The sequence below is a fragment of the Capra hircus genome, chromosome 2, assembly GCF_001704415.2.
Source record: "Capra hircus breed San Clemente chromosome 2, ASM170441v1, whole genome shotgun sequence".
Lineage (NCBI taxonomy): Eukaryota > Metazoa > Chordata > Mammalia > Artiodactyla > Bovidae > Capra > Capra hircus.
The window spans coordinates 89,703,782-89,775,870 of record NC_030809.1 but is presented as its reverse complement, the minus strand read 5'-3'; the positions used below and the strand labels follow the sequence as shown (position 1 = coordinate 89,775,870).

The 72,089-nt window shown below is 38.1% G+C and overlaps 1 protein-coding gene and 1 long non-coding RNA gene across 4 annotated transcripts; one reads left to right on the top strand and one right to left on the bottom strand.

Annotated features, from left to right (window-relative positions):
- LOC102186638 lies at window positions 48,478–54,256 on the bottom strand. 2 transcript variants are annotated; one of them, XR_001919537.1, is made up of 4 exons: window positions 54,094–54,256; window positions 53,734–53,806; window positions 49,046–49,267; window positions 48,478–48,585 (listed from the first exon to the last, which is right to left on the bottom strand). It is a non-coding gene; the product is annotated as an uncharacterized LOC102186638 (long non-coding RNA). The 2 variants fall into 2 exon arrangements; XR_309785.3 differs by lacking the exon at window positions 53,734–53,806.
- MMADHC (methylmalonic aciduria and homocystinuria, cblD type) lies at window positions 54,331–71,598 on the top strand. 2 transcript variants are annotated; one of them, XM_013967881.2, is made up of 8 exons: window positions 54,331–54,471; window positions 54,986–55,045; window positions 58,051–58,195; window positions 62,498–62,715; window positions 65,033–65,138; window positions 65,686–65,816; window positions 70,075–70,161; window positions 71,073–71,598. In XM_013967881.2, the coding sequence occupies exons 2-8, from the start codon at window positions 55,037–55,039 to the stop codon at window positions 71,265–71,267; spliced, it is 891 nt and encodes a 296-aa protein (XP_013823335.1). In that variant the 5' UTR covers window positions 54,331–54,471; window positions 54,986–55,036; the 3' UTR covers window positions 71,268–71,598. The 2 variants fall into 2 exon arrangements, with proteins under 2 accessions (XP_013823335.1, NP_001272543.1); NM_001285614.1 differs by lacking the exon at window positions 54,331–54,471 and having other exon boundaries at window positions 55,037–55,045; window positions 71,073–71,267.

Genomic DNA, 72,089 nt, shown 5'->3' with positions numbered 1-72,089 from the left:
AGTGAAAGTGTTAGTCACTGAGTTGTGTCTGACTCTTTCAATCCCTTTGGGATGATAAATATTCCAGAACGTCCTCATTTATAAAATGGAGATTAATATTTGCTCCTCAGGACTGTTAGGAGGATTAAAATAAACATATATAAAACCTATGCTTTCTAATCCCCAAAGGGAAAAACTGTTTTTGGTGGGTTTTTTTTTTTTTCATCTCTGTATCCTTTACCCTTAGCGTAATTGTTCTATACATGTTCCATATTCAATAACATTGTGTTAAATAAATGAATTAATGGGTCAGTCAAGAGGCTTTCAGACACTATCAAGTACACTTTGAAATGAATAACTATGGGACCATGGGTGAGATCATGTAGACTAAGTTAAGCTGAAACAGGGAAGCACTTTTCAGATTAAAATGTGCATACTCATTTAGTCACAAGATTTTTCACTGTTAAAGAATTAAGAATGGTAATACAGTGGTGAAACAAGTTAAAATGTATTTTGTCATAGGAAATTAGATTTATCACTCATAATGACCTCACTAACCTTATGTCAGTTTAATACCAAGTGTTCCGTGGTGATTCTGTTATTAGTTATAACACTAGTTTTCTCTTGACAGCTCCAATTATGTAATAAGTTAATGAGTTCATCTAAAGATTCAAGCCTATAGCTCAAAGCCTCTTTCTTCCATACCCTCAAGAAGCATACAGTCAAGTGAGGTTAGAGACATATGTAATTAGCAATTAGAATAAAGAAAAGGTCTCAATGTAAGTTGTTCCAGAATGACAGTGGCAGTAACAGAGGAAGTGCCCACTGCCCAACTGCTGGAGGGTTTCAGAGAAAAGGGACTGAGCTAAGACCTGAAGGATAAGCAGTGTGACGGGCCACTAACGGAGGCAGGGTACCACATGGAAGCGGAGAGGAAGGAGCCAGTTCAGGGTGCCACCAAGTAGCTCAGTATTTCTTAGGTATAAAAAGGGACTGTAGCAGGAATAAAACAAAAGAATACTGGGACAACATCATGATGGCTTTTCATGCCACACACAAATTTTACTTTTGAGTCATTAAAAGAATTTGAGTAGGAAATCAATATGATCATACTTTCATTTGGGATTAGCCAATTTGGCAGAAGTGAGTCTGATGGATCGGGAGAGAGTAGTCAAGAGAACATGAAATGCGACTAGAGACTGGCAGATGAGTATAGAAATTAATGCATTAGTTGATATGGTAGCTTGATCTGAGGCCATGATAGAATGGAGAAGAGAGAATGGAACAAATATTAAGAGGAATAATTAATTGCATTTGTAAACTGACTAAAACCGATGGTTTTCTAACATCAAGAAAACTGAATTCATTTTCCATTTTAGCATGCATACTTAATGTCCTGTAAACAAATTTTGTAATATAAGATAAAACTGGCAAGTGTAAACTTAGGCATAAGGTTGTACAGTGATGCCATCCACTAAGATAAGGAATATAGGGCAAGAAATGACATTGAATGTTGGGGTTTTGATGCAATGATTTTCAGAACTGGCTATCCATTGGATAAACCTTGAGAGTTTTTCAAAAACAGTGATCCTGTCTTCACATTCAAAACCCATTTGTCTAGAGTGGGAAAATACCACCCTAGTGCAATATGCCTCTTGTTGATTCTCAACCCTGGCTGCACATTAGAACTTTTGGAGCTTTTGAAAAAGGCCATGCCTAGGTCTCATTTCTCAGAGACTCTGATAAATTTATCTGAGGCCCTGACATGCGGTGTTTTTAAAAGCTCTCAGGTGATTCTAACATGAGTCCAGAGTTCAAAACTGTCAGTTCTCCAAAGAGGAGAGGTTCTATATTTTCCCCACTTTAAAAAAAAAAAAAAAAACACAAAAAACTTCCCCTAAACCCACCCACCCTTAACTGTAACCATGTCTTTTATCTAACTTAGACTATGGAATCCTGCTATCGCCTCCATCATCTTTTCTATTCTTCTTCTTCTCTTCTATCCCTTGGATTTTGATCAAGAAATGTCTATTATCTTAGTCTCCCCACCATCCTCATTTGGCTACTGAAAATAAAGATAATAAAACCAACTCCCCTTCTCTAATGGACCTTCTCTTTCATATCTCAACCATGTGAACTCTCTCTCACCTTGAAAATAAAAATGAAAAACAACCTCTCCCAAAGTTTGTTAACTCCTGAGAGAGAGTTAACATTATTTTCCTTCCCTTAAAAGCCAAACTTCTTTGATGATAAGGTCTCCTTAGGACCAGGATTGGTATTGGAATTCCTGACTATCTCCAATAACTAGAAAAGTGGGAAAATCTGAAGAGAAATATTCTGCTCAAGAAACTGCTCAGGCCCCAGAATAAGATCCTCTATTTTGTACCAAGCAGAATCAGGGGGGAAATCCACCTTTTTTTTCTTTTTTTTCATATAAAAGGAAAGATTTTCATATATTACATAAGGACAAAGAATTGGTCTGAAAAGTACATAAATTCTTGTAGTATAAAACTATAAAAGATAGGAAAGCAAGTTTCAGGCATTTTCACACTACTCTTAACTGTATTATTTGGTAAAACTTGTTGCAATAGCTCCGGCACAAAATACATATAATCCTAACAACACTGCAGGTCAACCATACTTCAATAAAACTTTAAAATATGTAGTCTGTGCTTATAAATTTGGTTCAACAATAGCTATGCATAACTGAAAGAGTAAATAAGAACTGAATTACTAGCAACTGTATAAAATGACTTTAGAATGAATTTACTAATAAAGAAAGTAATTACATAACAACTTTCAGTAGTTTCTGGGGACAATAAAAATGACACACTTATAAACAGCTGAATAGGTAAAAATGACAATTGTATTGGTTAAAGTAAATAAGAGTAACTCCAAGGACTGGAGTAAGGATCTCACAAAAATGTCCACTCATCTCTCTTGAAAGAGGTAGCAGTGTCTCTCATTTACTAGCATTGAGTGCTAAGTCAACTAACTTGAAGAAAGATACAAGACTGGGAATCTTATAGTGACATACTCTGCCCTACCTCACACTGGCACCTAGGGGGATTTCAAGATCTTACTCTCTTTTCGACCACCATTGTTACCGTCATTTTCAACACATGTATAGGCAATTTCATTTCCAGCAAGTAGAGCTCAAATGTGTGTCCAAGAGTATGGAGGAGCAAGTAAATCTCTGAGTGGAGAATGAGGAAAATAATTATTATCTCTCTGTGGGAAAGCTAATGGAAGATGTAAGAAGAATAAGAAGAGTGGCTTAGTTGGCTCTATGTTAGTCTGAGGGAAGAATTCCTCGAGGCTCCTGCATGGTCTAATCCAGGTTACCAGGATAAAGAAGCAGATAGAATTGGCTAAGCAGCAAGATTTGGGCATTTTCCTGGAGCAGATCTGAATATACTACCTTGAAATCAAGTGATTACAATGATTTATTTTCAAGGTATATATATATATATATATATATATAAGGCCTTGTACATCTAAGCTCTCAAGTTACAATTACCATGACCTCCTGAAGGCCACAACTGAACACACACAGACCTGAAGGCCAACATAATTCTTTGCTTATTAACTGCTCAATCAATAATCATTTGCTAAAATGAAGTTTTCTGGCCTTAGTTTGCTTGGTATGCCATGATTAGTAAAGCCTGTCTTAAAAATTTGTGGAAATAAATGAAAATACCCTTTGAAAAACTAAATACTGTATAAATGCAAGATATCCCCCTATTAACCGGAATATGATACTATAACAGTCCTACTGTATGTACATCCCGCCAGGCAGTATGCTTGTCAATTCACCAAGCTTCATTAAGAAACTAACAGATGGGCAATGTAAAAAAATTGACATTGGAGGATATTGGTCTTTGCCCTTTGGCATCCTGCCCTCAGGCCCACAGTATGGCCCTGATATCCATCTCTCCAAGAGACTACAGGAAATGCTTGTGTGGTCAAACTGGTTCTGCCATTGGTCTCATTCCAACCAAAGCTCATTAGTTTTACTTTTCCCTTTAGATTTGTGGGTTAGAGTTTTATTTGTTGCATAATAGAAGGCACTAGCAGCTTGCATTTTTCTTTACCCCTTGGCAATGAATCAGCAACATATCCATTACATTTTCTTTATTAAGTGGTAGTTCACTGTATGTCCTTAGACTTAGCTGTCATTCTAAACATTAATTTCTCCAATTATAATTACATACTAGCTATGATAAAATAAAAATGAACTAATGTTCTAGCTTCAACTGTAAAAATCTAGACCTGTACTATCCAATATGGTACCCTCTAGACAAATGGCTGTTGAGTACTTGAAATATGACCAGTCTGAATATATGTGCTATAAGTGTAAAACACACATCAGATTTCAAAAGTTTTAGTACAAAAGGAGAATCTTTTGAATCTCAGTAATTTTTAAAATGATTATGTGCTGAAATGCTAATATTTTTATTATACTGAGTAAAATAAAACATAATCTGAAAATCAATGCCAACTGTTACCTTTCATTTTTTAGCGTGATAACTAGAAAATTTTAAATTATATTGGTGGCTTACCTCCACTGGACAGCTTTGATCTAGATGCTCAAAGAAACTTTCTAGAGATTTCCATTCCCAATGATTCTGAATAGTCTTGTTAATTTAATTAATTTGAATTCACTCTTTCTTACAGGCTTGTTTAAAATTATTTCTTATCTTACTCTACAGTTGCAAGAATATAAAAGGTTAATTAAATAAAACTAATTAATGGTCATTAATTATGTTTAAATGGTACTGACCTTGACCTTCCAAGAGCTTGCAAAGTCCTTTAAACACCTGCATTAGCAGCTTTGTGTCACGCCAAGCGATACCAAGTGCTGAACCATGAATATTCTAATGCTGTTCTTGCCTACAGGTGACTTCCTTGACCTATAGCTCCACTGACCACAATAAACAGAAGTGACACATAACAGCCCGTGCACTGATATATGTGTTGTGCAAATGTCACAGCTCTTTTTTCTCCTCAAAACATCTTGAAATAAAAGAAATCAGAAAAGTACATTTGTTCCTAGTACTTGTGATTTATTCTCAAACTCAGCCTTCAATATGTATGTACTGTAATGTATGCATGATGTAAGATCATCTATTCAGACATCAGAGGTACCTCAAAAATGAATGACCACTGTACTTGTGGCCTATAAATTTTTCTTAAAGAAACTAAGAGATATAATAAGAAATGAAAAAGTCGAACATTAGGGAAAAAAATACCACTGTGTCACTCGTTTCACCACTGAATAGAAAAGCAAGAATCATAAAACAGCTCACCATGAGAAAATAGCAACATCCTTCTGATCTGGAATATATCCAAACAGCAAGAGCTTTATCAAATATTGTTACTGAAACACAATATGTGCCCGACGCACAGTGTGGTCAGTCAGTTCAGTTCAGTCACTCAGTTGTGTCTGACTCTGCGACCCCATGAGCCAGGCCTCCCTGTTCATCACCAACTCCCAGAGTCCACCCAAACCCATGTCCATTGAGTCTGTGATGCCATCCAACCTCATCCTCTGCCATCCCCTTCTCTTGCCCTCAATCTTTCCCAGCATCAGAGTCTTTTCAAATGAGTCAGCTCTTTGCATCAGGTGGCCAAAGTATTGGAGTTTCAACTTCAACATCAGTCCTAGCAATGAACACCCAGGACTGATATCCTTTAGAATGGACTGGTTGGATCTCCTTGCAGTCCAAGGGACTCTGAAGAGTCTTCTCCAACACCACAGTTCAAAAGCATCAATTCTTCGGCACTCAGCTTTCTTTATAGTCCAACTCTCACATCCTAATACCAAACTGTGGGAGTGTGCAACAAACAAAGGTTTATTGGGGGCCATGCAAAGAGGTGGGTGGCTCAAGCCTTTAAAAACCCCAAACTCCCTGAAAGCTTTCAGCAAAGCTCTTTTGTAGGAAAGGTGAGGCAGAGGTACAGGTAGTTGCTGCAACTTTTTAGTGTCAGATCCTTTGTTCTTGAGGTCAGGTCTCAGGCTCCTATAAACCCCACCAAATGCTATTCTCTGTTCTGACAAGAAAGGACCGGGTCCCAACGCTCACCTGTCACCCTCTGAGGTCCAATCCCAGCTAAGGGGAGGCAGATCTCAGGTGGTGGAACTCTCAGGGCCAGGTCCCCAGATTCTTCCAGCTGTCGTCCCTGAGTGAGCCAAGTGCCCAGGACCCTCCTGGCCCTCAGGCTCCCCAGGCTACCAGGGATCAGCTCTCACAGACTGTGACCCAGGCAGATGCCCGCTGCCATGAGATCACAGGGGCAGAGATATGGAAGAAGTTCACCTCCGCCTCAAGCCCTTGGCCCAGCAGCCTTGGCAAGAGTTCTGAAACCCTGCAGGACACAGCCCCCAACCTGTTCTCTGGGCCCCCAACTCACCCACTGGCCCAAGCCCAGGTGAGCTGGTGGGCCCCTGAGAGAAGGCCAGGATCCACCTCTTACCTCACTCTCCACCTGAGGACCACCACACTGATGACTTTGAATGGGCCCACTAACAGCTGCTATTGACAGTTGTTTGCTTGGGGGAGGGGCCCACTGCAGGACCACCCAATGGCTGTGTAGGACTACTAACCAGTCCCATCACTTCATGGCAAACAGATGGGGAAACAGTGGAAACAGTGACTGACTATTTTGGGGGGGGGCTCCAAAATCACTGCAGATGGTGACTACAGCCATGAAATTAAAAAATGCTTGCTCCTTGGAAGAAAAGTTATGACCAATGTAGACAGCATATTAAAAAGCAGAGACATTACCTTGCCAACAAAGGTCCATCTAGTCAAGGCTATGGTTTTTCCAGTAGTCATGTATGGGTGTGAGAGTTGGACTATAAAGAAAGCTGAGCACCAAAAATTCATGCTTTTAAACTGTGGTGTTGGAGAAGACTCTTGAGAGTCCCTTGGACTGCAAGGAGATCCAACCAGTCCATCCTAAAGGAAATCAGTCCTGAATATTCACTGGAAGGACCGATGCTGAAGCTGAAGCTCCAATACTTTGGCCACCTGATGCGAAGAACTGACTCTTTTGAAAAGACCCTGTGCTGGGATAGACTGAAGGCAGGAGGAGAAGCAGACAGAGGATGAGGTGGTTGGATGGCATCACCAACTCGACAGACATGAGTTTGAGTAAGCTCCAGGAGTTGGTGGTGGACAGGGAAGCCTGGTGTGCTGCAGTCCATGGGGTCGCAAAGAGTCTGATATGACTGAGTGATTGAACTGAACTGAACTGACAGCTGCTCACTTGGGAGAGGGGCTGCAGCACCATCAATGGCTGAGCAGGACCATTAGTGGTCTCAGTAAACATTGCCTAGTAACAGCAGTAAGGAGTAATGCTGAGCACCAACAGCTGTGTACTAAGGGCTGCCCAAGGCTCAGTTCTATTACAGTATGACTGAGTCAAAAGAAGTACAGGTCTAAGATGAGCCATTGGTGTAAGGAAATAGAAGCCTGTGGGATAACAGAGCATGAGAGAGAAAAAGAGAGAGGAAGCTGATTAAAAAAAAAATAGAATAGCTGCAGTACGAAAACTGTTCTGTGTAATTTTTCTACCCTTCACTAAGGAAGTATACTCTGCAGCTGTGATAGGATGCTCAAAAAGAAGAAACTTACTTTTCTTCACTACTTAATCTTTAAAGATATCCAGATTTTAAAAAAACAAAGAAGGAAATGAAGAGATAACTAAATATGGCTCAACATTTACATACAGAAACCAAAGCATTGAGTTTAGTCGACTTGCCAAAATTAAAAATGGCCTGTAGAAATAAATTCATTTCCCATTGGTTTTTTTAAAACTAATTTCTCAGGCAGTTCTTTCTCCCCACATCCTGACTGTAAAACTGCTGTTATCTTAGGACAATATGAATGGCTTTTAAGACATCTAACATGAAGGAAACATGACAGAGTTCACTATATAGATGGTCCCTGAACCAAGCTCAACTTTTGAGACATAGTACCAAAGAATCATGCTCAACTCTCTCCCCAAACTGTGACTATTAAATAATAATGATACATCCTTTAAAACATTTTATAAAATGTATTCAACCACATACTTTTTAAAAATCAAAAGGGATATATCATAGACATTTTCTCTTAGTACTTTTTTTTTTTAATCTACGTAGTTTGCTACTCTATCAACGTGTGATAGTTTTCTCAACCACCACATCAGTGGCTTTTATTTAGGTTATAAACAATTTTTCATACTATAAACAATACTATAGTACTATTCCTTGGCTTATCTTCTGCAACTTATATAAGGATTTCAGATGAATAAATTCCTAGAGGTGGGATTTCTGAGTTGGAAATTATTATATTTGGGGAGCTTTTTGCAGACACTAGGCCAATTAACATTCTCACCAGAAGTAAACAAGAGGGTCCATTTCCCCATACTCTCACCAATTATCTAGAAAATGGGAAGCTTAAAAGTGAACTAAGGATAATACTAAATATTTCTGTACCAAAAAGTGTTTCAATGACATCTGACAGGAAAGGAAGAAAATGTCTTGATTTTGACTTCATTTGGATTTGCTTGACAAATCAAAGTTGAGAGTCATCTTTTCTAAGTTTACCTTTTATTCTCCACCTTCTTGTTTAATTGATCTTTCCTGATGCCATTTATTTAAAAAGAGGATAGCAATAATAAAAATTCTCTGTCTTGAGGCTTATAGGGTATGTTTGAAAACATTCATCGGACTCTAGAAATTGACAAATATAATTCACCACTGAATATACTATGAATTCCTGCATTTTTCTGACATCTTTGGTTTAGCCCTTCATCAAAGCAGAAATCAGTCTTATTCTATATAATGTTCCCTAGGAGTAAAAAACATTTTAATTTGGCCTGTATTCAGCAAAAATTCAAAACTTTCGATATTATCCAATTTAAAATTTTGACTCACTATATGATTTTCTCTTCAAACAATTTCTGTCTTTCATGAACATAGTTTCAAACCCAAAGAGAGATTAGTTTTATAAATTTATACTTCAAAGGGAGACAAACAAAAAAACAACAGAAGTGCTTCAAGACTGCCATGGAAATTGACATTCCTACCATGCGTCTAAAGGACAACATGTGAGAGCTTTAGTAAAGCCTTTGAAGTTTTAAAATGCATCAAATTAAAAAACCACATCCATTTAGAAAAAAAAAAAAAGAACTCTTCTGACGTTAATTCTGTCAACATCTCTTGGGGGGAAAATGGCTTTTTTAAAGATATAAACACAGTTGGGGATAAAGATATTTTCTTTAAACAGACTATCTAGAAATCTCACTGTTGGATATTAATGTTAAGATAAAAGTAAAAGCAGATTTCTGCCAGTGGACATAACAGGAGAGTGAGCTACAAAGAAAAAACTTTCCAATTACTAGAAACTGTAGTGTTTACAGAGTATCAACTCTTGAGGATTTGAAGGCAACTTTAAAGATGGCTAGTTCAACCACTTCTCCACCTAAACACTTAAATCTTCTCCATGGGAGATCGGTCAAATGTTCATTCACTCAGTGTTTAAATACACGCAATGCTAGAGAATGTATTACCTACTGGTGCAGCCCAACTAACCTCTGGGCAGTCAGGATGATTAGTAAGTCCTTCTAAGTATGTCCTTCTGAAATCTGTTTTCTTAGACTTAATATTTAATGATTCTACTTGCCATTGTTGTTTAATTGCTCAGTCATGTCCAACTCTCTTGCGACCTTATAGACTGTAGCTCACCAGGTTCCTCTGTCCACGAAATTTCCCAGGCAATAATACTGGAGTGGGTTGTCATTTTCTTCTGCAGGGGATCTTCCCAATCCAGGGACTGAAACTGCATCTCCTGCATTGGCAGGTGAGTTCTTTACCACTGAGCTACCAGGGAAGCCCAACTCTACTTACAAAATGGCATTAAAGAGGAACTCCAGGCTGGCTAATTCTACATCTATTCCCAACTCCCTCTTCCTTTCACCTTCCACCACCAGTTCAGTTAAGTCACTCAGTTGTGTCTGACTCTTTGTAACTCCATGGGCTGCAGCACACCAGGCTTCCCTGTCTATTACCAACTCCCGGAGCTTGCTCAAACTCATGTCCACTGAGTTCACCTTCCACAATACAGGTGAAAAAACTATAAAACTCACTTTTTCTGGTCTCCATTGAAGCTAACAATTGCCAGCTGAACTCATCTATAGCTAATGAGACATAAGAAAAGTTTACATGGGGGTTCTGGAAACACTTTTTTCATCCATTCCCACTTCTTTCTGCCCTGAGCATAAACTTAATAAGCTATAAATGCTACTCGCAACCAGGAATCACAAACATTGGCCCTCATACTCCTGTACCACTGAACACTAGCAGCAACCTACCTTCCATGCTGATGGATTTTAACTCAGAGTTTTTGATGCTTACACCTAAAGACAATTCTATTTGGCACATATACCATATGGTCATACTGAAAAGTCAAATACTTGCTCCACTTGATAACACCCTGTATATTAACATAGAGAAAATATTTACTTAACTGGTTAAGCCCAGCCAGACTGGATATATTTTCACCTTCAGTTGTTAACAATCTAGAATGTATTTTAATATTATGATAATTTAAAACTACTAGTTCAAATACAGCTAAAAGTAAGAGAATTCAGTAAATGAAAATTAGAGACATTTGAATTCTGATAGACGACCACCGTAAGCATTGTTTCTGGTCAATTCCTTCTCTTTTCTATCTTCTCTTTCTATTCTTACCTTACCTTACCTCCAAGTTCACACTAAATTAAGATTTCTAAACTCTGGAAAATCCTGATAGAATGATCCAATTTGCTTTAGACAACCACTGTAAGCATTGTTTCTGGTCAATTCCTTCTCTTTTCTATCTTCTCTTTCTATTCTTACCTTACCTTACCTCCAAGTTCACACTAAATTAAGATTTCTAAACTCTGGAAAATCCTAATAGAATGATCCAATTTGCTTTCTCTCTCTTTTTTTCAACTCTATCAGGAATGTTAGTTTTCCACAAATTACTTGCAGCCATAGCTTAATCCCAAAAAGGACTGAATTTCAGCTTTCCCAAGATCATCAAATTTGAGCCTCGAGTTGCAATGTGGTTTAGAGATACTGATCTGCTATAATCTTTTTAGACTAACAGCAAAATGCCCCAGAAGAAATATGTCCCAAATATGATCCATTTTTCTAGCTTTATTTAATGCATATTACCAATGATACTATAAAATAATTAATGTAAGTAGTCTCTTGCAAGAATTAGAAAATGTCCCCCATAATTCACACCCAACTCAATCCTTTATAAGACTATAATTGTACTATAAAATTTTGATTTTATCAATTCCATTTCTGAATCAGTCACAGGATTGATCATTTATCTCCCATCAACTTCAAAGGAAAATTCTAAGGATGACAGTACAGCAGTTAAGAGAATAAACTTTGGCAAAAGTAAGACCTTACTCTTGAATTTGAATCAGTGCCTTATGAACTGATTGATGTGGGGCAAATTACTTAACCCCACTTATACTCATCATCAGTAAAAAGAGAATAATTAAACCTATCTCAGGAGATTCAGGTTCAATCCCTGGGTCAGGAAGATCTCCTGGAAGGGGAAATGGCAACCCACCCCAATATTCTTGCCTAGAAAATTCCATAGAGGAGACTGACAGGCTACAGTCCATGGAGTCACAAAGAGTTGGACACGACTCAGCATCTGAGCACACACATATCTCATAGGTTTATTATGGAGATAAATTTAAGATGTGCGTATGGGGGTGTATATCCCACATGTATACATAGTTTAGCATCATCACTAGCATATAAGTGTTCAATAAATGGTTTGCTGTTATTATTCCTTAAAAAATTATTGGTATCCTTTGCTATCCTTTAGACCTCAATCACACTACTCCTTTTTGTTACCCTCATTATTCAACATTCTTTCTTTGGATTTGGTGGAATGATTTTGAATCATGGAATATTTAGCATGAGTATATATTATTTCTGTATTTATATAACTTCATAAAAATCTCTGAACCATTGCCCATCCTTCCAGAGAAATAGAATCTATATGGTTTGACAAGAGGCTTTAAAAAGACAGCAAGAGTAAATAGGTAGAGATAGAGCCCCTTAATGTTTATAGGTATGCCAAAGATTGCGTTCTCCCAGGAAAATACCCTAAATCAAGGATTTAAGTACAAATAGCTTTTTTTGGGAAATGCTGGGAATAGTACTATGAAAGTAAGGAAGGGGGACAAAGAAGGATGCCTTATCAATCCAACTACCACTGGAGGTGACCTGAGCTATATCTCACTGAGGAAACTCTAGGAGCCATTGCAAAACACACTTTCAAATTATGACACTTTGAAGGGGCAAGGGAGCTAAGATATTTACCCCCAACTTTACGCCAGGCTTCCCTGTCTTTCACAAACTCCATGAGATGGTGAAGGGCAGGGAAGCCTGGCGTACTCCACTGGGTCACAAAGAGTTGGACACAACTGAACAACAACAACCTGAGATCATCAGCTGAGGACTGCTCCCAGGGGTTGTGAATTCCCTGGTACTTCTGTCTTGTTCATCATGGATCACGGGCATAGCAGCGTTCTATAGTGCTGGGGAAAAAGGAGCCAGACAGCAAAATGCAAAGCCTGGGAGACAGAAGGCAGGAGGAGCCCACTGAGTGATCAGAAGGACAGGAGGAAGGGGGCGTTGATGGTGTGCACTTCGGGGCACCAAGCACCAAAACCAGAGGAACAAAAGCTAACACCTAGTCACACCTTGCAACAGGATAAATCCCACGAGTAAAAATACTACATGAAAGGAATCTGAGAAGGGGAAGCAAAGGGCTGACATTTTTTTGTGTGTGTGGGAGGGTAATGCTGGCAACACAAAAGAAAGTTGGACTTTTGGTTTTGTGGGCAAGTATACATCTCAGTTCCAAATGATTTTATTTTGGTGCATTCCTACCAAGAAACTCGTGGTGCTGTAAGTCCTCTTCTTAGCTATATGGGCATAACTGGGCCTCTGGGTACGTGTCTTTTATTTGGCTGGCTATTGTATACAGCAGTGGTCCCCAACCCATTTTAGCAGCAGGGACTAGTTTCATGGAAGACAATCTTTCCACAGATGGTGGTGGGGGTGGTTGGGATGGTTTGGGGATGATTCAAGCACACTTTTCTGTTCCTATTTCATCGGATTTATAATGAAATAATTATATAATGCAGAATCCGACAGGAAGCAGAGCTCAGGTGGTAATAAGAGTGATGGGGAGCAGCTGTAAACACAGATGAAGCTTCACTCACTAGCCAGGTACCCACCGCCCACTGTGCAGCCTGGCTCCTAATACACCACAGACCAATACTAGTGGGTAGCCCAAGGATTGGGGACCCCTGGTATTGAGCATATAGTACTTCCCAAAAGACTTCCAACCAAACTTTCCAGAGTCTCAAAAGAGGAGGCCATTTTGGAACACCCCTTGAGAAGCAATCCTCCTTCTCTGAGGGCAATCCCAATAGTTCTAACCTCCACAAGTCCTTTGGTGAAACTTGGCCCACTGGCATGGCATTTTCTGCACCTTCCCAGTCTGCAACACAGAATGTGTTGGGTGCTGTCCTGCTCTACAGTGGAAACCCTGAGAGAGGCCTGGGGCCATGAGGGCTGAGGTCCAGAGTCAAGGTGGAAGCTGACCTAAACTTGTGAGAGAGCTTGCAGCACCTTCCTTCTCCTTTCCTGACTTCTTCTGCAAACATGCTTTAAGCACCTACTTTCTTCTCACATCTTTGCCAGAGTTTCAGTGGATACTAAGCAAGCCAAGAGCTGAAACCCCTCTTAGAAGATCTGTCAATCAGCCCATCTATGCTAAGGAGGTCCAAGCCCTAGATTTGATTCTCATATCTGGACTGCAATTCATTTTCCAGTGCTTGAATGCCACAATCTATCTGCAGCCTACCCCTGCTCCATTCCTGACCAGCTTATCTTGGGGGTGGGTACTGGTGAAACCTCTGTGGGGTCCTTCTCAGACACAAGGGATGTTATTATCATGAGAGGCGCTTGTGAAACATTTGCAAAGAGCTATTTGATAGCTTTTGTTGGGCTTCTTGGAAGTATGATTATACTTAGGGAATTTTAAGAACTTATTAGGACATTTTCATGTATGAATTATGCTTTGCTTTATACAGAAAACTTTTCCTTAGGAGTCATAATAATGACTCTACCAACCTTCCATTTTTTATAACCCCTTTGAATGTGATATGTTGGAATAAAGGTATCTCTGTAAGGGGCAATTCTCACTTTTAAAAAATGTCTGCTAATCAATGTGAAGTTATCCTTATAGTTAAGTGTAAAATAAAAACACGTTTAAAAGGCTATGTGAAATTAACCTGGGGACATGCTGAAAAGAAAATCAATTAACCAATATGTTCTAGATCCTTCCCTAAACCATATGATTTCTTTATTTTTTACAGTGGGACTTTTCATCAGATTTATGAATGAATACCTTTTGGAAATATAACTGAATCTTTATCTCTTTGGGGTATCATTATCCTTGAAATACGATAAAGCTGAGAATGGTTTCACCAACAGAAACTCAATTCTACATTGTCCATACTAATGAAGGAAAACACTGCATGAGTTTTTGAACACACAAACAACATGAAAAAATCATTTATAGGAATTTCCAAATGAAGACACAGAAACAAGGTAAAGAGGAAGAGAAGGAATAAGTTAGGATGCTCAACTTTGCCTTCATTATGTCAAGGAAACTAGTGCTATTCTAAGAAGGCAAAGACAGTCCCTTCTCAGGGCCTTATTTGACTCACACTGCTTTCTAGATTTACACTGTTAGTGTAATGGGAAATTCCAAGTAGGTAGAATACAGCAAACTTTTTAAAAAATACATTTCAGCAAGTCTTTACCTTTCACTTTACCATAACCTCCGAAACTCCCTCTTATTCATAACTCTGCCCTGATTTAATCCTTCATGTATTCAGTCTGGTCTCTAAAGACCTGTGATTTGGAACTCCCATCCAACATTTCGTCCACCCAACCAAACCATTTTATTTGCTATCCCAGAAAACTACTCACTCCATAATTCCACTCTCAAATAGCTTCTCACATTTTCTCTTTATCCAGATCCCATAAAAGCCATTCATATGACAACCTCTTCACAAATAAGCTATCATATTTATTACTTATAAGCAGGAGTACACTGGCAAATGTTTACTAATTGGCTCTCTCTAGAAGAGAGGGCGGAGAAGGCAATGGCACCCCACTCCAGTACTCTTGCCTGGAAAATCCCATGGACAGAGGAGCCTGGTGGGCTGCAGTCCATGGGGTCGCTAAGAGTCGGACACGACTGAGCGACTTCCCTTTCACTTTTCACTTTCATGCATTGGAGAAGGAAATGGCAACCCACTCCAGTGTTCTTGCCTGGAGAATCCCAGGGACGGGGGAGCCTGGTGGGCTGCCGTCTGTGGGGTTGCACAGAGTCGGACGTGACTGAAGCGACTTAGCAGCAGCAGCAGCAGCAGAAGAGAGGGAGACACTTAATTTATAGTATTTGCCAATTTCTGTGGCATAAATTCTCCTACCATGACCAATTTCAAAACTTGGAGCTGGAAAGGTGCCCACAATCAGCTCTTGAGAGCTGACAAGAGCTGGCTCCAGCACATTCATTTATTTAATCAGATTAGCTGGCCAAATCTGCACCACTTTGCAACAGTGCAGCAAGGTATTGTAGTTTCTTTTTAAGAGAGGTGAGAAACTGTTGTAGAAGCAGCACTGAGAAGAAACAGAACTGGGTTCGTTTGGCTCTGGTCTTCCCAGGTGGCACTAGTGGTAAAGAATGTGCCTGCCAATGCAGCAGACAGAAGGTTCAATCCCTGGGGTGGAAAGACCCCCTGAAGGAGGGCATGGCAGTGCACTCCAGTACTCTTGCCTGGAGAACCCTATGGACAGCTACAGTCCATAGGGTCACAAAGAGTCGGACAGCGCTGAAGGGGCTCAGCACACAGGCACACACGGGGTCGGGCTCTAGCTCTGCCATTATTTAACTAGATGACACTAAAGGCACTTAAACACCCTGGGTCTCAGTTTTCTTATCTATAAAATAACAAGCACACCCTAAATAAGCCCCTCCCACTAACAGGTCTATGATTCTACTCAGTCCTTCATGTGATCATGTCTTTTATCCCTTACCTCAACTGAAATAACTTGAGAATAAGCTATACCATAACATATATCTTCAATCCACCAAGCACAGTGCCTTGCCTTTAACTGGTGCTTCATAAATAGTTTAAGAATAACTGATTTTCTTAGGTAACACTGGCGGTAGCCTGGGTGTGTGATAAGATAATGGAAAAGAATGAGTTATGAGAAGTACTAGCACAAGGAGGCAAGATTCAAGTGATTAATTTGGGGAATAATTTTCTCTATGAATATATATATTTTCCAGGCTGGCAATGGATGGATGGGAAGGGCCATATTTAGTTGCCCACCATGTCTACTCCTTCCTTCCCCTTTAGGGGCCACCTGAAACAAGCACCAAGCTGTCCTCATTTGACAGTGCCTCTTAGTGGAAAACTACACTCTCCACCATCATTTTTGTACCCTCAATATCACACTAATCTAGGTTTTTAGCATTTTCTGCCATTATCATTTCCCCTTATCATATATGGGCTTCCCTAGTGGCTCAGAAGTAAAAATTCCGCCTGCCAACCCAAGAGACACAGGTTAGATGATTGGGTTGGGAATATCCCAGAGAAGGGAATGTCAACCCACTCTAGCACTCTTGCCTGGAAAATCCCATGGACAGAGAAGCCTGGTGGGCTAAAGTTCATGGGATTGCAAAAGAGTCAGTTACAACTTAGCAGCTAAACAACAACAACTGTCATATATCTCTGCCAGATTTATCTCAGAGAAATAGTATCTTTTGCCAATTTCTTTCCATTTATCTCATAATATTACTTGCGAGCATAAAGAACTTGAACAATGGATGATTAGAGCACTATTATTAATACCTACATAGCAAAGTATATGTATTAAAGTAAAATCGACATTCAACAAAATGATAAATGGGATTGTTCGATCATAAGCTTTGTCCAAGACTCCAAAGTTATGATGTAATAATGAGATAAGCAGAGCCCAGTGCAGAACTGCTAAGACTACAGAACCACTTCTGTCAGCATCTCCAACCAATAAAAGTCTTTGAGTTGGAAGAACTGGAGAAAAATCCTTTGCTGAGTTATATACATGGTTGCTCCAGGGAAGAAAGACAACTTTTTTGCTTTAAGTAGAGTGAGAGTAAATTCAAGGGGATTCTTGGAGAGTTTGACAAGTATCTCTGAGAGATAAAGGGAGTTTAAGCGTTGGCATAAAAAGGTGTGGCTAGACTGGCCTGAAGAAGCCATGAAGAGAAAAACAGAAGGCTCAAGTTTTCTGTAGACTAGATGTGGGCCACACAAGAAGGGGAAAACCAACAGCCATCTTGAAAACACTGCCTAGAACATCCAAGTGAATCAAGAGATGGGCAGTCACCAGAAGTCTAGGAATAGAGGTCAGAGTGTTAAAATCACATGCCTGAGCCATCACTTAACTCACAGGAATTAGCTGCAGTTGAGAGTTCCAGAGGGGGGTCACCCTAAAATACTCCATGAAAGAGTCATCTCTGAATATCTGGGAAGTCAAATCTGAATCCATCAGTAGGATCTCTTCTGATTCATCCTAATCCAGTTCTGGAGGGGCCAGAAATGGCACACACACACACACACACACACACACACTCTCTCTCTCTCTCTCTCTCTCTCTCTCTCTCTCTCTCTCTCTCTCTCTCTCTCTCTTCCCCCAACCATCTCCCTCCTTTTTTCCACACTTCCAGTTCTTGGTTGGGTCCTTGCTTGGGGTGGGAGAAAACTTAAAGAGGACAAGAAGTTCATATTATTAGATTATAATAAACTGTATTCTTTGAAGTTTTAGAGTTGCTACAAGACTATTACTTATCAGACAGTACCTTATAGAGTTCTCAAAATTTCATTTAAGAACTGAAGGAAAAGCTATTTAACAGAATGTGTAAAAGAAACAGTGAGAAAAAAAATAATGTTGCTTTAGGTGGTTTCTTTCTAGCAAGTTCACTATTTTAATATAAAAGTGGCAGACTTAAAGGAAAAAAGGAGCCTCCAACTCTTAAGCTCTTGAATGTTTCCAAAGCCACTCTACAACACCTAGAGGCACTGGCTTGCCTGCTTCTAACCGAGCTATAAGCACCTACTTTCCAAGAAAAGCAAAAGCTTCTCAAGTGTTTTGTTCCTCTATCCTGTCAAATTACTAGTAGTAAATCTGTTTTTCCTACTGGTTTTAATTGCAAGTATACAATGTATTTCTAATCCCCTATAAGTGGGCCAGTCGTAGGATTTCAAACACTACTTATAACATTCCTTAAAGTCCAAAATCAATGGTTGGTACCCAACCCATTTGGAGACTGTTTTCCTGCAGGATGTGCATACTCCAGCAGGGACTGTCCACATAAGAGTAAGAGTAAAATCTTTATTGAAAACAATAACCTCTATGTAGAACTTCTATATGGTTCTCAAGTCTCTCAAAGGATGAGGAAGTTTTCTCTGAAGGTCTGGCATGGGAATAAGGGAAACTCAATATTCTTTCTGTATTAATTTGTCACAGTGTGTATAGTCACATACTCCACATAGAAATGGCACAAGTAGAGACGTCCAGGCTGACTGTCTCCTGGGCTCCCTTCATACCACAAGTTGACAGAGTTAATAAAGATATACTCTAAGAATTATGAACCTGCCCATTATTTTCCTGGGAATAGCAGCCAAAGCCAATAGCAAAAAAATGACCCAATGCTGCCAGGATGGCAAGCATTCTTGACTACATTTCATGCCAATTATTTCTTCTCACATGACAAGTAGGGATTAATTCCCAACCCCTGACCTATATTTCACATATTTGGGTTTCAGACCAAAAGAAACACTTTCTATCATAAAAACGCTACGACAGTCTGCCACATGATGAGGAAACCCCGCGGGCTCCCAGCCAACAAGATTGAGTCTGCAAAACTTGTTTAGAGTAGAAAGGTGAGGTAGGGGAAAAAAGAGGATAACTGTCCTCCATTTTTGAGAGGTCTTATTTATCTCAGTATCCTACACATTCAGAGTGGGAGAATGAAATGATGGAAATAGTAACCCAGTATCTACTTATCTCCATGATATCTCAAGCAGCAGCAGACCTTAGCTGCTTCCCCTCCTTCAAGTACATACTAACCATTTAAGTAAAACCTCCAAAAAAAGATCCCATGCCTGCCTAAAATATTCCAAAGAAACAGAACTGGAACAGAGAAAACTCCAGACAAAAACCTTATAGAGTGTGGCTTCTGTGAATAAGATATCTTGGCCAAAGGCACTTACCATAGCTGAGCAAGGATTTGAGTTTGATGGTAAATGCCCACTAACTGGTTTCCCGGGAGCCTTAAAAAGTAATATCCTACAGCATCCAGCATCTTCCCAGGGGCAGCTTTTTCAAGGGAAGAGTCTAATTCTGAGAAGATTCCCAGCATGTTAAACTGAAGGAAATGCAATGAAGATACAGCCCTAACCCTCTAAAGCAGACCCCAAATGCAGAAAGTCGGATCACAAATCATTCTCAGAATGTGGCCAAGTTCTAGATGGATATCAAGACCCAAAAAGATCAGTTTAATTATCCAAGGTAAAAAGTCAAGACATAGGGTTTTAAATGAAATCATTTTTGCCTCACAACCATATGAAGTACTTAAATAGTAAGTCAGTGTCAAACTCCATTGTTTCAAACTTCAAAATCTTTTCTGGGCCTAACAAGAGAAGCATGAGGGATGGGACAGGAGACATGCTGTATTTTTATTCAAAGATTCAGTATCCTTCTGTACTCCCTCCATTTGCTTATTCATCCATTCGGAGATACGTACTGAATAATTACTTTATTCCAAGTACTATGCAAATTATTAGGGTTGGAATTGTGAACAAGATAAACTCCTATCTTCGTGAAAAATCAGAAGAGAGAGGACAGCGGTATTTTGAACCACCGTCTAGGGTCTGCCCTCTGATATATTTGATTGACCAACCTTTGTGAAAAACAAGACTTCTCATCTTGGCTCTGCTACTAACCTAATGTGGAATCTAAAACAAGTCATAAATACCTTTGGCCTTCAATTTGCCATCTGTAAAATGGAGACAATGGCACCTGTTTCAACACTCACTATATACGGAGTTAAGACATCAAGTTTTATAAAGCACTACATAAATAAATCATTACAAATACTAGAAAACACCTGTAATGAAAATAGTTGTTAAGAGTTAGCATTCTACTTGTTAACCAAATTCAAGTCTAACAATAAATACCTGCTGTCTGAAACGAGAGCCAAAACAGAGAAGTGGTGGTTGTAAAACATTTTCACTCTGCATCTTGAGGAACATATGATACTGAATTCTGCACAAGGTTAGAAGCTAGAACATACTGTTTTGCAGTTTTATTTGAATTAATCACAGACTATGTAAGGAAAAAACAACATATTTTTCATCTAATACATTTTGGAATTATAGAAAAATAAGAGAAGTATGACAAACAGGATTTTTATACATGAATAGGATTTTCTTTAATGAACAAATACATTTATTTCAATTACTCCAGGGAAAGAAGTTAGAGAAATAGCCCAAGATGTATATCTTTGGTGTATTTTTTTCTTTCCTGCTCTCTACCTCTCCTCTTCACCAAAGGAAAGGAGCCAAGAATTGTGAGCAGGAGGTTTTTACATTCTCCCATAATTCAAATATATATATTTTTTGAAAAGGGGGCAGGTACATCTCAAGCTTTGATCCAGAATGCTCACTTTCAGCTCCAGAGAGGATGATAAAAAGGCAAATAAATATACAGTGGACAAACAATGGTAGTCACATAGAGAAAATTTTTTCTACATCTAATACATAAATGAGACTGAATATTCTGAGTGGCTTTACTCTCTTTGTGGGCTTCCCATGTGGTTCAGTGGTAAAGAATCGGCTTGCCAATGCAAGAGACATGGGTTTGATCCTTGGTCTGGGAAAATCCCCTGGAGAGGTAAATGGCAAACCACTCCAGTATTCTTGCCTGGAAAAATCCCATTGACAGAGGAGCCTGGCAAGATACAGTCCATAGGGTTTCAAACAGCCAGACATGACTTAGCGCCTGAACAACAACTGTTAGGTAGAAAATATATTTTTAACAGAGGGAATATGAAAAAAATAACACAGATGGGTCTACTGGGTTCCTTACAGCAGCAAGTGCCTAAGGGTTCTTATTTTTAGACAAAGAGGACAATGGATTTAAACCCATTGTCAAGGCAAACACACAAACCTGCCTCTGTGGGAGGAGTCAGTCACTGAATGTGTAAGCACAAGAAGCATGGGGAACTCACGGCAGCTCATCACGATCGGCTGCTCTGTCTGCAGGTCCAGGCACACACATGGGAATACCGCGAGCCTTCAGCAAACACACAACTTTCCTCGCCACCTTTGGTGTGGTGGGACCGACTTCACCCAAGAGCATACTTCCCATCAAGCAGAAGGTTATCTTGACATGGTGCGACTGATCACCTAGTTATTGTAGGCATGGCAGGGTAGCTTCAATGAGTAAACATTCTAACACACTCTCCTTTCAGGAAAACATAGACAAGGTAGTGAGGGAAAGTCCCTTATAAGCTTAAATACTTAATAATTTCATGGGGTAAAAGTTTAATACCAGTTCCTTGCTGGCAGAAGTAAGAGAAGGGCAGAAAGAGCCCCTGAGAAGCAATGGGAAAACCACACACCAAAAAAAAAAAAAAAAAAAAAAAATCAGAAATTTGCCCATTTGTTGTTATTATTCAGTTGCTAAGCTGTGGCCAACTTTTGCAACCCCATGGACTATAGCACACTAGGCTTCCCTGTCCTTGACTATCTCCCAGAGTTTGCTCATGTCCACTGAGTTGGTGATGCTATCTAACCATCTCAACCCCTGATGCCCTCTTCTCCTCTGGCCTTCAGTCTTCCCCAGAATTTGCCCATTATAGAATGCAATTCTACACACTGGCAGAAGAGCTACAGAGGAATAAGTTTTCAGTACAGATTTCCAAAAATTAACAGTATCACTATGAAGACACCATAGAAACACAGGGAGGAAAACATATGACAGCTGGACCATCACCAACTCATAGAAAATGTCTTATAGAAACATCAGCATAAAGAGAAAATAGATCTTAACCCAAAACCATCTGATGGCTGAACTCTAGCTGCCTTGTAAACAGGATCTTTGTCTTTACTTTTCTCCCAGCAGCTGACTGCAATTTTGGTAGTTTAAACGAGCTGGAGTTTTTCTACAGATGAAACCTATGTATTTGATGTTTGCATTTCTGAAATCTTTATTTAGCCATATAAGGCTCTGGTGGACACAAGTACAAATAATAAGACATACACACGCACGCACATGCACACACTAAACAGTGATATATACTTCCCATATCCAGATCTTGGGAGTGGGAACATAGTCTTTGATAATATAAAGTATAACCCTTCTTAAGGACAATTTGGGAGGGGGCAGTTATAAATATGGCAAAAGTTTGCGAAAATATGTTTTTCAGTTGGTATTTCAGCTAGACAACAAGGGAAGTTAAGTTTGATTTACCTGCACTAGATTTTAAATCTGTTGAATTCACCAGTTTACCCTGAACCCAGAAGAGTGCATGACACATAGTAGGCACTGGAAACATTTTTGTTAAACAAACAGTTATCAGCAAACCCACTGTCTAACTGAAGTTTTTTTCTAATCATTTGTATTTGTTGTTGTTCAGTCTTTAAAATCGTGTTCGACACCACGGACTGTAGCCTGCCAGGCTCCTCTTTCCATGGGATTTTTTAGGCAAGAATACTGGAATGGGTTGCCATTTCCTTCTCCAGGGGATCTTCCAATCCAGGGATTAAACTGGAGTTTCCTGCCTTGGCAGGTGATTCTTAACTGCTCAGCCACCAGGGAAGCCCAATTATTTGTATAAACTACTTCCTGTTGTAATATTGTTAGTTGTGAGCTAATATAGAAAGAGCACTTAGATTTCACAAGTGTTAGGATTTCACACCCTCCTCTTCCCCAGCAGCAGCCAGGCTTCAGTCAATAATTGCATAGCGATATTTCAAGCCCTCATGTTTTAAGCTAACAAATAAAAGCAGCAGGATAAGAAGGAAATTTATTAAGTATTATTTGAAGAATACTTAAAGGATTGCCTGAAAGTAATTTTCTTTCACCATTTTACCACTGGTGTGATCTGAAATTGCCATTATCAATGTACTTATCGGGCTCAAAGCACTCAAACGCTCTGGTAAAACACAAGTGTGTCACAGACATAACCTGAATTTTCTCACACTTTAAATGAAGTTCTATTTAAAAGAATAATTTAAATGTTCCCGGCTTGTATACCCACTCATGACAGACAAGCCCTCAGGTCTTCAGCAACTCTCTTATCGCTCCAACCCACCCCCTGAAAACTTCTGTTCAGTGTTTCTGGGTCCTCAGAGGTCCTCTCAGACCTGTTCCTAAAGAGTCCTATTCCCCACCCCGGCTCCTGCAGTGACCTTGGCTGGGTTCACCCCCATTCCTGCAAGTACCTCAGTCCCTAACAGAGCCATGCAGAAACCAGATCCGTGCCAGGGATGGTATCACAGCAAAGAACCTCGCACTTCCATTTTGATCCCAGGAGACTTCTACAAACTTCTCTCTTTCTCCCTCTCTAATTTCTCTTCAAATCTTAGTTGCACCGCGTGTCCTCTCCATACAGCTCACATATGCTTCCAGCAAGCCTGGAGGACAGCTCCAGGTGACCAAATCCATGGTGCACTCTGACCAGCCCATCCTGACAGCCAAGGCTCTTCGCCAAGAATCCATCCAGCCTATCTGCTTCTCTTAAGACATTCCTCAGTGTTCATGCAAACGCGCTCCTGGCAAGCACAAGAGAAGCACTGCCAGACAAGCCTGAATTTCAATCTCACTTGAGACCACAGCCACACATGAAAAAAGAGAAGTAATAAATATTAAAACAATAACATCAATAAACATCTTCATGAAAAGTTAGATTGCTTTTTCCCATCTTTATTGAGATGTAATTGACAAATGGAATATATATATATATTTAATGTGATGATTTGATACACATAAACACTGTGAGATGATTACCACAGTCAAGCTAATTAACACATTCACATCCTCACATAACTTGTGTGTGTGTGTGTGTGTGTGTGTGTGTGTGTGTGTGTGTGTACGTCGGTATGGTGAGAACACTTAACATCTACTCTCAGACAATTTCAATTGTGCAATACAGTATCATTAATTATAGTCACCACGCTATATATTAGATCCCCCGAACTTACTCATCTTACAACCAAAAGGTTGTTATAAGATGACCAATTGACCAACATCTTCCCATTCCCCCGGCTCTCTGGCAACCACCATTCCAGTCTCGGCTTCTGTGAGTTGGATTTTTTTTTAATTCCATATATAAGTGAGATGATATAGTATTTATCATTCTGTGTCTGAATTATTTTCACTAAGCATAATGTCCTCCAGATTCTGAGACCAGCTTACCCTGCAACAAACAGCAGATCTCTGAAATACAGGACAAATAAGATTTGATGAAAGGGGCAAAAGGTAAAGAGACACAAAGGCCCAAAATTTGAGAAGTTGGGGGTCCTGCTGAGAGAAGAAAAATCCCAGGAGAGGGGTGTCTTTGGAGCCAATGACCATGGGTAGCCTGAGGATATCGGGGACACCTAGGTGCAAGGAGCTAAAATGGGAATGGAGGGACACTAGAGATAAACAGTATCAGGTCTCAGAGTTCCTGAGAGTCAGTCTTAGAAACAAATCTTTTCCAATGAAATTCCATGCAAACATTTATTTCACATATTTTTTTTTTATCACTTTTCCTTGTAACTGGCATGGTTCCATTTCTGTATCCAGTCATAACATGAGTCTACATGACACCAACATCCAGCCAATTCAGCCATAATCAAAACTCCAGTTAACCAGCCAGCTGCTTTCTGTACATGACGCCAAGCAATCAACTGGACTAACTTCTTGCCTGGAATAATGGACAAGACCAGATGTTTTAGCATTACATAAATGTTAAGTGCCAATTGGAAACAGGAGTGTTAGCTGTCATTTCACATAAAATCTTAAAATGATCCACCTTGTCCTTTTCTCATGACTAGGACACAAACCTAACAAAGATCTAAGATACTCACATACAAACACATGTACACACACAGGCTGCAAATGCGAAGGAGTAAATGCGAAGGAGCATGTGTGTTACAAAACGAGTCAGAGGAATGGAGGGGAATGAACTATTTCACACAATCTCAATTTTCAAACCCTTATTAAATGGGCCCATTTTCTGCCACTTCGTGCTCTTCCCTGTTCTGCTCTGCTCTCCATCTCAGGATTCCACTTTTCCAGGCACAGGTGTTTTATTTTGCTATTGAGTTGAAGGGGTTCCTTATGTATTTTGGAAATTAACCCCTAATTTTTACATGGTTTGCAAATATTTTCTTCCATCCCACAAGTTGCCTTTTCACTCTGTTGATTGTATCCTTTGCTGTGCAAAAACTTCTTAGACTTTTGTAGTTCCATTTGTCTATTTTCTGCTTTTGTTCCCTGTGTTTTTGGTGTCATGTCCAAACAAATCATCGCCAAAGCCAATGTCATGAAGCTTTCCCCTTGCATTGTCTTCTAGTTTTACAGGTTCAGATCTTACTTTCAAATATTTAATTCATTTTGAGTTTATTTTTATATATGGTGTAAGATAAGTCTAATTTCATCCTTTTTCATGTGAATATCCAATTTAGTCAATATCATGTGTAGAAGAGACTATCCTTTCCTCACTGTATATACTTGGCACTCTTGTTAAAAATTAGTTGAACATATATGCATGGATTTATTTCTGGGCTCTCTGTTCCACTGATCTATATGTCTATCTTTATGGGAGTACCATGCTGTGTTTAATTACTGAAACTTGGTATTATATTTTGAAATTCAGGAAGTATGATGCCTCCAGCTTTGTTCTTCTTCCTCAAGATTGATTTGGCTATTCTGGATCCTAACTGATTCCATATGGATCTTAAAATTGTTTTATATATATATATGCAAAAAAATGTCATTCAGATTTGATAGAATTGGCATTAAATCTGTACATTGCTTTGCAAAGCATGAACATTTCAACAATACTAAGTCCTCCAAATCATGTTCACAGGATATCTTTCTATTTGTGTCTTTTTAAATTTCTTTCATCAGTATTTTATAGTAGTGAGTGTATAAGTCTTTCACCTCCCTAATTAAGTTTATCCCTAAGTATTTTATTCTTCTAGTTGGTATTGCAAAGGGACTATTTTCTTAATTTCTTTTTCAAGCAGTTTGCTGTTACTGTATAGAAATGCAACTTCTTTTTATGTTTATTTTGTTTCTTGACACTTTATTGAATGTGTCTATCGGTTCTACCAGTTTCTCTAATGCAGTCTTTAGAATTTTATATATATACATGATCATGTCACTTGCAAACAGGGACAATATAATTTGTTCCTTTCTGATTTTGATGTTGTTGTCTTTCAGTCATTAAGTCATGTCCAACTCTTTGTGACTCCATGGACTGTAGCCTACCAGATTCCTCTGTCCATGGGATTTCCCAGGCAAGAATACTGAAGTGGGTTGCCATTTCCTTCTCCAGGGGATCTTCCTGACCAAAGATCAAACCCGTATCCACCTGCATTGGCTTCTTTATGATCACCTTTCTGATTTAGATGCTGTTTATTATTCTTAACTGATTGCCCTTGCTATGACTTCCAGTACTTTGTTGAATAGAAGTGGTGAGAGTGGGCACCCTTACTTTGTTCATAGTTTCCGGGGAAAAACTTTCAGCTATTTACTATTGAATGCCATGTTACCTGTGGGCTTTTCATATATGGCCTATTTTATGATGAGGTGATTTCCTTTTATTCCTTGTTTGTTGAGAGTTGTTTTTTTTAATCATGAAGAGATGCTGAACTTGAGCAAACATTTTCTGCATCTATTGAGATAATCATGAGACTTTTACCTTTTATTCTGTTTACACAGTATTTCACATTAACTGACTTTAGTAAGTTGAAATACTCTTCCATCCCAGAAATAAATTCCACTTGATCATGAGGTTTGAGCTTTTAATTTGCTTTTGAATTCATTTAGGTAGTATTTAGTTGAGGATTTTTCTATATTCATTAGAAGTATAAATCTGAAAAAAAAAAGAGGTATAAGTCTGTAGTTTTTCTTTTTTTTAAATTTATTTATTTTAATTGGAGGCTATTTTACAATATTGTATTGGTTTTGCCATACATCAACATGAATCCTCCATGGGTGTACATGTGTTCCCAATCCTGAACTCCCCTCCCACCTCCCTCCCCATACCATCCCCCTGGGTCATCCCAGTGCACCAGCCCCAAGGATCCTGTATCCTGCATCAAACCTAGACTGGCGATTTGTTTCTTATATGATATTATACATGTTTCAATGTCATTCTCCCAAATCATCCCACCCTCGCCCTCTCCCACAGAGTCCAAAAGACTGTTCTATACATCTGTGTCTCATTTGCTGTCTCACATACAGGGTTATTGTTACCATCTTTCTAAATTTCATATATATGTGTTAGTATACTGTATTGGTGTTTTTCTTTCCGGCTTACTTCACTCTGTATAATCGGCTCCAGTTTCATCCACCTCATTAGAACTGATTCAAATGTATTCTTTTTAATGGCTGAGTAATACTCCATTGGGTGTATGTACCACAGCTTTCTTATCCATTCATCTGCTGATGGACATCTAGGTTGCTTCCATGTCCTGGCTATTATAAACAGTGCTGTGATGAACATTAGGGTACACATGTCTCTTTCAATTCTGGTTTCCTCAGTGTGTATGCCCAGCAGTGGGATTGCTGGGTCATAAGGTAGTTCTATTTCCAGTTTTTTAAGGAATCTCCACACTGTTCTCCATAGCGGCTGTACTAGTTTGCATTCCCACCAACAGTGTAAGAGGGTTCCCTTTTCTCCACACCCTCTCCAGCATTTATTGCTTGTAGACTTTTGGATAGCAGCCATTCTGACTGGCGTGAAATGGTACCTCATGTGGTTTTGATTTGCAGTTCTCTGATAATGAGTGATGTTGAGCATCTTTTCATGTGTTTGTTAGCCATCCGTATGTCTTCTTTGGAGAAATGTCTATTTAGTTCTTTGGCCCATTTTTTGATTGGGTTATTTATTTTTTCTGGAATTGAGCTGCAGGAGTTGCTTGTATATTTTTGAGATTAGTTGTTTGTCAGTTGCTTCATTTGCTATTATTTTCTCCCATTCAGAAGGCTGTCTTTTCACCTTGCTTATAGTTTCCTTTGTTGTGCAGAAGCTTTTAATTTTAATTAGGTCCCATTTGTTTATTTTTGCTTTTATTTCCAATATTCTGGGAGGTGGGTCATAAAGGATCCTGCTGTGATATATGTCAGAGAGTGTTTTGCCTATGTTCTCCTCTAGGAGTTTTATCGTTTCTGATCTTACGTTTAGATCTTTAATCCATTTTGAGCTTATTTTTGTGTATGGTGTTAGAAAGTGTTCTAGTTTCATTCTTTTACAAGTGGTTGACCAGTTTTCCCAGCACCACTTGTTAAAGAGATTGTCTTTAATCTATTGTATATTCTTGCCTCCTTTGTCGAAGATAGGGTGTCCATAGGTGTGTGGATTTATCTTTGGGCTATCTATTTTGTCCCATTGATCTATATTTCTGTCTTTGTGCCAGTACCATACTGTCTTGATAACTGTGGCTTTGTAGTAGAGCCTGAAGTCAGGCAAGTTGATTCCTCCAGTTCCATTCTTCTTTCTCAAGATTGCTTTGGCTATTCGAGGTTTTTTGTATTTCCATACAAATTGCGAAATTATTTGTTCTAGTTCTGTGAAAAATACTGCCGGTAGCTTGATAGGGATTGCATTGAATCTATAGATTGCTTTGGGTAGCATACTCATTTTCACTATATTGATTCTTCCGATCCATGAACATGGTATATTTCTCTCCTCTTTGTAGATGACATGATCCTTTACATAGAAAACCCTAAAGACTCCACCAGAAAATTACTAGAGCTAATCAATGAATATAGTAAATTTGCAGGATATAAAATCAACACACAGAAATCCCTTGCATTTCTATACACTAATAATGAGAAAATAGAAAAAGAAATTAAGGAAACAATTCCATTCACCATTGCAACGAAAAGAATAAAATACTTAGGAATATATTTACCTAAAGAAACTAAAGACCTATATATAGAAAACTATAAAACACTGGTGAAAGAAGTCTGTAGTTTTTTAATGATGTCTTTATCTGACTTTGGTAGCAGAGTAATGCTGGTCTCACAAAGTAATTATTCCCTTCCTTTCAATTTCTGGAAGAATTTTAAAAGGCATAAATTCTTCTTCAAATATGTGGTAGAATTCACCAGTGAAGCCACCAGGTCCTAAGCTTTTCTTGGTTGGGAGGTTTTTGACTATTGATTCAATCTCCATACTCATTATTGATCTGTTCGGACTTCTTTTTCTTCATGATTCAGTCTTGGTAAGATGTACGTTTCCGGGAATTTATCTATTTCTTCTAGGTTGTTCAGTTTGTTGGTGTTCACAATAGTCTCTTCAGATTTTTATTTCTGTGACATCAGTTGTAATGTATCCTCTTTCATTTCCAATTTTACTTGAGTCTTCTCTCTTTTTTCCTTAGTCTCTAAATTATCAATTTTGTTTTTCTTTAAAACACAAAATTTTCTTATTTTCAATAATTTTATATCGCTTTTCTATTATGGATTCTATTTCTGCTTGAGTCTTTATCATTTCCTTCTTCCTGCTAATTTCGGGATTAGTGGGGGTGTTTTTTGCTAGTTCCTTGAGATGTAAAGTAGTTTATTTGAGATATTTCTTTTTTAATGTAAGCATTTATTACTAACAACTTCCCTTAGTACTGATTTTGCTGCATCTCATAGGCTTTAGTGTGCTATATTTTCATCAGTCTCAAGGTATTTCCTAATTTCCCTTTTGATTTTTTCCTTTGACCCACTGGTGGTGGTCCAGGAATATGTTGTTTAATTTCATTTGTGGATTTTCCAGTTTTTATCTGTTACTGATTTCTAGTTTTATTCCACTGTGGTCAGAAAAGGTATGTGATATGATTTTAATCTTCTTAAATTCGTTAAGACCTGTTTTGTAACCTAACGTGAAATATCCTGGAGAATGTTCCATGTATGCTTAAGGGGAATGTATATTCTGCTGCCGCTGGGTAAAAATGTTCTCCAGGTGTTGATCAGTTCCATTTGGTTTACGCTGTTATTCAAATCTGCTGTTTCACTGCTTCCCTGATTTTATTTGTCTATTTGTGTTCTCTTGTGTATTATTAAGCTCTTTAAGATGATTATTTTTAATTATTTGTCAGATAATTTATAGATTTCCATTTCTTTGGAATTGGTTATTGGAGTTTTAGTATTTCCTTTGGTGCTGTCATGTTTGCCTGATTCTTATGATCCATGTAGCTTAGTGTTGGCGTCTATGCATTTGAAGGAGCAAACTCTCTTCCAGTCTTTATAGGCTGGTTTTAGTAGATAAAGACCTTCTTCTGTTGGGTCCCTGGGCTGATTGTATTGCCCCTGAAATTTCAGTTCAGTGGGGTTGGAGCCAGGTCACATCACTGCTGCTAGTTCCACAGTGGGGTCCATGTTGTCAGTCCTATTAGCCAGGGACTCAGGTGGAATGGGTCCTATTTGGTCTCTGAGTGTACAACACTGTTCACAGGACCATGTCATTAGGGCTAGCACTAGGACAAGGGTCCACTTCAGGGTCTGCAGCTGGATCCGCAGGCTTGTTACAAGGTGCATGGACAACTATACTTCAATTAAAAAAACTTTTGTACATCAAAAGACACTATCAAGAATAGGAAAAGACAACTCCAGAAGTGAAAGAAAACTGCACATTATACACCTCACACGAGATTTATATCCATAACATAAGAAGAACTCTTGCAACTTAACAACAGAAAGATAAAATAACATGATGGACAAAGTAATTGAATAAATATTTTTCCAAAGAAGATATAAAATGGCCAATAAGCACATAAAAAGATGCTTGACATGATTATTCATTAGAGAAATGTGTGTCAAACCATAATTAGATACCTGTTCATAGATACTAGGATGGCTATAATATAAAAGACAGGCAGTAACAAGTATTGATAAAGATATGGATAAATTTGAACCCTCATACACATTGATAACAGACACATAAAATATTGCACCTACTTTAGAAAATAGTTTGGCAGTTTCTCAAAAAGTCAAACATAGACTTACCCCCTGATTCAGCAATTCCACTCATCTCCCAAGAAACAAAAATATTCAAAACTTTCACATGAATGCTTATAGCGGAAGTATTCATAATAGCCAAAATGTACAAACAACACAGAAGTCTATCAACTGATGAAGGGATGCAGTGGTGGTGGTTGTTGTTCAGTTGTCCAGCTGTGTACAACTCTTTGCGACCCCATGGACTGCAGCATGCCAAGACTCCCTGTCCCTCACCATCTCCCCGAGTTTGCCCAAGTTTCTGTTCACTGCATCAGTGATACCATCTAGTCATCTCATCCTCTGACGCCCTCTTCTCTTTCTGCCCTCAATCTTTTCCAGCATGAGAGATTTTTCCAATGAGTCGTCTGTTTGCATCAGATGAGCAAAATACTGGAGCTTCAGTTTCAGTATCAGTCCTTCCAACGAATATTCAGGGTTGTGGTATATCCATACAATGGAGTACTATTCAGTTATAAAAAGAAATAAATACTAATACATACTACAACATCAATGAACCCTGAAAATATTAAGCTAGGTGAAAGAAGGCAGACATAAAATGACTATATTATATGATTAATTTACTTGAAGTGTCCAGAATAGGCAAACTCGTAAATATAAAAAGTAGATTGATAGTTTCCAGGGATTGTATGGAAGAAGTAATGGAGAGTGACTGTTAACATTAGGTGGCTTGTTTTCAGGGTGATGATAATGTTGTAAAATTAGTGATGGCTGCACAATTTTGTGTACATCTAATAAACACTGAATTTTGCAGTTTAGAAGGATGAACTTCATGGTATGTGGATTATAGCTCAATAAACATGCTATCAAATTTTTTTAAAGCCTGCACAAAAGCTTTTAAGTTTAATTAGGTCCCATTTGTTTACAAAAATATCAAAAATTTTACTTGGCATGTAAGCTTCTCAAGAAGCTACTGTAAAATGCACTCCTCTAATAAAATAGAGTAAATTTAAAAGAAAGAAACATAGGAAACAAGGGATATAATATAAGAAAGAGGAGGCCCGTGAAGGAAAATCCCAGGATGACACTGTGCTATAGAGCTAGAGAGCAACTGGGATAACACTGGAGCAGGTAAAAGGTATCAGGAGAGATTTATTCAAAAAGATGAATGTGATAGAACCCTAAAAGGCCTGAAAATTTTGAGATGATATTTTCAAAATCAGGGAAGAGTTTGGTCTAAGTTAAGAGATAAAATCATAGAAAAATAAAAACAATAAAACCTGACTTCAGGGAGATCAAAATGTTGCTTGGAAAAAGAAAAGTGATCATGGTACACTACTTGGCTCATCCATGAGTAATAAATAACATACTCATAAAAATATAAAGGTATAAATATACCTTGATTACTGATCTAATCAGTCATGTTAAGAGGCAGGCAAGACTAGAAAAGGACTAAAGTATGGTCAAAGCAAGTAGCTGAAAAGCATTAATCCTCATCCTCCAGAGCGGTAAGTCAAAACATAATGCTAAAAATATTTTCCACTTAAAGTCTCTTTCCCTTGACTTTGTAAGTACTCATACCTTCTTTGTGTTCCTATAGTTGGAGCACAATGTTGACCATATTAAAGATACTAAGGAAAATATTTTATGGTAAATCATTACCTGATTGTTTATTTGAAGAGGGACTATATAACAATGCTAAAATGTTTGATACTAACTTTATGTAAAAGCTTCCTTAGAAGTAGTTCTGGAGTGAATAAAATATATTTTGAAAGTAGATGTTAAAATCTAGAACTACCTTTTTCAATTCTGCTTATGGTATTCTCTCCACAGAAGAATTATAATATAATATGTAAGAAAACATAAGCTTTAAATATAATTAAAAGATTGTGTCATCTGACCATGTTTTCTGGTGGACAGTCAGAAAAAGAAAAAGAATTCAGTATGAAAGCTACTGAAAATCTCACTATTCTTTCTATTTACAAGCATTTGTTTGTATCAAACACATTTGCATCTTCACCTTTCTTTGTATGGAAGCTCAGAATCCAACACTTTAAGACCATGGAAAGACTGTAGGAGCATAGCCCATACACTAGAATTCTGAGTGCAATGGCTATCTGAATCATTTCTGTTTCTCTATCATCAAATCCTCTGAAAAGCCTTAGTTGTTATCTCTCACTGCCCCCTTAGAGCTTTCTAACTTTCTTTCCTTACAAATAAAAAGTCTCCAGAGGTGTGAAAGATAAAGTATAAGCCTAATCAAAGGAAGACTGATTACTTTTCTGACATTCTGTAAAAAGAGCAATTGCATCTTAAGCAGCTAAAAAGCTTTATTTATTCATTTTTAAAATAAACCTGTTTATTGGATCATTTGACTTTAACAACTCCTTTGATTTAGAGAGGCAGATTCATTATAATTGGTATATAGAAATTCACGTCAAAGAGAAATATATTAAGAATCATTGTTAAAAATTGCAATTGGCCAATATAACAATTTTTTTCTATTAATCCTAAGATTTTTCTTTTGAAGAACATTTTAAATATTATTTAACACTAACTTACTGTGACTGGGGATTTGAACCATTTTTTCATGATAGCAAAAGCTACCACAGAACAGAAAAATCCTCCCAATATACCATTCCATATAACATTGGGAAACCATAACAACTTCTGAAGAAGCAAAGAATTTACATATTATTTCCTAGAAAAATATCTCAAGATGAATAATAATAAGGAGCAGGTTTATTTGAAAATTCAAGATACTTTCAAAGATAAATAAAAGAAAATATTAAGATTATAATCCTTTACAGAGTTTTAAGCTATCACATTCACATGTATGCATATTTACATCATTTTGAATGGCATTAATAAGCTCATAAAAAGGTAGTACTCTCTTTAAGGACAATTTAGATACTAAGTTTTGCACTGAATCAAAACTAAAACAACATGCCAAAGTAAAATTCTAAGAGAAGCTGTTTTTAAGCAAGTAGAATTGAAAGGCAATAACTTTTCATCTATTAGGAAGTTAAACGTATAAATCTTCTAAAGTGAAGTCAGAAGACTAAAGATGCTTTTCATTTACCTATACCACTGGACACATTATTAAGGAAGTTGGTATATTAGATATACTTTCTGACCCTTCCTGCCGACTGTTTGCCAGAGAGAAAGGTAATGAATGAACTTTTTGGACCTCAGTTATTCCATCTAAAATAAGGAAAGCAATACATTTTAAAATTCTAAGACTTTGTAGAGATTGTAGAAGAAAAGGACTCCACATTTCATGATATTTTTCCACCATAGTTGATGTACCATTGAAAGAACAACCTAATTCAGAGGATCTTTGTGATTCTTTTATTTATCATTGCTTGAGAATTACTGGACTACTCATATATGTGCTGGTCTCGTCATTAATTTTCTGGATATCCTCTTCTATCATAAATTCTGGGGCATTCACTGGTCTTTAATAGCAGTGTGTCAACAAACAAGAATCATCTTCCAACTCCATCAGTATATACACAAACACTATTGTCTTCAAGCCAAAACGGAGATTAAAAAAGGATGGATTCACCACAATAATCACCCTCTGTGTTCAAAACTAATTAAAAAATCAGACAAAATTTAGGAAACAAAGACTTACAAGCATTGGAAAAGAGGCAGTGTAAGACTGTGACCTGACAGGAAGAAAGCATGCAATGGAACCGCAACGTTCATCAGCTTACTTCCCGGATGCAGGTTTAAGGCAACAACCCAGAGTCAAGCAGTCTTCCTGAGCTGAAGACGCAGAGATCAGACTTCAGATGAACCAAGAAAGTTAGAACTTGTGGAACATAATACTTCAGAGAAAGTAGCTGCAAACTATGGGGTCCACTTGAGACTTTGGCTACCCATCTGTGCATACATCTGAAGAAAAGGGTCACAGTTAGAGAAACAACCACAAGAAAGGGGGAGACAGAAATACCCCGGTGAGTCACAGAGGTGTCTATGAGAGATGAAATAGTTCATCTCCCCTTAAGCCTGAATGGGACACACACACACACACACACACACACACACACACACACACAGCATCAAGTAGGATTCTCAGAAGGGTACTGCATGTCAAGGCACAATGTAACCAAACTGCTGGAAAACTAATGATAAAAAGAAAATCTTATAATTGTGCAGGAAAAATAAGACTCTCTGTGACACATTACCTACAGGGCTTTAAAGAAAAGAATAACACCAGACTCTGAAGCCAAATAGAGTGGAAGAAGGAAAATTCAAAAAACAAAAAACACTGTACACCTACAGTTCTTTATCAAGGAAAAATAGCTTTCAAAAACAATGAATAAATATGTATTTTAAATGGATAAAAGTGAAGAATTAGTCACCAACAGACTCACCAATAGAGCAACACTCCAAAAATGGTAAAGGAGGCTTTGTAGGTATACCTAAAATAACACAAGATAGGAAGCTAAAACTTCATAAAAGATAGAATAAAGCCATAAATGATAAATATGCAGAGGAATGTAAAAGAAAAAATTCTTACTTTTAAACTATCTGAAAAATATAATTGATTAAGGATCATAAGAGACTACTACAAGCAACTATACACCAATAAAATGGACAACCTGGAAGAAATGGTCAGATTTCTTAGAAAAGTACAACATTCTAAGACTGAACCAGAAAGAAACAGAAAACATGAACAGACCAATCCCAAGCACTGAAATCAAAACTGTGATTAAAAATCTTCCATTAAGCAAAAGCCCAGGGCCAGATGGCTTCACAGGTGAATCCTACCAAAAATAGAATGAGCTAACACTTATCCTGCTCAAATTCATCCAGAAAATTGCAGAGGGTGGAAAACTCCCAAACTCATTCTATGAGGCCACCATCACCCTGATAACAAAACCAGACAAAGAAATTAAAAAAAAAAAAAAAAGAAAAGAAAACTACAGGCCAATATCACTAATGAACATAGATGCAAAAATCTTCAACAAAATTGTAGCAAACAGAATCCAACAACACATTAAAAGGATTATACTTCATGATCAAGTGGGCTTTATCCCAGGGATGCAACATATGCAATCAGTATATGCAAATCAATCAATGTAATATACCATATTAACAAACTGAAAGATAAAAACCACATGATCATCTCAATAGATGCAGCAAAAGCTTTCAATAAAAGTCAGTACCCATTTATAATTTTTAAAAAAAGCTCTCCAGAAAGTAGGTATACATGGAACCTACCTCAATATAATAAACTCCACATATGACAAAATGTTATTCTCAATGGTGAAAAACTGAAAGCATTTCTTCTCAGATCAGGAACAAGACAAGGGTGCCCAATCTCACCTGTACTAATCAATACAGCTCTGGAAGTCCTAGCCACAGAAGTCAGAGAAGAAAAAGAAATAAAGGGAATCCAGACTGGAAAAAAAGTAAAACTCTCACTCTTTGCAGATGACATGATATTATACATAGAAAACCCTAAAGATACTACCAGAAAATTACCAGAGCTAATCAATGAATTTAGTAAACTTACAGAATATAAAATTAATACATAGAAACCCCTTGCATTCCTATACACTAACAATAAAAAATCAGAAAGAGAAATTAAGGAAAAATATCCCATTCACCACTGCACCAAAACAAATAAAATACCTACCTAGAGAAACCTATATGCAGGTTAGGAAGCAACAGTTAGAACTGGACATGGAACAACAGACTGGTTCCAAATAGGAAAAGGAGTACGTCAAGACTGTATATTGTCACCCTGCTTATTTAACTTATATGCAGAGTACATCATGAGAAACATCGGACTGGAAGAAACACAAGCAGGAATCAAGATTGCCGGGAGAAATATCAATCACCTCAGATATGCAGATGACACCACCCTTATGGCAGAAAGTGAAGAGGAACTCAAAAACCTCTTGATGAAAGTAAAAGTGGAGAGTGAAAAAGTTGGCTTCAAGCTCAACATTCAGAAAACAAAGATCATGGCATCTGGTCCCACCACTTCATGGGAAATAGATGGGGAAACAGTGGAAACAGTGTCAGACTTTATTTTTTGGGCTCCAAAATCACTGCAGATGGTGACTGCAGCCATGAAATTAAAAGACGCTTACTCCTTGGAAGAAAAGTTATGACCAACCTAGATAGCATATTCAAAAGCAGAGACATTACTTTGCCAACTAAGGTCCGTCTAGCCAAGGCTATGGTTTTTCCTGTGGTCATGTACGGATGTGAGAGTTGGACTGTGAAGAAGGCTGAGCGCCGAAGAATTGATGCTTTTGAACTGTGGTGTTGGAGAAGACTCTTGAGAGTCCCTTGGACTGCAAGGAGATCCAACCAGTCTATTCTAAAGGAGATCAGCCCTGGGATTTCTTTGGAGGGAATGATGCTAAAGCTGAAACTCCAGTACTTTGGCCACCTTATGCGAAGAGTTGACTCATTGGAAAAGACTTTGATGCTGGGAGGGATTGGGGCCAGGAGGAGAAGGGAACGACTGAGGATGAGATGGCTAGATGGCATCACGGAATCGATGGATGCAAGTCTGAGTGAACTCTGGGAGTTGGTGATGGACAGGGAGGCCTGGCGTGCTGCAATTCATGGGGTCGCAAAGAGTCAGACATGACTGAGTGACTGAACTGAAATGAACTGAAAGAAACAAAAGACTGGTATGCAGAAAACTACAAGACACTGATGAAAGAAATCAAAGACAACACAAACCAATAGAGAGAGATACCATGTTCTTGGACTGGAAGTATCAATATTGTGAAAATGACTATGCTACCCAAAGCAATATACAAATCCAATGCAATCTCTATTAAACTACTGATTTTTCACAGAAATAGAACAAAAAAAAAAATCACACAATTCGTATGGAAACACAAAAGATCCTGAATAGCCAAAGCAATCTTGAGAAAGAAGAATGGAGCTGTAGGAATCAACCTTCCTGACTTCTGACTATACTACAAAGCTACACTCATCGGGACAGTATGATATTGGCACAGTTCAGTTTAGTCGCTCAGTCGTGTCCAACTCTTTGCGATCCCATGAATTGCAGCACACCAGGCCTCCCTGTCCATCACCAACTCCCGGAGTTCACTCAGACGCACACCCATCAAGTCAGTGATGCCATCCAGCCATCTTATCCTCTGTCGTCCCCTTCTCCTCCTGCCCCCAATCCCTCCCAGCATCAGAGTCTTTTCCAATGAGTCAGCTCTTCGCATGAGGTGGCCAAAGTACTGGAGTTTCAGCTTTAGCATCATTCCTTCCAAAGAAATCCCAGGGCTGATCTCTTTCAGAATGGACTGGTTGGATCTCCTTGCAGTCCAAGGGACTCTCAAGAGTCTTCTCCAACACCACAGTTCAAAAGCATCAGTTCTTCGGCGCTCAGCCTTCTTCATAGTCCAACTCTCACATCCATACATGACTACTGGAAAAACCATAGCCTTGACTAGATGGACCTTAGTCGGCAAAATAATGTCTCTGCTTTCAAATATGCTATCTAGGTTGGTCATAACTTTTCTTCCAAGGAGTAAGCGTCTTTTAATTTCATGGCTGCAATCACCATCTGCAGTGATTTTGGAGCCCCCCAAAATAAAGTCTGACACTGTTTCCACTGTTTCTCCATCTATTTCCCATGGACTGATGGGACCGGATGCCATGATCTTCGTTTTCTGAATGTTGAGCTTTAAGCCAACTTCTTCGCTCTCCTCTTTCACTTTCATCAAGAGGCTTTTTAGTTCCTCTTCACATTCTGCCATAAGGGTGGTGTCTACTGCATATCTGAGGTTATTGATATTTCTCCCGGCAATCTTGATTCCATCTTGTGGTATTGGCACAAAAACAGAAATATAGACCAATGGAACAAGATAAAAAGCCCAGAAATAAACCTATGCACCTATGGGCACCTTATCTTTGACAAAAGAGGCAAGAATATACTATGGAGAAAAGACGGTCTCTTCAATAAGTGGTTGCTGAGAAAGCTGAACAGCTACCATGTAAAAGAATGAAATTAGAACACTTCCTAACACCATATGCAAAAATTAACTGAAAATGGATTAAAGAATTAAATGTAAGGCCAGAAACTATAAAGATCTTAGAGAAAAACATAGGAAGTACATTCTTTGACATAAATCACAGCAAGATCCTCTTTGACCCACCTCTTAGAGTAATGGAAATAAAAACAAAAATAAACAAGTGGGACCTAATTAAATTTAAAAGCGTCAGTGCAGCAAAGGAAACTATAAACAAACTGAAAAGACAACTCTCAGAATGGGAGAAAATAACTGTAAATGAAGGAACTGACAAAGGATTACCTTCCAATATATATAAGCAGTTCATACAGCTCAGTATCAGAAAAACAAGAAGCCCAGTCAAAAGATGGGCCTAAACAGACATTTCTGCAAGGAAGACATACAGATTGGCCAATAAACACATGAAAAGATGGTCAACATTGATGATTATTAGAGAAATAAAAATCAAAACTACAATGAGGTGTCATCTCACACCGATCAGAATGGCCATCATCAAAAAAAAACTATAAACACTAAATGCTGGGGAGGATGTGGAGAAACCCTACTGCACTGCTGGTAGGAAAATAAATTGATATAGCCACTATGGAGAATAGTATGGAGATTCCTTAGCAAACTAGAAATAAAACTACCATATGATCCAGCAATCCCACTACTGGGCATATACCCTGAGAAAACCACAATTCAAAAAGACACATGTACCCCAATGTTCACTGAAGCACTATTTACAAAAGCCAGGACATGGGAGCAATCTAGATGTTCACTGACAGATGAATGGACAAAGAAGCAGCAGCACATATACATATACACAAAGGAATACTATTCAGCCACACAAGGGAATTAACCTGAGTTAGTTATAGCCAGGTAGATGAACCTAGAGCCTGTTACACAGTGAAGTTCAGTCAGAAAGAGAAAAATAAATGAATAGCACATATTAAAGCATATATATGGAATCTAAAAAAATACTACTGATGAACCTATTAACAGGGAAGAAATGGAGACAGAGACACAGAGAACGGACTTGCGGGCACAGCGGGGGAAGGAGAGGGTGGGGCAAATTGAGAAAGTAGCATTGACAGATAAACACTACCGTGTGTAAAAATAGGCAACTAGCGGGAAGCCGCAATATAACACAAGGAGTTCTGCCTGGTGCGCTGTGATGACCTAGAAGGGTGGGACAGGAGGGGGGAAGGAGGCTCAGCAGGGAGGCAGTGTGTGTGTATATACATACATATGTAAAACTATGATTGACTCGCGTTGTTGTATGGCAGAAACCAACACAAACTGCAAAACAATTATCCTCCAATTAAAATTTTTTTTCTAAATAAAATTGTTATAAACATGAAATAATTATATAAAAAATACCTATAATGGCCTGCTTAAAGCACAACTGATAACATTATACTTTGGGATTTACAGCAATTGTGGAAGTAAAACATATGACAACAATAGCACAAAGGATAGAGAGAAGTATACTGCTGTAAGGCTCTTATACTACACATGAAAAGGTACAGTATCATTTGAAAGCGGACTGTGAGAAGTTGAAGGTACATATTGTTAACCCAAAAGAGACTAATACAAAACAAAACAAAGAGGTATAATCCAACAATGTAAATAAAATATAATTATAAAAAATAGTCAATTAATCTCAATAAAAGGAAGGGCAAAAGGAAAAATGAACAAAGAACAGGTGGGGCAAATAGAAAATAAACAGCACGATGGCAAATTCAAATGCAACCATATGAATAATGACTATAGTTAAAGCATGCCAATTCAAAAGCAGAGACTGCCATATTGACCCCCCACAAACGACTGCAAAACTCTTTAAATAAAAGGCATCAGTTCAGTTCAGACGCTCAGTCATGTCGAACTCTTTGCAACCTCATGAACCTCAGCACGCCAGGCCTCCCTGTCCATCACCAACTCCCGGAATCCACCCAAACCCATATCCATTGAGTCGGTGATGCCATCCAACCATCTCATTCTCTGTCATCCCCTTCTCCTCCTGCCCTCAATCTTTCCCAACATTAGGGTCTTTTCAAATGAGTCAGCTCTCCACATCAGGTGGCCAAAGTATTGGAGTTTCAGCTTCAACATCAGTCCTTCCAACAAACAATCAGGACTGATCTCCTTTAGGATGGACTGGTTGGATCTCCTTGCAGTCCAAGGGACTCTCAAGAGTCTTCTCCAACACCACAGTTCAAAAGTATCAATTCGTCGACACTCAGCCTTCTTCACAGTCCAACTCTCACATCCATACATGACCACAGGAAAAACCATAGCCTTGACTAGACGGACCTTAGTCAGCAAAGTAATGTCTCTGCTTTTGAATATGCTATCTAGGTTGGTCATAACTTTCCTTCCAAGGAGTAAGCGTCTTTTAATTTCATGGCTGCAGTCACCATCCACAGTGATTTTGGAGCCCAGAAAAATAAAGTCAGCCACTGTTTCCACTGTTTCCTCATCTATTTGCCATGAAATGGTGGGACCAGATGCCACAATCTTAGTTTTCTGAATGGTGAGTTTTAAGCCAACTTTTTTACTCTCTTCTTTCACTTTCATCAAGGGGCTTTTTAGTTCTTCTTCACTTTCTGCCATAAGGGTGGTGTCATCAAAGGCATAGATAGCTTAAAAGCAAAAAGGATGGACAAACATATAACATGCTAATACTAATCCAAAGAAAACTTGAGTGATAATATGAGACAAAGTATACTTCAGAACAAAAAATATTATCATGAACAAACAAGGACATTTCACAATGATAGAGGGGTAAATTCACCAAGAGGCTATAAGAATCCTAAATGTGTACATAACTATTAACATAATTTCAAAATACAAAATGTAAATCTGAAAGGTGACAAACAAATCTTAGTTATAGTTGGAGACTGACATCGCTCAGAAATTAACAGAATAAAGATTCAGAAAGTCTGGAGAACACAGAAAATTTGAACAAGGTTATCAACTAACCTGACCAAAAAAAAAAAATAAAACACTATATTCAACAACAGGCTTCCCATTGGTAAGGAATCCACCTGCCAGTGATGGAGACACAAGACACACGGGTTCAGTCCCTGGGTCAGGAAGATCCCCTGGAGAAGGAAATGGCAACCCACTCCAGTATTCTTGCCTGGGAAATCCCATGGGCAGAGGAGCCTAGCAGGCTACAGTCCAGGGAGTCGCAAAGAGTCAGACATGACTGAGCACACACACACATATACACACACTCTCTCAACAACAGCAGAAAGCACAGACTTTCCAAGCACATGCTACACATTCACCAAATTAGACCCTATTCAGGGGTCATAAAGGGTCTCAATAAACTTAGGAGAATTGAAAAGATACAGAGTATGTTCTATGTCTATCAAGAGTTAAACTAGAAATTGATAGGGGCTATATTATGGGAAATCCCCAACTATTTGAAAATCAAACAACACAGCTCATGAATAAAGTAGTAAGGAAAAACAGAAAAAAATTTAACCAAATAATTAAAGCAATCAAAATTTATGGAATGCAGCTGAAGCAGAGTTTAGAGGAGAAAATATAGCAAATGCTAAGGTCTCAAATCAATTGTTTAAGTTTCTACTGTAAAAATACTAGAAAAAGAATGGAAAATTAAACCCAAAGTAAGTGGGGGAAAGTAATAAAGAGCAGAAATCAATGGTATTGAAAACAGAAAAACAGTACAAAAACAATGAAACCAAAAACTATTACTAGGAGAAGAGTCAATGAAATCGATACACCTCCAGTCAGACTACTCAGGAAAAGAAAAAAAGACACAAACTACCAATAATTAGAATGAAAAGGGGGCACAATTACATTTTCTAAGAGATTAAAATGCAGATGCCTGTCCCTGAAAGTTTATAATCTAGGTGATAAGACAAGCTCTATGTACATAAAACAAGGAGCAATCTTACATCAACAGCAATAATAAACAACAACAACCAATCACTTATTAAATGCCAGGAAAATTTTAAGTACTTTAAATATATCAAGTCATCCAATCATCACAACCCTAACAGGTAGACACCAGTATTAATACTACACTACAGATTTTAACCTTACGCATTTGATTAATAGAGATATGATGAAAGTAGATAAGATAATTGAGTACTTTAAAAATAGGAGAAAAAAATAGGATTGTAGTGGCCTTGGGAATTTCTTAAGGAGGAGAGAAGGCTTAAACTAGCTCTTGTAAGGTATATGCTGATGATTACCAAGTTTTTCACAATAGATATCACAATCTAACATTATCAGAGAGTTAGTATTTCAGCAGAGCAGTATAAATCAATTCTTCAGCTGTTTCAACGGACATTGATTGAACATCTACTATGTTTCACGCTTTGGGATCACAGAAATGGATAAAAGGAGGACGTCTATTGAGTATATGTATTCAATATACACCACACTGCTAAATGTCATTGGGTTGTAGTCCTCACGTTCAAAAAGCTTGTAATCTAGCTAGCTGTGTGTGTGTGTGTGTGTGTGTGTGTGCATATGCGCATGTGTAAGCCAATCAGAAAGTAGCTGAGCCTAGGTTACAATCACGAGCTCCCTTGAGTATTATTCTATGGTGCAGTTTCCTAGTTTCCTGCTTCCACAGCAGATTAGTGTGAATTACCCAGAGAAACGTCTTAAAGGAAATGCCTTGGAGCTGAATCCTGAAAAGCAGGGAGACAGGGCATACCAGCATGTATTAACAGGGTGAGAAAGGCTCAGACGAGAACAAGCATAATCTGCTTAGCTAACAGGAGGTAACGTCAGAAGACAGCTGAAGATAAAACTGACCATGTAAAGGGGGCAAAAGGGATACAAACTGGGGCATGAAAATTAACTTAAATCCCACATTTTTGTTGAGAATATAGGCTTAGTAGATTTCATCCCCAAATTCTAATTAAATCATTCTGTTTTACTTAGGCAGGAAAAGGGGCATAAATACAAGAGGAAATTCCCAAAACGATGGAGAAAAGGTTTCAATGATCATTTGATATGCAAGTGATTTTCTGGGAATTCAAGAAATATCACAAATTAAACAGAGAAAAAACTTTACCTGATCCAAGATTCTATATACTTTTCTAAAGACAAAAGCTTCTTCAAGCAATGAGCAAGCATGCATCACCGATGCCACCCAACATCAAACTGTAAAGAAAACAGGAACCTATGCCGGAGAAGGATAATCACTGATATTCCCACGGGCTGGTGAAGGGCCTGCTCTACTCAAATGACAGGTACTGGGCTTTCAGCATGTCCAGCGGATACTCCCACTGCAATCAGTCAGCAGATCAACAAATGTTCTTAGTGACGGGAACACGCAGTCCAGGAGTACAGCCTTACCCCTCACTCGTGGCTCAGATCACCTAGTGCAATGTCGCTCTCCTCTCTGGCTCCCTCTAATGGCCCCAAATACCAAGTAAACAACTTCATATCTGTGTCTAAATTTGGATACAGGTATCAAGTTTGGGTGCTAGATGAGACTAATTAAGTGCTTTGCAGAAGTGTGAAGTTACCTCTTAAAATGGAAGAAACTAAAAAAAAGGAAATCACTAGTGGTGGTTCTGACCCAATCCCTACCCCTATTGAAGTTCCATAAGATCACAGTGGAAGGCACAGTCTACCATAAATTGAAGAGCTCTGTGTTAACAGCAGGAAACCAAAACTCATCTCACAACCCCTCCCCCACGAATTCAGCATCTCTTCCACAGATTCCAAAATCCTCATGTTGCTATATATCGCCACCTAGCGTCCAGAGGCTGATATTACCATTGTTATTTAGTCGCTGTGCTGTGCTGTGCTTAGTTGCTCAGTCATGACCAATTCATTGGAAAAGACCCCCACGCCAGGAAAAACTGAAAGCAAAAGAACAGTGACAGAGGATAAGATAGTTGGATGTCATCATCAACTCAATGCACATGAGTTTGAGCAAACTCCAGCAGATAGTGAAGGACATGCTGCAGTTCACAGGGTCACGAAGAGTTAGCCGCGTCTTAGCGACTGAACAAAGTCGTGCCCAACTCTTTTGTGACCCCATGGACTGTAGCCCACCAAGCTCCTCTGTCCACAGCTAAGCCTAAAGGTGCCATTTTTCTTCAGTTGCCTTCCCAGGGTTTCCTGTTAGATTTGGCTGTTTAGTACATCAGGAATCCTAGGGTGATTCCTCATTCTACTCCAGGGTATACCCATGAAAGCGTAATTTTGAATTTATTTTATTGAGTTAAACCCCATCTTTTATATTATCCTCAAGTACTTTGAAACTGCAAATAATTCCTCAAGATAACTCTTTCTCAACACTTAGCGTATACCTCACTCCCCCTTTCCTTCTTATGCTTCTCCTTCATTGGGCCATGGACTCTATCTAGTCTATACATTTTAATAGCATCATTTGCTGCACGATTATAATTGGCAAGAGAGCATCGTATGTTGTATCAGAAATGCATCAGGATTGTTTGTAACGTCAACATCTGAGTGGCTTTCATTTTGGCGATTCAGGCTTTCCCTCCTTCTAGTCCCACAACTACACAGTAGGAGAGATACTAATGAACAATTAAAACTCAAAAGAGTAACAGACTATCACAGAAATGAAAAATAATTTCAAGGATTAATTAAGAGGCCCTATTTCCCTCCAAGCAGTCTTTAGAGTATAAGCCCAAGCAAGCCATTTCTAGACAGGAAATATAAACATTTTGAAGATGTGAGCTTTCAGTTAGCAATAACTCTCTCAAACCATTTTTAGACCTACATTTTTTTGAACCAGACTTTTTCCATATCAGGCAAAATAGAAGGTTCAGGTGTAGAAATATAAACATGGAACGATGTCCTTAGTTTGCTTTGAGTTAAATTTGCCAGACTGCCATGCAATATCTAAGTCCTACTTATACTAACAAATTATGCACTGTTTATCTGAAACTCAAATGTAACCGAGAGTCCTATATTTTATCAGTCAACCCTATATGAAGTAAACTAAAAGATCTAGTTGGGGAAAATAACTAGGCTCTTAGCAGAACCAGAGTCATTTTTATGGAAAAGGTGCTTTGGTGGGGGGTTCAAAGACCGATACGAAAGCAGAGGCCCAATGTTGTAAGCATTCAAATAATATTTTGCATTTATTTAATACTTTAAAATTTATAAAACATTTCATAAATTTCGTATTACCTGGGTACTGCTCATGACAGCCCTTATGTGGGCATTTTTATGCCTATTTCAAGGCTCATAGATGTTAAGGCATCATTATGCGGATCTATACAGACTTGACGAAGAAGACAGAACTTGAATCCAAGTCCCTGAGTATGGTGCAGTGTTCACAAATGAAGACAATGTTCACATGAACAGCACACACAAGCCATTCAATCCCTAAGCTGCAGATGAAAATTAAATATCTGGCAAACCCAGCATAAAATTAACATAGTAACGAAAGGTCAGGAAAAGGAAAAGATACTCTAAATGAGTCACTGAGCTGCTTTATATACTTTGTCTGTGGACTCCAGTTTGGCTTTTTAAACCACATACACTCACTTTGCCTCCCCAAGTACAAAGAGACATTATGCTTTAGAGGTACTTTTATTCGCATGTACCCAAAATTTCTACATCTGCAACCACTTCTCTCTGTAAGTCATTCATATGTCCTAGAGGTCTTTAATAAAATCACAGGAAAATCCAACTCTGTTTAACTTACAGTTCATTTTCCCTAGACCTATACACTGAAAATTCAGACGTTCTTATAATTCTTTTAGCTGTTAAGGATCGGGGCCGTTTTTAAATTGTAGAGTAGCGGCAGCTAGTGTTCACAATGGGTATTTCACTTCTCCCCGGCACAGTTTTATTTTTTACTTGTGGTCCTCAAATTCCAGTGTTCATAAAATACAAAAGTTCCCTGAAGGGTTAAAACATAGTTTCCTTAGCCTCTTATAGATTCTGATTCTACATATACATGGGGTATGTACGTTATGCAAGGCCCAAACTACCGTCTCTTTTCTACCTCCTGGTGAATCTCATTCAAGAGAACTTTATTAAACATATGAATCACTATGGATCTTGTTAAAACACAGATCCTGTGGCAACAATTTTGGGTTGGAGCCAGAGGCTCTGCCTTTTTAACAAGCTCCCAGGTAGCATTATACCCTCATTTCAAATCGAAGCATTTCCACTTTCTCTATGTAGCTAGATCACCACAGCCTAAATCCTAAGTTTACAAAACGTGACTTATGGATGCTTCTCACTCAGTGTTTAATCCGATTTTCCTTAAATCTTCCCATTCCTATTGTCTGCTCTGATTTTATGCTTTAAGTCCTAAAATACAACCACCATCACCTCAAAAAGAAGTAGCTCAGAACAAAACAGGCCAACATCCTGAGTCCCACGTAAATCCATGCCTCTTCCTTTCTAGACCAAACCATTTCCTGGTACCAAATAGAGAGGAGGGCCTAGGCAGCAGCATCAGCCCTGATAAGCCTGTGCATATGTATGGGATCCACAGCTCCTTACCACACTCTCATCTCCCCATGAGGATGGAGGGCAAAGATGACAACGAACAATGATGCCAGACAATGATGAGGAAGATGATATCAGCTAACATTTGCTGCACACTTGCTAAGTGCCAGGCACTGTGCTAAACTCTTTACAGGGGCTGTATGTATGTGTGTATCATACAATCTCATATCTTCACATGGACTATCTTTACATGGATTATCTCATGTATATCATGTACATCTATGAAGTAGATAATATCGTCTCCATTGTAATGATGAGAGAGACAAAGAGCACATCAGCAATTTTTATATTTAATATCACAATTAAAGTCCAGTGACAACATGTATAAATCACATTCAAGCTAAAAAACAAAATATTAAATTGAGGGCTCTTCCTCCCTTATGTCCCAGAGACAAATAACATTCACTCTGTAACATTACTCTATAACAGCCACATATCACCACCTAGCAATGGATAGCTGGAACATACAAGGGGTTTCCAGGAAAATCTTGAGTTTTCAGAAATGGCCAAAACTATGCCTGTCTTAATGTATCAAACACTAAAGAGCTTTTGCAGCAGATACAGGCAACTTAAAAATATGTGTTCTCAATAGTTGTGTTCCATAACCAAATCAAAGAATAAAAACCAAGTGTTCACATATTTTTCTTTTATTCATACCATTTTAAAATTTATATAATTATCCTTTTTTACTCATTATTTTCTTGCAGCCAGCTAATAGTTCCATGCACCTTTCTAAAAAAGAAAACACAGAATATTACTTTTAATATGCTTTAGATATGCATGGCTGAGCAGAAAATATTCCCTCTTGTCTCTTTGCTTTTATAATCCTATTGTTTTTACAGAAAGAGTTAGCTGCAATACAACAGTCTTTCCAAGTTGAGCATGCAGTGATGACTATATATTTCTCAGTTTGCTTAAGTATGTATCCTCTGTTATTGAGAATTAGTAGAAGCCATGCAAATTTTTAAAAAGCTGTGTTTTTCAGAAAGTATTAATGCAGGCAGCTCTGAGAAAGAGAGATGAGAAAGAAAACCCCAAGGATTACATATAGGCCTCTGAATAATCTCATAATCTGGTACTTTGATCAATCATTATAGTTGTATGAAGGCCCTGCTTTGTCTCTGAAGAATAAGAACAATCCGAGAGAGAGAGATATGGGAAAACTGGGATAACAGTTGAGAGACATACTCACCTCTTGTTCTTCTCCTCCTTTGTTTTACTGGCATGGAAGACAGAGATTTTGGAGCCAGACAAATCCAAGTTTGAAACTCATACTCATCACTGCATGTAGCTGTGTGGCATCAGGCAGTTTACTCAGCCTCTCTGAATCACACTGTCCTCGTTTATGCTATGGAAACACTACTACTCCCCCAGCCCAGCTGTTGGGTAGATAAACACTCTTGTAGGATAGAGCCTGGAAATAGAACAGAAAGAGGCTGCGACTTTCAGTTATTGTTGTTTAGTCACTAAGTCATGTCCAACTCTTCTGTGACCATGTGGACTATAGCCCACCATGCTCCTCTGTCCATGGGATTCCCAAGGCAGCAATACTTGGGTGGGGTCCCATTTCCTTCTCCAGGGGATATTTCCAACCCAGGGATTGATCCTAAGTCTCCTGCATGGCAGCAGATTTTTTACCACTGGGGTATGCTGGCTATGGGGCTTCCCTGCTGGCTCAGAAATAAAGAATCTGCCTGCCATACAGGAGACAATGTAAGAGATGCTGGTTTGATCCCTGAGTCTGGAAGATTTCCTGGAGGAAGGCATGGCAACCCACTCCAATATTCTTGCCTGGAGAATCCCATGGACAGAGAAGCCTGGCAGGCTACAATCCACAGGGTCAGAAAGAGTCAGACACAACTGAAGCGACTTAGGACACACACATGCTGGCTAATGGCCACCACTCCTTCATCTGTTCAACTTTCAACAAATTATTGATCATCTCACTGTGTCAGGAATACAGTGAACTCCCAGGACTACAGTGAACAAAAGGAAAAGTCTCTTCCCTCAAGAGATTGTGTTTCATCCCTTGAATACTCAGTTATCAAAATTCCATTCCTTCCACCCACTACTCCACTCAAACTCCTCTGGCAAAGTCACCATTGCCTTAGTTATCAAATACAATGGATTGGTTTTGGCCCTCAACAACACTTTTTATAGCATCTAGGCCACAGGACTGGAAAAGGTCAGTTTTCATTCCAATCCGAAAGAAAGGCAATGCCAAAGAATGCTCAAACTACCACACAATTGCACTCATCTCACATGCTAGTAAAGTAATGCTCAAAATTCTCCAAGCCAAGCTTCAGCAATACATGAACTGTGAACTTCCAGATGTTCAAGCTGGTTTTAGAAAAGGTAGAGGAACCAGAGATCAAATTTCGAACATCTGCTGGATCATCGAAAAAGCAAGAGAGTTCCAGAAAAACATCTATTTCTGCTTTATTTACTATGCCAAACCCTTTGACTGTGTGGATCACAAGAAACTGTGGAAAATTCTGAAAGAGATGGGAATACCAGACCACCTGACCTGCCTCTTGAGAATTTGTATGCAGGTCAGGAAGCAACAGTTAGAACGAAACATGGAACAACAGACTGGTTCCAAATAGGAAAAGGAGTACATCAAGGCTGTATATTGTCACCCTGCTTATTTAACTTATATGCAGAGTACATCATAAGAAACGCTGGGCTGGAAAAAGCACAAGGTGGAATTAAGATTGCCAGGAGCAATATCAATAACCTCAGATATGCAGATGACACCACCCTTATGGCAGAAAGTGAAGAGGACTAAAAAGCCTCTTGATGAAAGTTAAAGTGGAGAGGGAAAAAGTTGGCTTAAAGCTCAGCATTCAGAAAACGAAGATCATGGCATCTGGTCCCACCACTTCATGGGAAATAGATGGGGAAACAGTGGAAACAGTGTCAGACTTTATTTTGGGGGGCTCCAAAGTCACTGCAGATGGTGATTGCAGCCATGAAATTAAAAGACGTTTACTCCTTGGAAGGAAAGTTATGACTAACCTAGATAGCATATTCAAAAGCAAAGACATTACTTTGCCAACTAAGGTCCGTCTAGTCAAGGCTATGGTTTTTCCTGTGGTCATGTATGGATGTGAGAGTTGGACTGTAAAGAAAGCTGAGCGCCGAAGAATTGATGCTTTTGAACTGTGGTGTTGGAGAAGACTCTTGAGGGTCCCTTGGACTGCAAGGAGATCCAACCAGTCCATTCTGAAGGAGATCAGCCCTGGGATTTCTTTGGAAGGAATGATGCTAAAGCTGAAACTCCAGTACTTTGGCCACCTCATGCGAAGACTTGACTCATTGGAAAAGACTGATGCTGGGAGGGATTGGGGGCAAGAGGAGAAGGGGATGACAGAGGATGAGATGGCTGGATGGCATCACTGACTCAATGGATGTGAGTCTGAGTGAACTCCGGGAGTTGGTGATGGACAGGGAGGCCTGGCGTGCTGCGATTCATGGGGTTGCAAAGAGTCGGACACGACTGAGCGACTGAATTGAACTGAATATACCTGAGCAATTATCTTCTTCATGCCTAGAACACTCTCTCTTGATTTCCTTTTACCCTCTAACTGAAAATTTTCAGTCTCTATTACTAGTTTTTTTTTCTACTGCCCCTTTCATTTATATAACCTAATCTTCTGACTTTTGCCCTTTTTCTTTTACACGCTACACTAGTGGTTCTTGATCTTTTCACTCCTGAACTTTAAGAATCTAAAGAAGCTATGGGCTGACTTCCTAGGGGGTGGAAATGGATCTGCTTACAAATATACAAAAATTTGCATACATTTTCAGCAGTCTCACAGACCTTTTTCTCTTAAAGCCCACTACTGAACTCCAGGTTAAGGAGTTCCTATGGCTTTAACTGCTACCCATATGTCAATGACTCTCTAATCTCTGTCTCCCACATAAACCACTTTCCTGAGCAACAGGCCTACTGTCCAATAACTTACTAACAACTACATATGAATGTCCCTCCGGCATCTCAGAATTCAAGATATCCCAAGCCAAATTCATTATCATTCCCCTAAAACCTATTTTCTTCCTAGGAGACAACACCTATGGGAAAGAAAACACTATTTTTAAACCTAACAGACTGAGATTTAAATCCAGCCCTGGCAGCTTGAGAAATATACGTAAGCCATTTGTGCTTTAATTTCTTCATATTTAACATGAGGATAATAGTATGTCCCTTTTTGAATTGTTATGAGAATTAAAGAATGGAAAAATCCCTATACGAGCGCCACCACATAGCATACATTCCACAAATTAATACTCCTGGATTCCCAATCTCAGCAAAAGCAACTCTAGTCACCAAGAATCCTAAGTCAAAAATGTAGGAATCATCTTCAATGTGTCCTTTACCTTGTCTGCAACTAATGGACAGCTACACAGTCCTGATTCCTCAACTTCGCCCCCACCCTTAATTCAGGGTGTCATGTTCTTTCTCATGGGCACAGCAATAGTCTCTTAACCACTTGCTCCAGGTCCAATTCCACATTCTTCCAACCTATCCTGTATAGTGAAGCCCAGGGATCTTCCCAAGACACATATCTGATAATGCCATGATGGCTTAAATTTGCCCAGTAATCCGTTGCTTCCAGGATTACATCTACCTTAATAGTTCCCTGAAGACTGACTATGATCTGGCCCCTGTCTACCTCCAACTCAATCATTTGCTTATTTGTGGATATCCTCAACTGCCCATAGTGTTTTGGATTCTGTATCTCTGTCCATACTGCTTCCTTTGACTGAAGGTCCTCACCCTTGTAATGCCTTTTCTTGGCATTCAGACAAACAACTACTCATCTTTCAAAATGCTGATCAAGTATCACCTACACTATGAAGTTACTCCTGACAGCCTCCTGCCATACTGCTGTTCACTCCCACCTCCATCTGACAGGTGATTTTCTATCCTGGCAAAGATGAATAACATATGGTTCCCAGTCTCAAAAAGCTTATAATCATCATTCAACCAAAAATCATGTTATATAACCTGGACTAGTAAGCTGACTTGAAGGTGAAATGATCAGGAATGAAAAAAGAATGAGTTGTAAGTAACTCAAATACTCAGCTCACTGGTGTGTGTCTGTGTCTGCACGCGCATGCTACATGTGTTCAGTTCAGTTCAGTTCAGTTCAGTCGCTCAGTCGTGTCTGACTCTTTGCAACCCCATGAATCACAGCACGCCAGGCCTCCCTGTCCATCACCAACTCCTAGAGTTCACCCAAACTCATGTGCATTGAGTCGGTGATGCCATCCAGCCATCTCATCCTCTGTCGTCGCCTTCTCCTCCTGCCCCCAATCCCTCCCAGCATCAGAGTCTTTTCCAATGAGTCAAGTCTTCGCATGAGGTGGCCAGAGTACTGGAGTTTCAGCCTCAGCATCAGTCCTTCCAATGATGTGTTAGCTACATATTAACTGATTTAATATTCATGAACTATGAGTTGCACACTATTATTACATTATTCCCATTTTAGAAGAGAGGAAACTAAAAGCATAAAGAGACTATAACTTGCCCAACATGACCCATCAAAAAATATCAATATGAATAAAGTATGGACTTCAGTTAACTTTGTAAAATACAAATGACAAATTAAAATGATATACTCTTCAGTTCTAATGGAGTTGGTTGAACGTATTATACAGAGCCTATTATATAGTGTTAAGTCAGAAAGAGAAAAACAAATATCATATACTAATGCAGATACATGGAATCTAGAAAGATGGTACTGATGAAATTATTTGCAGGACAGCAGTGGACACACAGACACAGAGAACAGACTTATGGACAGGACTCAGGGGAGGCGGGGAGGAAGGAGAGGGAGGGATGGATAGACACAGTAACATGGAAACATACATTACCATATGTAAAATAGACAGCCAATGGGAATTTTCTCTATGACTCAGGGATGTCAAACCTTGGCTTTGTAACAACCTAGAGGGGTGGGATGAGAAGGCAAGTGGGAGGGAGGTTCAAGGAGGGGACATCGGTATACCTATGGCTGATTCATGTTGATGTTTGGCAGAAATCAACACAATACTGTAAAACAATTATCCTTCATTAAAAAATTTTTTTAAGTGTATACTTATAAATACGTCATGGGATATATATTTATTGCGCCTATTAAAAGTCTGGCACATAAAGGGAAAAGGTGCTCTATTCTCAAAAACATTTATTTTCGAAATTAAAAAAAAATAGATACAAAGAACAGAAAACTGTACCTCCTTTGAGCAATAAAGTCTTGGGGCAAGAGGAGGCTTTCAAATACATCGGTGAGTTAATGATCGAAATTAAATGAGTGCCGAACGCAGCTCTGGAGCCTTGACCTCCAGCCCACAAGTCCTTAGCCACACCTCACCTTTCCTCCTCGTACGTGGGGGCGGTGGACTAGCCAATGAAAGGGCGGTGCTACGTGGGCCTCCCGTGCGCGTGCGCAGCATCGGCTCGAGGATCATTCCCATCCATGCGCTCGAAAGCAACTTCTTCAGTCTGGTCACTGCCAGCGTCAGCGCTACTCCCTCTGCCGTCGCGCCGCCATTTTGAAGACGGGAAGAGTACGGGCCTGGGACCGCTGGAGGCGGCTGTGGCGGCGGCGACTGGTACGGACGGTTTCCGCCCGCGTTAGCCCCTCCAGATCTGCCCATCTTTGGGCCACAGCTCTGGGTGTTGCCCCTATACTCACAGGGCCCCTGTCGCTGTCCCCGGTCGTCCTGTCACTCTGTCGTTAGGATCTTTTTCGCTTCCTCAACCTTCATCTTTGCTGGAACCTTTGCTCACAGCTTGTTTAGAACCCTGATCGGTGTTAAAATACCTACTTGGAGCCTCAGGACTCCATCCTGGTGGACGGCCCCTCTTTCCTCCCCCGGATCTAGTCGGAGTTGTCTTCCGCAGACACACCGGGCGGGCTGAGAACTGCAAGGCCTCCTGTGGGCAGCGACTTGTGCCCTGTGGGGGTAGGGGGCGAATCCCGGTCTCCTGGGGTCCGGGGACAGCTTGGACTTTGGTCCTGTCGCGGAAGAAGGGACACCCAGTAGACGATGGTGGACATTACCCGAGTGATCTGTTGTTAGAGCTTAATCCGTCACCGGCCTGTTTTGTTTTGTCCTTTCCCAGGAATAACTTTACAAAAGGGAAGATAATTTTCGTCTGCCCTTTCCGCCAGAAATGGCCAATGTGAGTAAATTAGTCTCTTAAGAAGCAGTACAGTAATAAATTATTTTGGGAACTCGTTAAGAAATGGAGGGGCGGGTTTAATTATAATGGCATTGATGGCATAATGTTTCTTGTACTTAGAGAATCAAAAATGTCAAGGGAAACAAGGGGTGTGAAATTAGGTCGATATGCCTTGAAGGTAGCTTGAAAACAAACATATTTCTCAATACTTTTTGTTTATTTATGCAAATTCCTTTTGAGAAATAAATTCAGTGCCAGCATCCTTTGGGTAATTTAAAAAGAAATTATTTTCGTAAATACTTAGAATCTATTTTTAAGCCGGTTTCTGTTTGGGTAGGTTTTGTAGCAGTTTTAGTATAGGAAGTAACCTTACAAATACTACAAAATGAGAGCAGGAGAGATTATTCTCATAGGCCAGAGGTATTTATTCACGGTAACTGTCCAGTGATTTCTTAAACGCATCGTGCCATAGGGGTCATAAAACATACATGAAAACTATTACAGTAAGAGTAGAAACTAATTTTAAAAGTTACACAGAGGTACAATACAGATTCAGAGCTTTGTGGAGAGGGGAAAGTGGGGGTTTGGGTTCATTTAATCAGAGAAACATTTGAATTTTAAAAGATGGGTGAGATTATCTAAATCTCACCCAGAACGGGTATATTCAAAGATACCCCCAGCCCCCCGCCCCACCCTCCTTCAGAAATCAAGAAGTCATTTCTGTCTTCTTGAGTGTAAGATATGTGAAAAAGATGAGTGGGAAATAAGGTTGGATTGTGGATTTAGGATCAAGTAACAAGAGTCTTCGGAGAAGGCAGTGGCAACCCACTCCAGTACTCTTAACTGGAAAATCCCAGGGACGGGGGAGCCTGGTGGGCAGCCGTCTGTGGGGTCGCACAGAGTTGGACACGACTGGAGCGACTTAGCAACAGCAGCAGCAAGAATCTTGGGGCTTTCCCAGGTGGCTCAGTGGTACAGAATATTCCTGCAAAGCAGGAAACTCGGGTTCCATCCCTGGGTCAGGAAGATCCCCTGGAGTAAGAAATGGCAACCCACTCAAGTATTCTTGCTTAGGAAATCCAACGGACAGAGGAGCCTGTTGGGCTACAGTCCGTGGGGTCACAAAGAGTCGGATGCGACTTAGCAACTAAACCACCAGCAAAGAGTTTTGAATGATAGACTTGGTAATTTGGACTTTATTCTTTAAATTTTGGTGATTTAATTAGAGTTGTGTGTTAGGAAAACTAACATGGTAACGTAACAATTACCCAGGATTGTAGTCTTGTAGTTGAATGTGATACGTCAAGTAATAATCTAATGATGAGACTGTAGGGCCAGGGGAGGATGCTTAAGTGTTCAGGTGGACAGAATGCTCTGGAAACAGGCCTTGCATTTTGGAGACATCTGGAGGAGGTTCAGTTTATCTGGATGTTGAGGAAAGAGTTGGAATTTGTCCGACCTAAGCGGAGAAGGAAAACGGCATTTTAGTGGAAGAAATCTTACGCAGTATTAAAGACAGAAATATGGAAATGTTGGGTAGGTATTTTTATGTGACTGAAAAGTGGAGTAAGAGAAGGGAAGATAAAATTAGTAAGAAATTCTGTCAGCGGTAGAAAGACCAGTCAAAGAACACACAGGTTGGATTTCAGAATACTATATGAAAGGGAAAAAGAATGATTCCAAAGTATCAATTGGCTAGACTATTCCAGCCTCCTGGTAACTAGTTTTCATACCACCTCTCTAATCCCACTCCTTTCTCTCCTCTACCCGTAGTTGTACATTCCTTAAAACATCTTTTATTTTTATCAGTTAACTCTCTTCCTCCCTGCCTACAGGTTAAAATTCTGATTTATTATCTTGTAATAGGCCCTTTCCTGTCTGTGTCACAAAATATAAAGCCTCTTATAGTTGCTCATAAGTTAAATTTCAAGCCTGTTCTTTACTGCATTACTTAACATCCACCTTCAGTGAACCTGTCACTCTTTGAAAACGACCTCCATACCTTTCTTCCTAAAAGGCCTTCATTGAAATGAGTGCCTAAATTTCTGTTTCTTCACAACCCAGTATATCCTCCATGAAACTTTTCCTATGACCTCAAGGATCTCTTAATTGTTCAAATCTTTTAGTAGAATTCCACAGATGATATGGTATTTGTTCTTACGCGTTTTCCACTAATCTAAGAGTCAGCAGTGTTTTAAAATATAAAGGGCCAGGTAGCAAATATTTTAGGCTTTGTAGGCCAGAGTCTCTGAAAACTGCAGTTATGACAAGAAAACAGCCATAGACAGTACATAAATGGGTGTGGCAGTGTTACAACAGAACTGTATTCACCAGAACAGACAGGAGGCTACAGTCCGCTGCAGTTAGCAAACCCCTGCATTAAGTTATTCTGACTTAGCTATTTTGATTAAGTTTATACATGAAAGATGTTCACACATTTATATTGTAACTGACCTGCGTCTAGCAAATGAACCTAGGAGCAGAGAAGGTATCATGAAGATGTGTGCTAAACTGGAGGAAAGTGGACATTGCCGTAAAATCAAGAGAAAGATAGCATAGGAGGTAATCAGTACAATCTAATAGCAATAAAAGAAGAGTGTGAAAGTAAGTAGGATTTTTTTCCTAGGAGAGGTTTTGAAAGTTCTTTATTTTGAAAATAGAAGAATCTTACTAGCTGTGCCACTTTTTTAGTGTTGCTGCTGAACACAGGACAACTTTTCAAAGTTCCTGTTCTTTCTGTATGGCACTCTTGATTCTGGCCTTGCTAGGAAAGCCATATATTTTTACCCAAATAACATACTTGTGTGTGTGTGTTTTTTTTAATATTTGTGTTTATTTTTAAAATTATAAATATGTGTGATGCTCATTCTATGGCAGGTGCTCAATAACAGTAGAATCAATGTTGGTTTTAAAAGATACATTGCAATGGGAGGATTTGCCTGAGATTGTCTGTGTTAGTATAACATTTATATCCAGAATAATTTTGGGTTTTGTGTCGTTCTTAGGTGCTCTGTAACAGAGCCAGACTGGTTTCCTATCTCCCAGGATTTTGCTCTTTAGTTAAAAGGGTTGTCAATCCCAGAGCCTTTTCAACCGCAGGATCTTCAGGTTCTGATGAGTCTCATGTGGCCACTGCACCTCCAGATATCTGTAAGTAAAATTTATTTTTGCTTTACTTAAAATTGTTTCATAACATTTGTTATGTTTCCTGTAATATTTCTACTTGAAGTTTTACTGATCTTCTAAAGTTGAGTTTATCCCTTTGAAAGTAAAATCAGAGCTCTGCCTAACTATTTATGCCAGAAAGTTACAATACTTAAAAAAATAAAAGAATGAATATTGGTTTCTAAAACTTACTTTCTTGAACTTTAGTTTTTTTCTAATCTATATTCAGACACACACTGTCTTCCCTGAAACAAATCTTTTTTTGATCCTATTAAACTATGTTACTACTGCTTGCCACTCTTTGCTGAATTTCCTAAATATAGCCATCACTTCGGAGAAGGCAATGGCACCCCACTCCAGTACTCTTGCCTGGAAAATCCCATGGACGGAGGAGCCTGGAAAGCTGCAGTCCATGGGGTCGCTGAGGGTCGGACACGACTGAGCGACTTCACTTTCACTTTTCATTTTCATGCATTGGAGAAGAAAATGGCAACCTACTCCACTTGCCTTGAGAATCCCAGGGATAGGGGAGCCTGGCAGGCTGCCATCTATGGGATCACACAGAGTCGGACATGATTGAAGTGACTTAGCAGCAGCAGCCGCAGCCGTTACTTTTTACTAACTAGTGTTTATTAAATCAAAGTCTGCTTTTTCTTATCCACCTTGTATACCACTATATCACATTAATCATTCTCAGTTCAGTTCAGTTCAGTCGCTCAGCCGTGTCCTACTCTTTGCGACCCCATGAATCGCAGCACGCCAGGCCTCCCTGTCCATCACCAACTCCCGGACTTCATTCAGACGCACATCCATTGAGTCAGTGATGCCATCCAGCCATCTCATCCTCTGTCGTCTCCTTCTCCCCCTGCCCCCAGTCCCTCCCAGCATCAGAGTCTTTTTCCAATGAGTCAACTCTTCACATGAGGTGGCCAAAATATTGGAGTTTCAGCTTTAGCATCATTCCTTCCAAAGAAATCCCAGGGTTGATCTCCTTCAGAATAGACTGGTTGGATCTCCTTGCAGTCCAAGAGGCTCTCAAGAGTCTTCTCCAACACCACAGTTCAAAAGCATCAGTTCTTCAGCACTCAGCCTTCTTCACAGTCCATCTCTCACATCCATACATGACCACAGGAAAAACCATAGCCTTGACTAGACGGACCTTAGTCGGCAAAGTAATGTCTCTGCTTTTGAATATGCTATCTAGGTTGGTCATAACTTTTCTTCCAAGGAGTAAGCGTCTTTTAATTTCATGGATGCAGTCACCATCTGCAGTGATTTTGGAGCCCAAAAAAATAAAGTCTGACACTGTTTCCACTGTTTCCCCATCTATTTCCCGTGAAGTGATGGGACCAGATGCCATGATCTTCGTTTTCTGAATGTTGAGCTTTAAGCCAACTTTTTCACTCTCCACTTTCACTTTCATCAAGAGGCTTTTTAGTTCCTCTTCACTTTCTGCCATAAGGGTGATGTCATCTGCATATCTAAGGTTATTGATATTTCTCCCAGCAATCTTGATTCCAGCTTGTGTTTCTTCCAGTCCAGCGTTTCTCATGATGTACTCTGCATATAAGTTAAATAAGCAGGGTGACAATATACCGCCTTGATGTATACTCCTTTTCCTATTTGGAACCAGTCTGTTGTTCCATGTCCAGTTCTAACTGCTGCTTCCTGACCTGTTGCTTCCTGACCTGTTGCTTCCTGACCTGCATATAGGTTTCTCAAGAGAGGTTTATAAAGCACACTAAAATACTAAGGGAGGGCTCTTAGAAACTTTACCTAATCTATTCTGAAGTCATTGCCCATGGAATCCTTTTTTCATTCAGTACATTACTTACAGTGTAATGTCAGTTCACTTGGGCATGCAAAGCCTCCCCTAGTTTTCTTGCCTCAGTTTTCTAACTCCATCTCTGATTATTCTTCAGTTTTCTTGATCTGAAGGCCAAACATATATCTATCATAAATTAAAGGTCTGTCACTCAGAATAGTTAAGGGTTTGTATTATGAATATACAACTTGGCTGCCCTGTCCATGGGTTCTGCATCCTCAGATTCAGCCAATCAGAGACTGAAAATATTTGAGAGGGTGGGGAATTCCAGAAAGTTCTAAATAGCAAAACTTGAATTTGCCATGTGCCAGCAATTATTTACATATCATTTACTTTGTGTTCAATATTATAGGTAATCTGGAGATGATTTAAAGTATACAGGAAGATGTACATAGGTTACATATATGCACATACAGTTCATTCTTGAACAGCATGGGTTTGAGCTGTGCATATCCGTTTTATACAGAAGTTTTTTTCCAATAATAACTAACTACGGTATTACACAGTTCTCGGTTCCTTGACTCTGAGCATGTGGAAATGACTAAACAGAGAGCTGACTGTGAATTATACTCAGATTTTTGACTACAGGGTTTGAACAACTAACTCTTGAGTTGCTCAAAGGTCAGTTGAACTATAGCCTTTTTATATAAGGACTTGAGCATATGCAGATTTTGATATCCATGAGGGTCCAGGAAGCATTGCCCTGTGAATACCTAGGGAGAACTATATAAAGAATTTTTGTAGATCAATAGGACAAAAACAAGCCAGTAGAAAACCAAACAAAAATTTCAAAAATGAGTTTTAACAGGCTATTTCTGTAAGAGAAAACCTAAATGACCAGTAAACATTTGAAAATATGCTCATATCCAATATTAATATTGAATATTTATTTGAAGACACATCCGAATAATCTATAAAACCCATGTTGTTCAGAACAGCTGATAAGTTTTAGTTTGTGAACTGACTCCAGTCAGTCATTGGTGGCTGTCTAGAGCCTTATCACTCAGTGTGATCTGCAGACCAGTATAGCATGGCCTGATATAGCATCAGCATCATCTGGGACTGGTTAGAAGTGAATTTTGAGCCCACTTTAGATCTGGTAAATCAGAATCTGCATTTTGAGAAGTTCTCAGATGATTCTTAATACTTAATAGTTTGAGATGTGCTGGGCTAGAGTGTTTGGGTTGAGAATTATGTGACAGTGTCTGGGTTCAGCAGGGAAAAGTTCCATAATTGATAGGTAATGTCTGTCATAGGTATGGAAGAGAGATATGGGCATCACATAGGGGCAGCTATAATGACATGACCATTTTTAGTCACTTAGTTCTAGCAGAATATTTATAAATACTTTTATTGCCAACTAAAGTCTGCAGCCATCCTTTCCTTTCTCTGAACAAAATTCCTACTCTGCGTATTTCTTCATTTGGTTTTCTGAGCTACTTTTTCTGGATCTTTTTTAATTTTTCACGTTAGGATTTTTTTTTTTTTATAGGAATAAAGTAATGTGTATTCTTCTGTAAGTATTTAATCCATATTCATGCATGTGACTGGTAAACAGGGCATTATGTCACTTTGGTTGGTACAGAATTTTTTCAAGTCCATTAATGTTTTGTGCCACCAGGTAACAGCAGTTGAATGCCCCTCCCGAAGGGTTCCCTGGTGGCTCAGATGGTAAAGAATCTGACTGCAGTGTGGGAGGTCCGGGTTCAATCCGTGAGTCAGGAAGATACCCTAGAGAAGGAACTGGCCACCCACTCCAGTATTCTTGTCTCAAGAATCGCATGAACAGGGAGGCCTGGTGGGCTACAGTCCATGTGGTCACAAAGAATCTAACACGACTGAACGATTAACATATACACACTCCCCAAGCGTAACCACTATTAAGTCTGGTATCTTTACTTTCAAGTTTGGTTTGGTTTTTTTTTCTGTATTTAAAGCATTATAAGCATGTAAAATAAATGTCACATATACTGTTCTTGGACTTAGCTTTTTCTTTTAATGTCATTTATCCTGTGAATTTCTTTCACCATATGTAAAGATTTACTAATGACTGTTAAGAATTACATAGTACAGAAGTTCCCAGATGGTCTGATGGTTAGGATTCCAGGCTTTCACTACCATGGTCTGGGTTCAGTTCCTTTCTAGGGAACAGAGATCCCACAAGCCACACGGTGAAGCCAGACAAAAAAGAATTACATAGTATAGATTACAATGCTTTATTCAATCTGTTCCCTAATAAGGGAATTAACTATGAGTTGGCAGCTGGTTGCTTCAACTAGGGTTTCGGAAATAACATGAAACCAACTAGCATATTCAACCAGTAAAGCAAACTTAAAGATCTATTGTTTAGGTTAAAAAAAAAAAAAAAACCTTATTGGAAGAACAACATTCTTTCACATTCTTTCAGTCTAATGCACTTAAGTTGTAAGGAGAAAATTGCTCCTTTTGTTGTTCCTCTTCAGGCTCTCGAACAGTTTGGCCTGATGAAACTATGGGACCATTTGGACCTCAGGATCAGAGATTCCAGCTTCCTGGGAACATAGGTTTTGACTGTCACCTCAACGGTACAGCATCACAGAAGAAAAGCCAAGTTCATAAAACTTTACCTGATGTTCTAGCAGAACCTTTATCGAGCGAAAGACATGAGTTTGTTATGGCACAATATGTGAATGAATTTCAGGTATGTTGTTAATATCATTCATTCTGTTTTCTAATTATTACAGCTGTATTTCTGATAACTATGAGCATATTACTTTCATTGAAAAAAAAAAAAACTAAGTCCAGTATATACAGAAAAAGCATGTATAGTTTTTAAAACCTTGGTATTGTCCTATACATGGTTTTGCTATATAATTTTTCACATTGCAGTTTCTTAGGTAATTGATTCTTCAGAATATCTTTTTTAATAAATATTTATTGTAAACATAAATAACTTAATTTCTGTAACTGGAAATTTAGATTTTCTTTTATTCATTTTTACAAACAGTAATTATAATCTATATACGGACCAAATTCCAATTAGTTTTATATTCCTCTAACCATTTAGAAACTTAAGAAAATTTTGAGATCTCTAAAATTCTTCAGATATAGTAAACTAAAAAGTAGGATTTTTAAATAGGTTTTGTAAAAACAATTCCTGAGAGGTTTTTTGAGTTTTTTAGAACTGGTATTGCATGTGAATTCTTTAAATGAGTTTTAAAACTAGTATTGCATCCTTGCTCACTCAAATGGGAAGTTACATGCATTTCAGAGTTTGTCACACCCCCTGATCCTTACCATTTTTCATATTTCTATGTAGTTTCAGGTGAAGATTTTGATCAAAACGATATTATAAAAAGTAATAACCCCTCACAGTCTCAGTAACCTAACACTGGGACACAGTTGACCTCCCCTTTTTATCTCAGATAATTCCTTCTCCGTCTTCTTGGCGCCTCCTCTGTCTACCAGTTATACAATATTTCCCAAATGTCTATTCTTCATTTTCGCCTTTGACTTGCTCCCTGGTCACTTAAGTCCTCAGCTTTCTCCATAGGCTATGTCTTCATATTTCCTAACTTACTGTTTCTGTTTCTCACGTTGCTGGTTCTGTATTACTTGCCAAATATCTTTATCTGGATGTCTCAGAAGTACCAAAATTAGGACTGGTACACATCTAGTACTGAATGAGCCGTTTTTTCTCTCAAAACTTGTCTTTATTCCCATGTTGTCAGTAGTATAAGTGACTTAGTCATCCTCACACTGTCCCAGAAGTAAAGATGACAGTGACAACCTGCCTGCTCTTTTCATCATTCCCCCATGTACAGTGACAATTGCATTGCTTTCATCTCTGAAAGTAGCCCTTAAATTTGTGTCAGTTTAGTTCTCAATTCTGCCTTATCTCTGTTTTTAGAGGCATTATAGTAGGATGGACTGTGGAGATAGGATAAATCTGTATACAGAGATTAACTCTTATTTATTGATACTTAATTTCGTGACCTTGAGAAAGTTACTTCACCTTTTTGAGACTGTTTCTTTATATGTAAAATAAGGACAATTTATTAATATTATTTAATTTAAAATAAAAGTCAAAATTTTGTAATGTGGCATAAATGGATTTCCATAGTTTTGATCCTTTTCTCACCTCCCAACGATTTCCTACTCCTTCTACATTCTAATCACAGCATACTTTTCATTTTTTGAAAATTACACCTTTCTCTTTGACCATTGCATGCCTTTGCACTATTATTTCTTGCTAGACTGTTTTTTTTCCCTCTGGGATTCTTAATCTGTATTCTGTCCATTCTTTAATATGTCAGACACATATATTAGTTAACATGTAACTCAAATGTGATTTCAACCTTTTCCTGATTTCTCCCAACAAAGCAAGGTTCTTCCCCATTTATACCTCCAGAAGACTTCCTTCACAACTCTGTAGCACTTTTCATATTGGATTGCATTTATTTGTTCATGCTGTTTTTCTTCTCCTAACCCTTATATACCTAAGAGTGAAGACTGGAGTTTTATCATTGTAGTGTCTGCTCCTGTTATAATGGCTGATGTATAATAGGCACCCATTAAATTTCAATTGAATAAGAGCCTCTAGACTTTTCCTGTTGGAGAGATTATATATTTAATCACGTTGTTTTGTAAGTTGATGTTCTTAATGCCCATTTTACAGAACAAAAGAAAGGATAATTAGATATAACAAAATATCAGAAGAGGTAACATTATAAGATATAATCATGGCATTTTTAAGTTTTTTAACCAACTTCTATTAAGTCTAGAATATCAGTAGGTATATATTCCTTTTTTTAAAATTCAACATTTTTTAAAAAATTCTCAAATTACATTCATTATAGAGAAAAGTTTGAGTATGTAAGAATACACTGATTATTACCTGATCACCAGCTAGATTAGAATTATTGAAAAAGCTTTCTAGGACAAACAAGTTTATAACGGGCAGGATATTTTCTTTGAACTCCAGATTTTGTTTATATATATTTCTTATTCCCCTAAAGGGTAGTGGTGTACCTGTTGAACAAGAAATTAACAGTGCAGAAACTTACTTTGAAAGTGCCAAAGTAGAATGCGCAATCCAAACGTGTCCAGAGTTGCTGCGAAGAGGTATGTCGTGCTTTTATTCATTTTGACACTAGTGTGTGTCAGATTATGTCACTAATTTAAATATGTTGAAAACTGTACTCCTTAGGAATTAAATGTTTTGTAACTAAATATTTTAACATGTCTCGCTGGAAACGATGATTGCCTGGCCAAGAAAAAGATTAGCAAATGTCACCTGACATCTGACCTCATGCTACCATTAGATAGGATTAGTAGAATTTTTAGTAACTTTTTCCCTAAAGTCATCCTACTCCCAGGTAATTACTGAGAAAAATCTTAATAATAAACTTTTTTTAATTCCAAGACTAACAACATGTAACCCAATTTACTCTTTGGAATTGTTGGCAGTATATTTTTGTTTCATCCAAAAGGAACAGAAGTAAACCAAAACTAAATTTATTTCATCCTTTTAAAAAATAATATGCATTTATAAACCTAATTTGGTACCATAATGATTTGACTTAATCATTATTTTTCTAAAGTGTTTTATGCACTGTTTCTTTTTTCAAAAAAAAATAATTTTTTCCTGGAATTTTATTCTTATTTATAGATTTTGAATCACTGTTTCCAGAAGTAGCCACCAACAAACTAATGATTCTGACTGTAACACAGAAAACTAAGAATGATATGACTGTTTGGAGTGAGGAGGTAGAAAATGAAAGAGAAGTGCTCTTGGAAAAGGTAATTCTTTCGATTGCTGACTGTTTAATTTTATAATCTTATTTAAACACCAGTGAATACTGTTTTAAAATGATGGCTGTCTTTTCTTACCATTATTAGTTCTCTCCTAATGTATGTCAGTATTTAAAAAATGTACATGTTTTCTGAAAATAAAAATGCCAGAGTTTTTTTTTTAGTATCTTTGAAAAATTTATATTCTGTCCAGTACTTCCTTAGTTTTTTGTTTTTTTTTTTTAATTTATGTCTGTCTTAGGAAGTTTGGAAATGCAATAAACAACTCTTCATAAAATTAACTCTTCATACCCACCCTGTCTCCTCTCTTATCCTTTTCTTTCCCTCCATGCCTCTGTCTCTTAAGCATGTCAAGTAAAAAGTGACAATTACCTAATCCTTCTTCAAAGTGTAAACAATAGCAGTGTACACAATAATAATATAATAGTTGTACATACCTACATTTTTCCCATCCTTTGCTTTTAACTAGAAAATACGTTTTGACACCTTTCCTTCACATTGCTCATAGATTATATTTCATTCTTTGTAAAATCTGTATAATATTAGATTACATGGGCAAACCATAAATCTTTTAAATTATTTAAAAAATTTTTAGTCTTTCGTAAGTTGAAAATCAAACTTTTGCCTTTATAGGCAGTGAATATATTTGTACATGTATTTTTATGTACATACTTACATATTCCTAAATAGGGAATTGCTAAATCAAGGGGTATATTTATTTATTTTAAGTTATAATATATACTGTCAATTTGTCCACCAAAAAGATCATCCTATTATATAGGCTGTTACTCTTACCCTGGATATTAGCATTATTTTTCATTTTTATCAACCTGAGAAATAAGTGGTAACTTAAAATCTCATATTCAGAAATTATATGAGTTTGATTCCTTTGTATGTATGACATTAAGATTAGCTTACTTAACTACAGTTGAAAAAATTCTCTTTACTAATTTAAATGCAGAATAATATTGGGAGTTTTTTAATGTTTTCTTTAGTGTTGGATGTATGGTTCTCACAACTTATAAAAATATTGTTTACATACTTTAACAAAGTATTTTATGATAATGACTTCACACTTAATGTCCCAAATACAGCTTTGCTAATAAATTCCAGGTAGTAATTAAGTCAGGAGCAAGTTATATGCTAGTTAACAAAGAAGTTATAGAGAGGCATAAGACATTGTCTCTGATTTTTAGAAGATCTGAATTTGATGAGTTGAAATTTAAATATACAATAACTCAGTAAACATATACTGTTTATATATTAAGACCAGGAGTAGTTTATCATCACTATCATTTAGATGCTGGAGAGTTTGTTCTCACATGTACATTGCATTGTAAGTCCTACTTTCTGATTCATCTAAGATTCTGAGCCTCATTTGATACTGACTCCAGTATAAATATAACTCAGTTTTCTATAACAAATTTTCAGGTTTTTGAAATGGCACTATACTTTTTCATGTGATTTTTAATTTTATAGTGACTAAAGCTGTTTTATTTTTTATGGAAAAGAAAACATCTCTTTCTATTTTAGATATGTTAGTGATTATTTTAGGATCACACTTGTAGATATTTTATCTTTTGTGGTTTAAATCTATCCTAGTTTTTTCCAGCAGATGTCAGTGTTTCCTGTTGATGAGCAGAACAAGATAAACATTTAAACTGGTTCTTTCTGTGATCATTTGGCATTCTTAATCTTTGCAAACATTTAAATACATTGTTTTGTTCACCTTGTAGTTTTTGTGTATGTCTTACTAAATTGATACATAATTTTAATGACTTTTCTAGACCATATTCAGTTTTCCTGCTTTTTAAGAATTGCAAGGATTAATGAAATATAGCAGTAAGTGCAAATATTACATAGATAACCTAAAGAATGCAGTATTTGTAAATTTTTTCATTAGTTTACAAAAAAGTTTAGGCATACCTTGGAGATATTGCTGATTCGGCTCCATCACAGTAAAGCTGATATGGCAATAAAGTGAGTTACATGGATATCTTGGTTTCCAGTGCTTATAAAAGTTATGTTTATGTTATACTATAGTCTATTAAATGTGTAATAGCATTGTCTTAAAAAATGCATACCATAATTTTAAAATACTTTGTTGCTAAAAAATGCTAACCGTCATCTTAGCCTTCAGTGAGTCATAGTAGTAAAACATCAGTAAAGGTCAGTGACTACAGATCATCATAAATATAATAATAGATGAAAAAGCTTGGAATACTGAGAGAATTACAAAAATGTGACACAGAGACATGAAGTGAGCAAATATTACTGGAAAAATGTCATCAATAGACTTGCTGGACACAGGGTTGCCACAGGCCTTCAACTTGTAAAACAACACATTATCTGTGAAGTACAGTGAAGTCCAAAAAATGAGATATGCCTGTATTTAGAGAACATAGGTTAGTTTAGGTTGTATATCTATAGGAGGGATCAATAAACTTTTTCTAAGGAGCCAGATGGTAGCTTTTTAGGTTTTGTAGGTCATAGGCTCTCAACTACTCAGTTTTACCCTTGTATTGTTAAAGAAACCATATAAAGTGAAGTGAAGTCACTCAGTCGTGTCCAGCTCTTTGCGACCCCATGGACTATAGCCCACCAGGCTCCTCCATCCATGGAATTTTCTAGGCAAGAGTACTGGAGTGGGTTGCCATTTCCTTCTCCAGGGGATCTTCCTGACCCAGGGATCAAACCTGGGTCTCCCGCATTGCGGGCAGACGCTTTACCATCTGAGCCACCAGGGAATCCCTAAGAAACCATAGACAATATATAAATGAATAGGCATGGCTACATTTCACCAAAACTGTATTTATACACACAGGCGGCAGCTCAGTTTGACGGCTCTCTGACTATCACTTCCTCATCCCTTATTTAGAGTATGGCCCATGTGCCTAACTTTAGCTTGGACTTTGAACCAGCTGAATGCCAGAGATGCTCAGTGAGTTCTCATCACTCAGGGTGGGCCTGAAATTCATGTTACCCAGCGCTGCATGACCCCTGATAACACTATTCAGCTGCAGCCTTGCAGTTGGCACTCTGCTCGACCTCAAGAAATCTCACCCTGTGTCTGCACAGCTCAGCATGAGGCTACTGAACCAGGAAAGACTGTTCTACAGACTGCTTTGAAACCCTATTGTGCGTCACGCTCTTTTCCAGCACTCTACCCCACAAAGTCCAGATGCTACAGCTGTCCAGACCTGTTGCTTTCTACTGCCTCAGCTCAGTGACACTGTCACTTTGCTTGGGCTCCACTTCTTTGTCCTGAAACAGGACAGTGTCCTCAGACAGAAGGCTAAAGCATATATGGGGATCACCTTATTTGTTTCCCTTCTCTTGAAGACTACAATTTTGTGTCTGCCTATTGTTCAGTGTCTCAAAACAGTTGCGTCATGTATTTCAGTCGTTTTTGTGGTTTTCAGCAGGTGGCAAGTTTGATAACTGTTACTCTATTATGACTGAAAGTGGAATTGTGCCCTTGATTTTAAACACTTACAGTCTGTCCTTTTTTTTTAACATTCTAATCTGGTTCTAATATTTGTTGTCTTTTTCACTGCTTAGAGTTCTGGTAAAGCTAGTCTTTGCATCATAGGAGTTAACATCACAGGATTTTGAATAGGTAATGCATGTACATGGTCTGTATTATTTATACACTACATAGAAAAATAGAGGAGCGTATAGTGAAAAGTAAGTATGCTGTCCAGCCCTATACCCAATCTATCCTTTTATCTTATTTTCATGTGCCTTGTCAGAAATATTTCATGACTATGTGACTGGATAGGTGTATTTTTGAAGGACATACAAATAAGTACCTGTTTTTAAACAACTTCCATTCAAATGAATGGTTCAGATCTTTTCATTATGAATATTTTGTTTTCCCTTTCTTATTTTGAAATTTCTATAGTGATACAAAATAGCAACTATAGTTTATAATCCTTGACAAATTTGGGAGTTAATAGCACAAAAGTGATTAGAAATAGTTCCTAAAACAAATAATTTAGAAGAAAAAAATGTACAATTTAGACTTTAAAAAAATGAAAGTTTTATATTAACCATTAATCATTTGGACTGGTGAAAATAATCTTAAGACTATAACCCCTAATTTATCATTAGTTTTAATTTTTTATTAATCTTGTGTTCTCTATCTGAGGCAAAAGATATTTATTTTTAAAATTTTATTGAAAAATAAAACAATCTGTAGTGATGCTATCTTGAGCATAATATATTTGTGTCTTTTTCTGTGCAGTTCATCAGCGGTGCTAAGGAAATTTGCTATGCCCTCCGAGCTGAAGGCTATTGGGCTGACTTTATTGACCCATCATCTGGTTTGGCAGTGAGTAATTAAATACATTTTGAAAGCTAGATTATAAGTTGAAGTAGGAATTATTTTTTTATAATTATAGCCTAGGTAAATATAAATCATTTAGGACTTCTTGAAAACCCTACAGTTTTAAGCGCAGAAGTATAAGAATCATTTGAATTCACAACTTTGAGGGACCTCTGGACCTCACTCCTGGTTAAAGTTCTCCATTGCTTTAAATCTTTTTTATTAAAAATAATTTCAAATTTTATTTTTTCCATCCTTACTGATAGACGTTATTCAAATTAAATTGAATTAGTGTGCTTACTGTTAGTTAAAATTAGCATTCAGTAGTTTCATTAAGGAAGAAAATTATTTTTAGAATTAAGAAAATTTGGATGTTAAAGAAATACTTAGAAAAGTAACTTTTTGGAAATTAACATTTATAAAGCTATACTTTAAAAAAAATAATGAGCCACTATTATCAAATTTTAATTTCTGTGTATGTCTTTCAGTTACAAATATTAATAAATTTTATTTTAATCTTAAGATAGAAGTATATATTGTTTCTTCTCAAAGTTAAGATTTAGTGAGTACTAGAAATGAAAAACACCCTGGGCTATAATTTCTTATCTTAAAAATTATAAAGGTGAACCATAGATGATTGCCTAAGACTCATGTCATCTCTAAAGGTCATGTGAAGTTATGCATTTGGTTCTAGATAACATACAGTCTGCTAGATCATTCACATTTCCAGAATACACAGGTATTGAGGGGAGAGGTTTTAGGACAGTTAGGTGTTGCATGTGACCCTTTTATTTCTTAGTTGACCTTCTAAATATTTGCATTATTTATACAGATCTGTGTTCATGTCTACATAAAAATTATTACTCCATTATCTTTCTTGTTAATAAAAATATGACATCATTTTTTATTTCTTCCAGTTTTTTGGACCATATACAAACAACACTCTTTTTGAGACAGATGAACGCTATCGACATTTAGGATTCTCTGTTGATGATCTTGGCTGCTGTAAAGTGATTCGTCACAGTCTCTGGGGTACCCATGTGGTTGTAGGAAGTATCTTCACTAATGCTACACCAGACAGCCATATTATGAAGAAATTAAGTGGAAACTAGCAGTAGGGTTAATTAATTTGATCTTCTGCTGGTCTGTAACATTTGGGATGATCCACAAGCATTGTCAAAGGCTTCCGTTTTTAAAATTTACTCCCTTGTAGGTATTTATTTCAACATTATGGATTTACAATATTGGCAAGTGGTTTATGATTTTTAAATTTCAGGTACTCATATTATCATTAAATACATGTTGAGCACATCCACATTGTACAGAATGTGATAATTAACATGTAACCAGGGTATGATCTCATACTGTTGCTTCTCCCCTTAATTGGAAAAACCTCACTTTTAATTATACCTCTCCAAAAATAAATCACACATTTGGCTATGATCATATGTGTTTTTTTTTTAATTGCAGTCTTTTTAAAATACAGTTCTTAAAGTTTTTTTCTTTTTTTAAATAAATGCAATTGAGAATTCGGGATTCAGTGTAGATTTAACTTAAAAAATTTTTTTTTTCTTTATTGTCGAGTGTCCTGGTACCAGTCTGAGTATTAACTTTGAAATGTATATGCAGAAAAAGAAGAATAAGAATAATGCTACATGTTTACATATAAAAGAATTTGAATCTCAACTTTAAATAATAGTAAAAAGTAATTCTTAACTCCTTGGTGAGACAGGTAAGTGTTTTGTTCTCAGACAAAACTATTACTCAGCTGCTAGGTTTATTTCTCTAATTTTAACAGATAGAAAATGCAGTAGTTTACAGAAATGCCTTAGGGTGGACAGAACTTGTTTTTACAACATTTTAAACTCGGGATTATGTTGGATTTGTCTTTTGTCAGTAGGAATAGAGATAAATCTCAGGAGAACAAGTAACTT

Coding starts and splice junctions, on each gene's coding strand:
- MMADHC (XM_013967881.2), top strand. Junction 62,716..65,032: donor AATATGTGAATGAATTTCAG/GTATGTTGTTAA, acceptor ATTCCCCTAAAG/GGTAGTGGTGTACCTGTTGA. Junction 70,162..71,072: donor ACCCATCATCTGGTTTGGCA/GTGAGTAATTAA, acceptor TATTTCTTCCAG/TTTTTTGGACCATATACAAA.